The sequence below is a fragment of the Cryptomeria japonica genome, chromosome 4 (assembly GCF_030272615.1).
Source record: "Cryptomeria japonica chromosome 4, Sugi_1.0, whole genome shotgun sequence".
NCBI classification, from domain to species: Eukaryota; Viridiplantae; Streptophyta; class Pinopsida; order Cupressales; family Cupressaceae; genus Cryptomeria; species Cryptomeria japonica.
Genome location: NC_081408.1, coordinates 64,105,210 through 64,177,298, shown reverse-complemented (window position 1 = coordinate 64,177,298; position 72,089 = coordinate 64,105,210). Strand labels below are relative to the sequence as shown.

General features: G+C 36.9%; 1 protein-coding gene across 1 annotated transcript; it reads left to right on the top strand.

Moving 5' to 3' along the window:
• Positions 1 to 49,066: 49,066 nt before the first annotated feature.
• Positions 49,067 to 53,184, top strand: LOC131077894 (geraniol 8-hydroxylase). The gene is made up of 2 exons (XM_058015492.1): positions 49,067 to 50,341; positions 52,421 to 53,184. Exons 1-2 carry the CDS (start codon positions 49,409 to 49,411, stop codon positions 53,036 to 53,038), a joined length of 1,551 nt encoding a protein of 516 aa, XP_057871475.1. The 5' UTR covers positions 49,067 to 49,408; the 3' UTR covers positions 53,039 to 53,184.
• Positions 53,185 to 72,089: the final 18,905 nt, after the last annotated feature.

Here is a 72,089-nt window from a genome sequence, read left to right as displayed (position 1 = left end):
GGAGTGAGAAGAGATGCCAAATGTATGATATGAGGGTTTTTAGGAGTCCCCACATTGTATTCTTTGGTCTCCTCAATGAGGATCGTTGATCGTTCCTGTTGTGCATTAGCAGGGAGAATGTCAAACCCTTCATCCTCAGGTGCCTCAGAGAGGTTTTCACCGTTGGATACGCTCTTTCTTTTTACTGTTGTGGGATCAAACAGTGCCACAGTGTGGTTTTCACTGGAAGATCCATGTTTCATTGTTATATTTTTGCAGCTGAAAGGTTTGGCATCTGCCCCGAAGTATGCTGCGCTATTAAGTTCAATGGCGAATCCAGCTTTGTGATCCCCGCTTGGTAGATTATCCCTTAGTTCCAAAAAGTCAATGATAGCCTCATCATTTTGGAAGAGGTCAAGACATGGGGGATTCGATTGGTTCCATTCGATGAGTTCAGGGTGGATAATGGGCATTACTTCATTGATTAGGTTAAGTTTGGTAGATGTATCAGTGAGGGTTAAGACAGTGTGGTGGAGGTCATTGATGGTACTCTCCCTATCAGAATCAGGCATAGGATGAGACGTAGGGTCTGTGGAAGATGTTTCCAGTTCAGGAACCCAAGTGGTCTTTATCTGTGCTTCTCCGTAAACAGAGATGTCTTTGCGTGGTGGAGGTGGTGATGTGTCTTCCTCATTTGAAGTATTAAGCTGCACAGAATCAAATTCCCATTCATGTGAGTCGGTCTCTAAATCACTTTCCAGCATCCGATTGCTATACCATACTGGGATGTCGCTGGAGTTGAATACTGCAGGTGTGATTGGTTTATGTATCTGTGTGGTGATTGGTGCTACAGGAACTGTGATGGGGTTTAAAGGTTTTGTCACTGGAAGTATCGATAGTGTTGATTTAGTGGCTTCTGTTGGAATGGCTGGTGCCATAGATGCTGCTGCGGGTTCTGATACGGTTGTTGCTATGAATGGTTTTATTGATGTGATGACTGCTGTGGATGGGATTATTGGTTCGATTAGTGGGATGTGTGGCACTGGTGATGGTTGTGGTGGAGTCGTGAGCCTGGATGGGGCAGTGGGGATAATGCTTGATGGTGCTTTGATTATGAAAGGTGTCTTCTTTGTAGTAGGTGGGCAAAATGGTTTGCTGGGTTTTCCTTTGAATCTAAGTTTAGGAAGGATCTCTTTTTCAAAGCCTAGGTCTGTATTACTTTTGGGTTTGAACTCTGGCAGTAGCGGTTCATGTTGTCCTTGTTTGCAGGATCCCAAAGCACTCTGACCATCATATCCCATTCTTTGCATAATGAGGAGGCCTTTACCATACTGTTCTGTAGGAAGTGTAACTCGCGGTTTATCAGTGGTGATGGGATCTTTATAGATCCATTCCGCTAGGTCCTCATCTTGTGTCTCTTCCTCTTGACTCTTTCCAATGACGAAAGGCGTCAAGGCACATGCTGGCGTGATTAGTGGTTGCTGGAGTAACTGTTGTGGTTTACCATGTGTTCTAGGAGAAGTGGGCATTTGTCCCACACAAAAGAGCTAACTCAAGTTGTATTCTCCAGGACCTTCCTTTGTGACTTTCATCTTAATCTTTTCTTGCTTGGGTATAGGGGTGTTCGAACTAGTAAGAGAGGCGGGACTTATATATGATGTGGAGGAAATGGCTTCCCTATTATTAGGAACAGTAATCTCTGGTTGATGGTTGATATTATGGCAAAAAGCAAAGGGATTGGCATCACCTAGGATTGTGATCTCTGTACCGTTATGTGGGAACTTGATACATTGATGGTAGGTAGATGGAACGGCTTGCATGGCATGTATCCAAGGTCTCCCTAATAATAGATTATATGGTAGAGGAAGGTCCAGAACCTGACAAATTATGTGCTTTACCACAGGGCCCACTCGGATTGGTAGTACCACAGCTCCTTTGAATGAACGCTCTGCATCATCATAGGCCTTGATGGTGATCTTCTTACGAGGATCCACTGATTCTATTGCATATCCCAATGTTGTGACCAACTGTAGTGTGCAAATGTTTAGGCTTGCTCTATTATCTATCAAGACTCGCTTGATCCTGTGTTGGTTGATAAAGCCTTCAATGTGTAGCGAAGCATTATGAGGTTGTTGGAAGGAAGAGTTGTCACTTTCGGAAAAAGTGAGACAAGGTGATGACTTTAGAGTTCCAACCATAGCTTGAAACTGGTCCGTATTCAGGTTTGCAGGGACTGACGCCTCTTGGAGTGCTTGATCCAAGATAGTTTTATGAGATGGTGATAGGCGTAATAGCTCTAAAATGGATATGAGCACAGGGGTTTTATCTAATTGTTCCACAAGGTTATACTGCTTTGGGGCGGAGGTGGTGCCTTGTGGAGCTGCCTTGATGGTGACTTTGCCGCGACGTGTAACAACATTGCAATTTGAGGTGGGATTTTTGAAGGTTATAGTTGCAATTTGTTCACTGGCATCATACAGGCGATTTACAGTGTAGTTATATGCAGCCTGCGTATAATCAGTGGTATCAGTACCTCGCCTGGAAGTGGAAGGACCCCTTTGATCTTGTGATGGAAGCGGATTCTTGAACATCAGATGATCATTATTTGTTGTTTTTGGGTCATGTCCTTCAATCTCAATTTCTCCTCGATCAATGAGATCCTGAATGAGATCTTTCAATCGGTGACAATTACTTGTCTTGTGTCCTCTTCCTTGATGGAACTCACAGTGTTCAGTATCTCTCCACCATGCTGGTTTGACCTGAGGTTCATAGTTGGATAGCTTAGGTAGAGTGATCAAATTCTGAGAAATGAGTTGTCGCATCACTGTTTCAATGGGTTCCCCTAAGGGAGTATATGTGCGTTTTTGTTTTTGTTGACGAGGTCTTGGTTCATCTTGAGATGTGATGCGACTTTGATTGGAAGGAACATTTGTGTTATTCCGTGGTGGAGGATTTTGTCCTGCAAATCAAACCACAGGTTGTGCATTTTGGATAGTTCGAGCATCCACAACCCCATCATTGACGATATTCTTATTCTTGTTCCAGAAGTTTGGTTTATCACTATTGAAGCGCAGGCGAGGACCATCTTTTGGTTCATTAAAGATTTTGATGAGTCCTTTCTTGATGAGTGCCCTTTCACATTTTAAACCCTTGGTGATCATATCGTTAAAAGAGTCTGTGTCTTTGACGTCCAGGTGAAATTCCATTTCTTCGTTTAAGTTGGAAATGAAAATTTCCACTAGTTCTCGTTTAGGTAACTGAAGAGAACGTCTGCTAGACATTTGGCGCCATCGTTGCAGGAATACTGAGAATAATTCACCTAGTTTTTGTTTGGTGTTGCATAGATCAGCCATGGTGATGTCACGTTCAATGTTATAAGAGTAATGAGATAGGAACTTCTGGATGAGTTCCTCAAATGTTCTAATGCCACCTGGTAGTCGGGAAAACCATGATGTGGTTGTTCCTCCCAAGCTTTGGGGAAAGAGGCGCATTAGGTATGTGTCCTCATAAGCCACTTCAAGACAAGCGGAATGAAATTCTCGGACATGATCATGAGGATCTCCCTTTCCTCTATCTTTTTTGAATTTGGGTGTTTTGAACCCACGTGGAAAGGGTGGCATATAAAGATTCCTATCAAAAGGATAGGGACAAATGTCGTTAAGTGAGAATTGATTGGTCTTAACACCACTATGAAGTTGTTGGGCAAGATTCTCGACTTGTTGCCGCAACATCTCCATTTCATTTGGAGGAGGAGGTGGTGGGTTACCTCAAGGAATATTATATCTGATGTGATTTCTACCTCTTTCCTCCTCATGGCGACTTTGTCTTTCTGATGCTTGTCTTAATTGGGCAAGATCAAAGTCCGAGGGGAGTTTGGCTCCTTCTTGAGCGAGTTTTAAGAAGTGAGCATCCGCATTGCTCCTTAGTATTTCATCAAATAATCTGTTGAAGTGAGGGTTATGCTGAGCCCTTTCAATTGTTGAAGGAGTGGGAGTACTTGGGTTTTCGTCATTCACATTTCCTCCAAGTGCTTCTTGAAATTCATTGAGGTTGTCCTCTTCTTCCTCAATTTCTATTTCTCGTTGCCTTGATCATGATCGGGTTTGAGCCATTTTGTTTACAAGTTTTGTTTGAAGTTGATTGAAGATGATGACGAGTTGTCAATGAAATGAAAGATTGATGGTTAGTGGATTGTATGGTATGTAAATCTCTAGCACTCTAAAGGTAGATGTAACTGAAATTCCTTTTTTTGAATTGCTTGCTTGTTTGATAAGTTTGGATGTGATAAGGTGTAGAGAAATCTGAGATGTGTTATAGATTTTGACTACCTAGCAATGAGAGGATTCACTCATGAACTAGTTTTAACCTGCGTAGATGTGTCTCTTAGGATGAGCTTATCCTAGATGTAGAAACAATCTAAAAGTGATGTGATGTGTTTGATTTCAAGCAATTTTAAAAAGGAATCTTGGGACAAGAACCTCTTAATGTTCGGAGAGTTTTGGGATGGATTGATGATGAAGTGATGATGTATGAATGAGATGATGGATGTTTTGTTTTCAACTTCAATAAAAACTTTGTGTTACAAATGGAACAAACGCTACCTCTTCTCTTTCAGGCATTGGTGGCACTTCTCGAGGTGTGTTGTAGGTAATACAGATGTTTGGGAAGAAATTGGGATTAATCTTTCCTCCTTGATTTTTGTGATAACTCAGAGCTCTATATTGCATAAAAGCTCTGTGGTTCAATGATTCGGAATCAAGTTCATTTGTTTTGCCTTGAAGGTATAGACGCATGCGATGTAGAAAGACTCTATGTGAGACAAATTCTTGTCTATTGAGATAGAAGAATTTCCTCCTTTTGATCAAAGCCTTTGAGCTTAATGGTCTTCTTTTCAAGGTAGTATTTTGATGACGCTTCTTCTTTCGCAAGATGTGAAGAATGGTCATAAATTTTGACTCTTTGTTTGTTTGCACTGTGTTTTGGTATTTTTGTTTGTTTTTTGAGAAATGTTGGATGAATACTGTGTTTTTGGGATTGATTTTCTGATTTTTCTTTGACAAGAAAACAAAGCAAGCACACAAACACAAGAATGTTGCCTCAAAGGCACAAATGAGTATGGGTCTAGATCAACCCAATTCTTGGACTTGTTTTTGACCGTTCCTTTAGATTTATTTTAAGGTGTAATTCCAAAGCCTGAAGTCGGCTCAATTTGCACTAGGTCTGTAAAACGAACACACTTCAAACACTTTTTATCCCTAAGGTCAAATGGCCAGTTGTGATAAATTTATCCCACATCTTGATATTTCTTCGACTTTGGTACTACATACCTTATGAATCCCGCCGTGGCAGGTAAGGATGCGATATACTAAGTCTTGCATGAGCATAACAAATAGATGATCCCTATGATGGGGGAGTCACCACTTTTATCAAGCCACAAGTGACTTTTCAAAAAGCTATGTTTCTACTCAAGGAAATATGTATGGTGAGTATCTTGGGAGCAAAACCTTCTATGCTCTTGCACTAAATTATATCTCAAATATTCTCAATCAATAGAACAGGTGGGCTACTACTTAAAGGTGTTTAGTCATGTTCGATGGCTTTGGACATAAGTTCATTCTGCAGTGACTCACTTAAGAGCCTTGTAACTGGTGGTGGGGCCCATTTGTCCTTTCGGCCAGTTACACTGTAGGAATAGCTATACCCAAGGCTACAGCTTTCGCTCTCACCTGATTTCTATAGCGGCTCGAAGGATTTACCGCTCGAGGTCATTCCCAAGAGTATCGATCCCTTGGCAGGCCTCTCTTAAAAAGATAAAATTTTGAGTGTTACTAACACTTTTCTCTTGCACCTAGGACCACGAAAGCCAAGGGAGAGGATAGTGTGTGTTAGAAGTAGGTCCACTCGACTGACTGTTTGCACAAGCGTGCCAAATACGTAAAACACTTGTTCTTTTTAATCCAGCATTTGCAAAGATGATTTAACTATTTGGAGATGTTGCTCCAACAGTCATGGTGTTCTTTTTAACTTCATGGGCAATGTGTTTTGTAATCTAGAATTTGGAAATTTTGGTCAACTTAATGAAAAACACGTTTTGCTTGAAGGAAAATTTGTTTGCAAAAAATCAAAAACAAGTGAATTGTTCTTTTTACTTGCCCAAAATTTGAAGTGTGGATTGTAAATTCTTTAGTTTGATGCAAGAAAATGGAATTGTTGATTTTAAGCACCAAATAAAGTGTGTTTCCTAACTTGCAAGAAAACAAATGTTTGAAGTTGTTGTTCTTTTTACCTTGCAATAAAGAAAGATGAATTTTCTTTTAAGCACCAAAAACAAGTTTGAGGTTCATTTTATGCACTCCAAAATAAAATGTGAGGTTTATTTTAACTTGTGCAAGAAGGAAAAATGGATTCTTTTTAACCAACTTTTGTAAGAAAGTAAAAAAAGATTTTAAGGCATCTAAACTAACTCCTTCCCCTGCACAAAGAAAATTAGAACCTGCACACAGTCAATGGTCAAATGTTAGTGTGGGCTTACACAAGCCCAAATTTTGATTTTGGTTACAAAGCGAATTGGACAACATTCTGTCGCAATAGCGCTATTCTGCTTTTTAAACAAAAGTGCTAATTTATACAATAGTGCTAGTCTGGGATGCAGAAGCGCTAATTTACACAGTAGCACTGAAATAATAGGAAAATTCGAGAGGTCAAAAGTGCTATAATAGTTGCAATAGCGCTAGAACTGTGACAAAAGTGCCAGAATAGAATCAGTAGCGCTAAAACATTTTCAATAGCGCTATTTTAGGGACAATTTTGCTAAAATAAATTGTTTCGATAGCGCTAAAACGTGTTCATTAGCCTCGAAGTGCGACCTATGTGACAGTTTCAACAAGCAAAAACGTTAATTTTCAAAAAAAAAGATCAGAAGGTTGCGTGTTCGATTCACGTCGGGTTCACCAAATGATGCCCTCCTAAATGGCACAAGGTTAGTCTATGATCAAGTAACACAAAAACACACAAACATTAGTGTTAGTCAATCTAAAACTAAACATATGAAGGCATACCAAAAGAGACACAAAGAGACATGCTAATACATCCAATAAGTAGAACAAAGATCATGAGACATCTCCAACTGCCTCTTAGCATGGCCTTAGCTTCTTCTCCCTTGTTCCTCTCCTCTCCAAGTTCCAAAATAGTGTAGCTCTCAGCAGCTTTTTGCACTATGGATGCTTATGGAGGATTGAGATTTGTAGTATAGTTCTAAAAAGCTAATACTTAAGCTACAATGATGTATTTTAACCAAATGATAAGATGTTAGATTGCTTATACTAAAAATGCTCTCTAAAATGTCTATAGTCTAAATGCATACAAGTTTCAAGATCTGGATTATGAAGGAATGGGCTCTATTTATAGGAAAAATGGAGCAATGGATGGCTAGGATTGAAAGGTTTAATCAAGGGTCAAGCTTGAAAGTTGGGGATCCATGTGCACAATTTGCACCAATGAAATGGTGACAAGTGTCAACATAGGGTTGGGTTGAAAGAAGAGGTTGGAGGCATTAAAGGCTTGAGAAGACCTCATGGTTATCTAAAGGCTAAGGGTCAAGTCTAAATTAAGATTACCCATTGAATTAGGAATTAATTCAAGGATAAACCTTTGTGCAAATGATTAAGAGATAATCATGGCCAAAGCATTAAAGGCTTGATGAGACCCTTGGGTTGGGTAGAGGTTGAGTCAAAACAAATGTTTTAACCATGTGGGAGGGTTTGAGGTAACCATTAATGGTTATTGGAGACTTTGGGGATTTAGTGGTTGAAGGTTGGAAGCTTTCAAAGGTTATCCAAGACTTTGAGACATTTAGTGGTTGAAGGTTGAAAGCATTTAATGGTTATCAAAGACTTTTAGGCTTTGAGAAGTGACTCCATTTTGCTTAGGAATGTGACAAAGTTTAGGGAATGGATTAGGCAAATTAGGAAGGGGTTAGAAGAATCTAGAAGGGGATTAGATTTTTGCAAGTGGATTGGTGGGTGAGGGAAAATAGGATTTTATTTAAAATAAAAATTCATTTATTTCAATAAATGTGTGCAAGTTGCATTTGTAGGAAAATGCAAGTGGGGTGGGGATAATGATTTAAATAAATGTTAATTTATTTAAAAGAGGAAAAGGGGGATTTTAATTAAATAAATAGATTTTATTTATTTAATTAATTGGAATTTGATTTTAATGAATGAATTAAAATAAATTGAATAATTTATTTAATTAATAGAAGAATGTTTGGAGATGAATTAATTAAATATTAATTTAATTAACTGATGGCTAGTGGATTTTTAATCAAATAAATACGAATATTTATTTAATTAAGCTGGACAGATTTGTGTGACTACATATAGTATGACTTTGAATATAAAAACTAATGGCAACTTGATAAGTAGTAACATGCATACCATCTTTTTCCAAGTTAATCAAAAACAAAATCTAAGTAGAGGAAGCATGTGTCAAAAAGGGAACATTGAAGTTCTTAAAAGAAGGAGCTAATTCATCCAACTCTCACTTTAGCAATCAGAACAACAATAATATCTTAGACAAATCCAGGTTCTAGACCAGAAACAAAAATGCTAGTAACAAGGGAGGCACTGATGCTAATGATATAAAATCCAAACAACTAGTATTGGCTTTATCAGGTAATCCTCAGGCTACCAAGAATCAAAAGGGTGTTAACCAAAGCACTAACACTTATACACCAAATACCAATCTGAGACCTTCAAATACAAACAACACCAACAATACCCAAGGCAACAACACAAATTGAGGACCTAATCCAAATTCGAGGGGAACACCAACAATTTTCCAAATAAACGCATTTACACACCATTGGGGCAATCCTTAGAATCAACATTTTGAGAACTCCTGGTAAACAAGATCATCACGTTACTGGCCATAATCAACTTCAAACCTCAAATTAAACCACCTTGGTGGAATGACTTGCATTTCAATGATTTTCATCGAAACAAAGGACATCACATAAATGACTACATGAGGCTTAGAAACATTGTTCAAGTCATGATCGAGCGAGGTGATTTAACAGTTGATGGTCTCAAAATGAATGGTGATCATGATGCTTTTAAAAATCCTCTTCCAAATTACAAGGAAGGAGCTTCATCATCAAATGATACATGAGGAGCTCACATCAATCATCTGTACAACAACACTATGAATCATATATCAATAGAGGATAATCAGATAAATGTCATAAAAATCAAAGACAAACAAGACCATACATCATTCAATGTAACAACTCGAGCTCAAAAATATGTCTTGAAGGGACATACATCAACATCAACCATTCTCCCCAAGACTCAGTATAAATTAGTTGATCAACTGCAGAAAACTCTTGCTCAGATATCCATACTCGAGTTACTAAAACTTTCGTCAAAACATAAGGATAGTCTGGAACAAGCACTAGTTGAAACAAATGTACCTCAAGATCTAGATATTGATAAATTTCAAGCCATGGTAGCTCACATGATGGGGCCTCATAATCTCACCTTTTCTAAACATGATAATATCTCCTTAAGCCATCTACATAATACTCCCCTTCACATTGAAGTCTTAGTCTACAAACATAGAGTTAAAAGAGTATTAATAGATGGAGGAGTTGGTCTCAATATTTGTACCTTAAAGCTTATTTGTGCATTAGGCTTCTCTGAACAATCTATTGATCCACCCAAAAAGATCACCATCAAGGCATATGATGATGACAAAAGATCATCCAAGGGAACAATAATATTACCTATTTAGCTAGGACTAATACAAAGGGACACTATATGCCAAGTCTTAGACATAGACTTGACATACAATATTTTATTGGGTCGTCCTTGGATACATGAAATGCAAGCAGTACCGTCAACCTACCATTAGTGTGTCAAATTCCCATATAATGGACATGACATTTCTATATCAGTAGATAATAACCCCTTTCAATGTTGCAATTCCATGGGGGCAGCCCAAGACAACTTGGTTCCACACATCAAGGAAGCCCAAACTTCCTCAGCACTAGATCATCATCGAGAAAAGCTTAAATCTTTATCCATGGATTTCAAACAAGAGATGAAAATCAAAGAGCAAGGCATGGGAGAATACTCTAATGAACCCATGTGTCTAACCAAATTAGCAACATTGCCAAAAACTCATGGGCAGACTTCTGCATCAACACATCAAGCAACGCAACCCATCACCAAATTTGATGGAAAGTTCATTCAATTAGGTACACTAACACATGAAATAGAAGAGAAAGACATCCTTAGCTAGCTATACAAGGATGAGGAAGAAGTTAGAGCTGCTACTATGGAGGTAGCTATACCAACACAACAGTATGGAAAAGGATTCCTAATCATGCAATGAATGGGATACAATGGCAAAGGACCTATAGGCAAGTGTCAAGAAGGCATTACAGAACCATTGGACCCTCCTTCATAGTTTTCTAGAGACAAAATAGGATTGGGATATGGACACAACCTACCTCCAAGGCAAAAGAAGACTAAATATCAAAAACCTCAGTGGAAATAAAAAAAGAAATACAATGAGGACTCATGGCAAGAGGTCCTACACCAAACAGCAGAAACAATAAGGAAAGAGGGAGAACACCAAGAAAAAGAGAAACAACAAGAGGAGTTGGCCATTCAAAGAAAAGAAGCATCTTATGAGGAAGTACACCACATTCAGGAACCTATTCCAAACAAGGCAGAATCACCCCCTGAAGAAATCACTACTCCCCAAGGAGAGATGGTATATGAACAGATGCAAAGATTACAAGCAGGTTCTGATACAGAATCAGAGAAAACTATTAGACTAGTATCAATTATCAGGGATCTCTTTTCAACTTACAACATACCTATCAGCAGCATTGAAAGACTTTGGGACAATAATTCTGATATTGATTATAATGACTATGAATGGGGCAGCTATTCAAATGTTACTGAAGATATTCTTGAGTACTATTCATACATCCCTTTCTCAAGAAGGACAAGGCACAAATTCTAGACTGCTTGAATTTGGTCCACAACATATCTACGAAGCCAAAAAAATGAGAAACGACACTACGAGCAAGTCTACACATAATATGATACCGTCGAAGACCTCGATAGTATCATTAACTTATCCAATATCCCAGACAACCTTAACGATTCCTCTATCATGACACTTACCGCAGCCAACCTCAACCCACCCAATGACTCTTTACTGCTTGTATTTCCTGATCTCATAGATTGGGATGAACTTGAAAACCATGACATACCTATTTTCCCAGATGATGAATCCATTATCTATTACCTATGTACAGTCAATCTAGAAATAGATTGTACTAGCAAATAAAATAGTGTCATCTGTAATCAGGAGAGTGCCAAGTCTCTCAGTCGCAAAAATGAAAGGAATAAAGGATCTAATACTGAAAACCAGTCAATGGTAACACTAGATCATAAAAAAATCAAAATAAAGGATGCATCTGAGGGTGAAAACCTTTTTAAGGCACCTACGGATGGGATTCTTGACACTCTTCCTAAACACTATCAGGAGCAATCACCCATATTGATTGAGCCCACTCAATCAATCAACATTGGTCAGAAGAAGCAACTAAAAAAATACACCTAGCAAAATCTCTGACAGAAGAAGAAAAACTAGAGTTTATTAGATTCTTCAATGACAAGCAAATCAATTTTGCCTGGTCCTATGCAGATATGCCCGAAATAGATCCAAACTTAACCATGCATCATTTATCTATTGCTCTAGGAGTTAAGCTAGTCAATCAAAAACTAAGAAAGATGAATCCGTATGTAGCACTAATGGTCAAAGTTAAACTAAATAAACTATTAGATATCATATTTATTCAACCTATAGACTACGTTGAATGGATTTCAAACATTGTGCCAGTTTCAAAACCAGATGGAAGCATTAGGATATGCATAGATTTTAGGGATTTTAATAAAGCCTTTCCAAAGGATGACTTTCCTTTGCCCAGCATCAACATAATTGTAGACCTCACATTAGGCCATGCAATGCTATCATTAATGGATGGTTTCTTTGGATATAATCAAATCGGGATAACTCCAAAGGATCAAGATAAAACAACGTTCACCTTGTCCTTGGGGAATGTATTGTTGGAATGTCATGCCTTTTGGCTTAAATAATGTTGGGGCAACTTATCAAAGAGCAATGATGACAGTCTTTCATGATATGATGCATATCTTCATGGAGGACTATGTGGATGATTTATTGGCTAAGTCATTTACCTAGGCAGAACATCTAGGCATATTAGAGAAAATATTTCAAAGATTGGAGGAATTCCAAGTTAGGCTCAACCCTAAGAAGTGTGTCCTCAAGGTAACATCAGACAAATTATTATGCTACATTGTGTTAGCAAAGGGCATTGAAGTAGATCCAGTGAAGGTACAGGCCATCATGGAGATGCCACCTCCAAAGAACATTAGCCAACTCAGAGCTCTACAAGGACGGCATAGTCTATCAGGTGATTCATAGCCCAATTAGAAGATAAAAGTCAACCATTCAATCATTTTCTACATAAAAACATCCCATTTAGATGGAAAGCCAAAATGTGCAGAATCGTTCTATCAGATCAAGCAATATCTAATGAACCCACAAGTTTTAGTACCACCCATAGTAGGGAAGCCACTTATTCTCTACATATCAACAACAAACATATCATTGGGGGCACTGTTAGCACAGGAAGATCAAGAAGGCAAAGAATGAGCTATCTATTACATCAATAGAACATTAAATGGATATGAGCTGAATTACACATTAATTGAGAAGGCTTGTTTAGCTGTGGTATTCGCCTCTCAAAAGTTCTGACATTACATGCTAGCTCACACAATCAAGCTAGTAGCAAAAATTGATCCTCTCAAGTATTTACTCATCAAATCAGCTCTCACAGGAAGACTAGCTAAATGGGTCATGATTCTCAATTAATTTGATATCCAATACATAGAGCATCGAGCTATCAAGGGACAAGTAATTGCATATCAATTAGCCAAAGCACCACTACCAGATAAGAAACCAATGGAGGTTGAATTTCTAGATAGGGATGTCCTTACTGTTACCACCAAGCAATGGACCCTATACTTTGATGGTTCCTACACTCAACATGGCTTAGGTGTCGGCATCTTGTTCATCACTCCTGAAGAGCACACCATTCTAAGATCATATAGACTCATGTTTCCCTACACCAATAACATCGCTAAGTATGAATCTCTGGTCATAGGAATCAAAATGGCCATAGAATGGAGAATCACGGAACTAAAAGTCTATGGAGATTCCCAACTAGTCATAAATCAGATCAACAATGAATATCAGACAAAGGATGACAAGCTGCTGCCATACAAAAGAATGGTAGATGACTTCAAACATTACTTTGTACACATCACCTTCGAACAAATACCAAGGTTAGACAACAGAGCAGTCAATGCAATGGCTACTATCGCTTCACTACTACAAATTCTAGAGCAACAAAATCGTTATGAGTTTATGGTAGAGCAATTGTTTTCCCTAGCCTATGATAATTTTGCATCCCATGTTATTTATGCCTTAACCGGTTCTGACTCTTCTTTATACAGAACAATATATGAGTATCTTAAAACCAATACCCGACCCATTAACCTATCTAGGAACCAAAAAAGCAACTTCATCTAGGAAGCCGCCCGTTATTCCCTAACTGTTGATACCCTTTACCGTCAAGGTCTAGATGGTACTCTTCTTTATTGCCTTGATTGTCATGAATTTGACTCTGCTTTACACGAGCTTCACGAAGGTATCTGTGGTACACATTCAATTGGTGCTACTCTCGCTTAAAAACTTCTAAGAATGGGATGTTACTAGTTGACAATGGAGAAAGACTCTTATCAATTTGCAAAGAAATGTCCTAAGTGCCAAATCCATTGCAATCTTATCCATGCACCAACACAAGAATTGCAGCCATTTACAAAATCTTGGCCTTTCTTGCAGTGGGGACTTGACTTAGTAGGCAAAATACATCCTTCATCTTCAAATGAACACAAGTTCATTATCACTGCAATAGAGTATTTTACAAAATGGATTGAAGCAGTCCCAATGATCACATTAACTAGAAAACAAATTGCCTCTTTTATTCTCAGTTATCTGATCTGTAGATATGACATCCCCAGTTCCATCATCACAAACAATAGGCATCCCTTGAAAAACCAGGATGTGCGAGAACTATGTGAACGATACAAAATCCAACATCATTTCTCTACACCTTACTACCCACAGGGGAGCGGTCAAGCAGAGGCATCCAATAAAACAATACTCAAAATCCTAAAGAAGACAATAAATGATGAAGGAAAGGATTGGCATGTGCAACTCAATCTGGCACTTTGGGCATACAAAACTAGCATCAAGACACCTGCAAGAGCTACACCATATTCATTTGTGTATGGATCAAAAGCAATTTTAGCTCTTGAGGTATAAATTCCATCACTCAGAGTATCTTTGAAAGGCCTCATTCTAGATGAGGAGTATCGGGTCAAGAGATTGCAATAACTAGAGCTTTTGGATGAAAACGCCAACATGCCTATAATCACCTCAAATCATACCAGCAGCGCATGTGTAGAATCTATAACCATAAAGTCATCCCTAGGATTTTAAAAGTCGATGATCTCGTACTCAAAGAAAATCCTTGAAATCAACAAGATCAAGAAAAGAAGGGCAAATTTGAGCCTAATCGGTTGGGTCCCTATGTCATAATATTAGCCTATGGATTAGGTACCTATTAGCTAATAACTTTAGAAGGTGATGTGCTCGACGAACCAACCAACAACATCCATCTAAAGAAATTCTATACTTGAGTGGTCTAATGCATGGAAAACATGAAAAAAAAATATCAAAAAAGAAAAAATCACAAACAACAAAAAGGTGCAATAAAAACAACTGGTGAAAACCTGGCAACATGCGCTACTTGTTAGGGAGCAACTCCTCTATCTATCATTACTCATATCTTTTGTATCTAGATTCAAAACCATTGGCCATCAGCCAACACTTTATAAGCAACATTATCCTAGACATACTTAGCACAATCACTGCCCTCGCTTATCTGAATATCAATTCCTTATATCCCACCATGGCTTGGTAAATTACTATACATATCCACATCGATTGATAACTCTAACTAGGGGCAACATTCATCTGACTTAAGGCAAACAAGAATCACAACATGTTAAACAAATCATGTTAAAACCACAACTCCAATAGCGAAGAAAGAAAAACATTGATCCACTTAACAACTTCAACACACATAATGGATGATTTCCTGAAGGATAATTTGTTAAAATCTTGCATGAAGTTTTTGACTATTTTTGCACTTGAACTTTGTGAATTATTAGATCTCCTAAATTTTGTCAACAATGCATCGAGCTAGAGAAAGTGGTTGGAGAGTCTAATATTTTTTAGTTTTTTGTCTGTGAGGCGATCACTTGTACTGTGCAAATACTTTTCTTTAGACGTGATTCGAAGCATATCACTGAAGACATTGTTCCACTTTGCGCATACAAAGGGTTTAATCTTGTTTGTTTATATGCAAGAAATACTTAGGTCATCTTGGTTCAATTATACCTCACTGCTTGTGTCATCTTGCAATATCAAAATCCATGTAATTTTTTCTCAGGTCATTTTGGTTCACTTATACCATTATGGTTGTATAAATTTTCAACATATCAACAACTCAATGATGATAAACACAAAGAAAGCAAAAATATGTGACTATATAGGAATGACAAATGACAAAATGAGGATGATCAATTAGTTGCATATCATTTTATAATTAGTTGCATATAATTTTACAATTAGTTGCATATCATGTTACAAATAGTTTTATATCATTATCATACATCTCATTTTCAAGATACATCTCACATCATATCATTATCATACATCTCATTTTCAAGATACATCTCACATCATATCATTATCATACATCTCATTTTCAAGATACATCTCACATCATATCATTATCATACATCTCATTTTAAAGACACATCTCACATCATATCATTATCATACATCTCATTTTCAAGATACATCTCACATCATATCATTATCATACATCTCATTTTCAAGATATATCTCACATCATATCATTATCATACATCTCATTTTCAAGATACATCTCACAAATCAATATCATTGCATCTTCATCATCAATCATATCAATCAATATCAAATCAAAAGCATTTATCTAAGCATCACATCATCATCATAAAACCATCATATCAATGCATCAATGATCATCCATAAGCACATCACATGTGGATAGGAAAATCGGTGTCATATATATATCTAAAAAATGGTCAAAATATACAAAATATGTCATGTCTATCGAAATACAACACAATGATCAAAATATAATAGAGACAAGTCTCTTAGGTATGACTATCTCCTGAGGCTGATGGTCTCGCAACAGATGTCCCAGCTCCTGGATCTCCAGGTGGATCACATCAAGAAGGCCCTGTAACACCTTTGCTCTTTGTCCCTGACTGACTCTGAGCTGATCGACTAGCAATAAAACTAGGAGCCCTCTTCTCTCTGGGGACTAGATCCTCATACAACCGTCTATAGTACTCAACTGCCATGGTGGTGTACTGTATCTCCCTCAGTGTACCCTGCATCTCGACACTAATTGTTGCTCTCTAGAGTCTCTGCAAGATCCTCTACTCGACCTCGATGCTCTCTCTTTGTATCCCGCTTTGCGGTAATCTATGTAATTTGTCACTACTGAGCCAGTACCTATGCCTGAAACTACTACACTATCATCTATAGGGACCTAATCTATGCATCCTCTCAATGGGTGGGTACCTGGACCTAAATGCATACCTGTGTCGAGGTACCACCCATCCCTGTCCCTATCCTAGGCATCGGTGGAGGTAATACATCTGATATCCTCCTCTAAGTTGACCACCTGAACTTATCCATCCCACCCATAGCTGTTATCACCTTGCCTGCCCGACCAACTCCACCAGCTCCCACCGCGAAACCTCTCCTACCTCCCTCACCAACTGCTCGCCTTACTAATCCACCTCCTCTCCTCCCCCCATCTCCTCCTCTAATCCTCCCTCTATCTCCTCCATCCCCTCCTCTATCTCCTCATCTCCCTCTACCACCTCCACTCCCATCTCCCCCATCATCTCCTCCACCATCCCCATATCCCTCCTCTATCTGCTCTCCCTCATCTCTCCATCTCCCTAGCATCTCGGGCTTCTCATCCTCATCATCATCAAAAGAGGGAATCATCTTCGCTCGATCTAATATTCGTGCTACAGCATGAGCCATAAAGAGTTCTCCAAACTCCTCCGTCATCCCAACATCTACCACTCTGAACCCGTAGTCCCATACCTATTCGGCCAAATGCATGTACTCCTCCACAACCACTGCACTATCAATAGTCAAACCCCACTCTAGTACATCATGCCTCCGATGAGCATATAAGCATGCTCCCTATGGTACACCATGTTGTCAACCATACTATTGTTGAACTCGACTGTGCAATAACCTCTCAATGATAAAAGTCGTCTGCCCTATCAAGTATCACAACATGTACACATAGGGCATCTCTAGCCCATCCTTCGCCCATACCTCACAATCCATATATAGTCTCTAGATGACCATATCAATATCATCCAACACCCTCCTCCAATGCTCTAGTTTTCCCAACTTACACTGGATAACTATATCTGTGTAACCATATGCATAAGCCTGACCAACTCCCCTATCTCTATCTATAAGTGGCCTTGCTATGGAAATGTGCTCCCATGCCCACACCTGTAATAATGTGACCCCGATTGATAAACTGTTGTATCCTAAGTACACCACCTAGTGCAGATCTCTGTATAGATGGGCCAACATACAAGACCCCCACGCAAACCTGCGACTCTGTGTCACCATATCCTCTAGCACCAATCCCCATCCCACTACCAGTCCCTTCGACCTATGATCAGGACACAAGAAGCCACCTACAAAGCCTGCTAGTATAGAAGGTAGTGGAGCATAATCAAAATCTATAAACTCCTGCCAAGGGATCTCATATCCACAAATATGATCATCGTGGAATATCCGACAAAGAGCCGCTGTCCCATCCTCCTCTATCTTCTCATATGACAATAATTCCCCTATCACTAGAATCCGTAGAATCTGATAACAATCATCTGGAGTGACTGTAATCTCCCCAATAGAAAAGTGAAAGGTGTTCGTGTCACTGTGCCACCTCTCTACCAAAGCTGTCAGTAAACTCCAGTTAATGATATATTGAGGCATGTCCAACAAAGAGGATAATCCACACCTATCAATGATATCCCTATCTATCTGTGTCAACCAAGGAACCAGAGACGATGGTCTCAGAAATTGCTCTCGCGATTAAAGTAGAAATTGCTCTCGCGATTAAAGTATGCCAATCCGTTTCTATAACAACAAAATATGTCCAAATATCAGTTCCCACGTCTATCTGATATATCCAAACATCACAAAATCAACTTGAAACAACAAAATATCAAATCAAGTTCCATATCAAAAATCAAATCCCATATCAGAATTCCATATCAGAAAAAAATCAACTTGAAACAACGAAATATCAAATCAAGTTGCATATCGAAAATCAAATCCCATATCGAAATCCGAACAGAATCAACTTGAAACAACGAAATGTCAAATCAAGTTCCATATCAAAAATCAAATCCCATATCGAAATCCAAACAAAATCAACTTGAAACAATGCAACTATCAAATCAAGTTTCATATCGAACATCAAGACCCATAACACAAGCACCATATCAAGAAATCACATCAAAGACCCATAATGCAAGCAACTCAAAAATCCATATCGCAAGTATCATATCAGGAACCATATTAAAAATCATGAATCGAAACTCATATCAGACATCAAATTCAATGGCAAGGCAAAAATCACAAATCCAAATCCAAAGAAAATTAGGATCATCATTCAATCAATCAACTTTGTACTTCAAATAGCAAAAGTAATTTCCCAATGTCTCAAGACTTGGACATCATCACAAAAGGCACAAAATTGGCTAAAAACCCATCCAAAAGCACTTGGCAGACACCTACCCACCCCCCAAATCATCTTCCTTCATCTACTTTTTCCCCGCAACGCCACCTTTCCACTCCTTTCTAGCTAATTTTCTGCTCACGTGCTAAGAAAACCGTCCCATGTGCTAAGCTGCCACCCATGCGCTAGCTAAACTCGGCTATGCACTAAAACCTTTACCCTATGCGCTAGGTTAACCCTACGTGCTACCCAAATTACCCTATGTGCTAACCTGCAAACCCTATGCGCTAGGTTTACCCTATGCGCTACCCTGTTCCTCACATGTGCTACCCTATTAGCCCTATGCGCTATTCTATCCTATGCGCTACTCTAAACCTGTGACATGCTACCCAATGAGTGCCAGATGCTACCCTACTTGACAAAACCTATGTGCTAACTATTCTATCGTATGCGCTACGGGACAGACCTGCCAGACTAAACTGTGAAAATTCGACACAAAAAATTAAAAATGTGACCAAAATTGACAAAACAAAAAGAAAAAGAGGCAAAATTTGGATGACTTGCAGGTCGACCATATGTGACAGACCTTTGGTATTGACGAACACACTCGAATCGGTGTGAAGCATAGGGAACTGACATCTTGTCACTCTCCAAATGTCACTCTCACAAAAAGTCAAAAGGTGCAAATGATACAAATAAAATCACTTTTTATCTTTTTATAGGGTAAAAGTAAATTAGGGTTAGTAGGTTGGGCATGTATTTTGCTCGTTCTCTCACTTTTAACCCTATCAAACATCATTTTCGGGAGATGAATCAAGTAACCAACACATTCAACACAGTCAAAATTTAAAAATGCGATAAAATAAAAAATGATTATCAACTCACCAAAATTTTCAATTTTTTTGATTCATCTCCCGAGGGGGCATTATCAATATCATTCATCAAATCTGGGGCATGACATCGACATCTTGACATATGACATCACATCAATCAAATTTTGACAACACATCAAATTTTTATTTGAATTAACATGTGCACACACGTCACTTCAAAGAGGGGCAAAATGTAGATGTATAAAAATGACCACTTTCCTAAGTGAATATTTAATATTCATTTTAACCTCATTCCTCTATTAATTAAATTTTGTTTAATTAAATCATTCACATTCATCTATTTGATTAAATAAGTTATTCAATTTATTTAATTAAATTCACCTAGGCCTTTCATATCATTTAATTGAATAAATCACTTTATTTAATTAAATCCCCTTTCTACTCTTTTTAATTAAATTTACATTTAACAAAATTGTTCACTTCAAATGAATAAATCTAATTTATTTATTTAAATCCCCCACTTGCATCTATTTTTGTTGAAATAAAGCAATTTATTTTAATTAAAATTACCCTCCATCCACTTGCACTCTCCTACATTTCCCACTTGCCTCTCTAACCCCCCTTCTAGATTCTTCTAATCACCTCTAAATTAGCCTAACCTATCTACTAAATATTGTCATATCCCTAAGCAAAGAGAAGTCACTTCTCAAACCCTCAAAGTCTTTGAAAACCATTAAAGGATTTATGTCTTCAACAAGTTAACCTTGAAGGTCTTCCAAACCATTAATGGTTAACTCAACCCTCTTACATGATTAGAGACTTTCTTTCTAACTCAACCCACATCTAACCCAAGGGTCTCATCAAGCATTCATTGCTTTCACCATGGTTATCCCTTTAACCCTTGCACAAGAGTTTATCCTTTGGGTAAAAGCTTTATCCAATGTATAACCTTAACCTAACCTTAACCCTTACCTCCTAAGGTAACCATGAGTTCGTCTCAAGCATTTAATGCTTCTTACATCCCCTCTCAAGCATTTAATGCTTCTTACATCCCCTCTCAAGCAGTCTCTTGTTGACAATTGTCACCATTTCATTGGTGAGAATTGAGTGCATGGATTGATAACTTTCAATCCTGTCCCTTGATAAGATCATCCAATCCTGACCATCCATTGCCCTATTTTCCCTATAAATAGAGCCCTTCTTCTATCATTCTCAGATCCAAGTCTTTAGCATCACACTTATAGGCATTTTACTAAGCATATCTAGTCATTTTATCAAGCATTTAGTCTCTCTTTGAATAGAAATAATCTAATAAATATATTAGAAGTATTTCTATTATAATAAATAATCATATTAATCTAGTGTATCATGTTATGATAGTTCTTTTACTAATCCTTTCATCTTATCATAATATACACGCTATTTTAATTCATGTTTGTTAATATCATGCACATTTAGGATTGCATTCATGTTAGATTGATCAAACATCTCTCATTGTTGTGATTGTCATCCCTAAGTCACTTTGCTCAGTGATCTGAGAGCAAAGGCATTGGCTTGAGGGGTCTTGTGAGATAGAGAACAATGGAACATCCCTTGGGAAGTTGAGTTATTCAATATAACTCCATAACTGCACCAAGAGTCCCGTTGCTATGTGGACAAGTCTTGAATTCATTTTAATCAAATGTCTCCATCTTTATAAAAATGATATGAAGGATTCTCCTTGTACTTTTGTTTTATTGAATAGGTCCATCATGGTCACCTCATGTCTGCAGTTGTAAGCATAGTGTGAGACAAACTTATCAGCCAATTCTTGAAAAGATTTGATAGTTGGAGGAAATCGGGAGAACCATTCCATGGCACTTCCTCCAAGACTACGGGAAAAGAGTCTCATGAGGTATGTTTCATATACTGCAAATTATAAGGCAGCAAGGAAAAATTCTCTCAAGTGATCTCTAGGGTCTCCTTTTCCTCTATACTTATCCAATTTTGGTATTTCCCAATGACTAGGAAAAGGTGGCATCAGAATACTCGAATCAAAAGGATAGGGACATATGTCCTCAATAGAAAACTTGTGTGACGATGCCTTCTTATTCTTAAGAGTGTCTATTTCTTGTCTCAGTGCTCTCAATTCACTCAAAATGGGATCATTGGTAGGCATAGGTTTCGATGTTTTCATAGATCTCTTATATCCTGGTTGTAAGTAGAAAGGTCTATGAACTTTTATCCTCTCCTCATTGCTTGTCCTTTCAGGTCTAGACTCACTAACTCTTGGTTTGTCCTTAATTGTGAGCAATGATACGTCAAAATTAGGTAGCAATTCAATTCCCTCGTCAGCAAGGGCTTTGAAGTATGCTTGTCGATCACATTTAACCACCTCTTTAAGGAGTTTAGTAAATCTAGGGTCGTGAAACGCTTTGTCAATAGTGGATTGATTTATTTCTTCATCACTTGTTTCACTAGTTGCAATGCTAATGTGTTCTTCTTCATCAAAATTAATAAAGTTATCTCCATCTTGAAATAGATGATTTTGAAAAATTTTGATTCCCGGGTTAGGAGACATAAGCGATTGTTCTGATCTTTGACGTAGGAAAATGTATGATACTCTAGATGGAATGAAAACCCTAAAATGCAAAGGGGAACTATATGATATGAGTGAAATTGGGATGCAACTAAGGATCAATGTAAAGATGCAATCTATGTGGTATGACTACTAAATGATTGATGCAAAAATGCAATTTGTATGATAGGAAAGTGATGTGCAGCTAAACCTTAAAGGGGATATGATAATGAATGATGTTTGATGCAAGGACTAAGGATACTCTAGGTCTGAAAATATTTCCAATGTGGGGTTTGACTTGTGCTATGATGGATAGACACAAGGATAAGCTATCAAAGAGAGGGCATGCTATGATAGGAGATGATGAACTCCAAGCAAAATACCAACTCAAAGACACTGATAGATTCCCTAACTCAAGATGCACCTCAAGTGGTAAGGTGGATTGATGATCAAAAGTTGATGTCAGACCTAAGATGAGAAATCCTAAGTCCAAACAATGTTTTTATTTTATTTTGGTATCCAAATAATAATGAAATGCTAGGACCAATTATTAAATGACTGAAGGCATCTATGCAAGGTCTAAGGTTATGTCCTAAAGGAATGATGGAAGGCTATGCAAAGATCATGGATATTATGCAAGGGTATAACCTAATGGTGGTATGCAAAGGTTTGATCTAAGGGTTGTATGCAAGGACTAGGTATAATTAAATGAGATGTGCAAGGATGAAAGGTAAAACTAGGTGAATACTATGCAAGGACCTAAAAGGTATGGGAAGCTAGAATGATGTGGGTATGTGAGGACCTAAAATATCAGAACTTCAAAAGTGATGTCTCAAGAGATATGAAAGGATTGTTTTGAGAACACAAGTTCAACATTTCAAGGACAATGTTGTTTCACAATGTTTTTGTTTTACAATGTGGATGGATACTTGAAAGCTTAGACCAAAGGGTTTTGTAAACTATTTCAATTTCAAGTGTGGTGTTGATTGTGAAATTTTATTGTTTGTTTGTGCACACACTCGGAAAACATGGCAAACAAAATGTTTGTTTGATTTTGCAATAAAAACATATTCAAGCACAATCTTAAGGCTGGCTAGTACAATAGTTGTTGAATCTCACTTGGGGGGGTACCCTGAGCTATGCAATTCAGAGTGGATACTTAGATGCTTGACCCCACTGGCTCCACCCTCGGCACTCACTTATCCAAGGAAGCCAAGCATCAGTCCCTAAAAAAACTCCCAGTGGTGAAATTTGTATCTCTACTAAGAGCCGTAAGAATGTGAGTTGCTTCAAAGGTCTGACCTCCTGCATCAACAACTAGAAGGTTTTTGGCTTCTAACACAAAAGGGGTCTAGTAAGGGCATCTGTTCGAGTGGCCATTCCTGCGGTGGTGTAAATTCCATTAAGGGAGGCTCGTAGTCTATAAAGGTTGCGCTCTATAGGGTTTTATGGGGAGATATGTCATCAGTATGAACTAATCAACAATCATTGCTTGCAACTTTTGTCGCAAACACATTTATTTATAGTGGTTCAGAAGAGCTTGGCTTTAGCCCATTACCACTTGGGTCATTCCCTCTCACTGAGCCTTAAGGGCTTCTCGGGAGGTAGGCCCTCTACAAGGTAAAACAAAAAGAGCCTATTGCTCAAGACACAGAAGACATTGGTAAAATTTTAAAGCACCAATTGAAGTGTGATTGAATCTAAAAATAAGACAATCAGTTTCAAATCACAAGTTATTTGACATGCATCCTGCATCAAATAACATTAGTAGTTTCAAAAGTTTATCTTCGAGACACGATATTGGATGCCCTACACAAGACAAAAATTCAAAATATCAGTAACCTAAGATGCGAAACAAACTCAACAAACAAACCAAACCCTATAGTTAACAAACAAATATAGACTAAAACCCTATAGTTAAAAAAGTAAACTAATAACAAACAAATATAGACTAAAACAAACTCGCTAAACGAAATAATAGAAAAATGAAAGTGAAAACAAACCTATCTAATTCGCTAACCAACTATTCTAAGTCCAAATTAGTCTAACTTTGGTTAATTAAAGAAAAATTTAAATTAAGATCTAACTACCAAAAATTAAAAAAATTAATCTAATTAAAAAAAATTAGAAACTATTCTAATAAATAAAAAGGCTAATCTAAAATCTAAATTACATTCTAATCTTAAATCTAATTCAAAAATATATATATATTTAAAAACTAGATTCTACATATAAAAATAAATAAAAAAATAAAAAAAATTTAAAAACCCTTTTAAGAAGCTAATTTAAAAAAACCATTTTAAAAAGCTAATTTAAAAAAAACATTTTAAAAAGCTAATTTAAATAAACGTTTTTAAAAGATAATTTAAATAAACATTAAAAAAAAGAAACTAAGCTTTAAAAAAAAAAGACCTACGTCAGCTTTTTAAGAGGTCTGCATGGGTCTTTTAATAATAGATTTGCATGCAAGCCAATTTTTCCAGACAAGACATAACCAGAATATGAAGATGGGCATAACCAGACATGATTATGGTAACCGTTCCAAGTAAGGCAAGTTTCTGGCAAATAAAATTTTTATTCAATAGGAATGCAATGATAGCAGGGTTTGCTTTGGCAGATAGGCAAGCAAAATATACAACGGATACAAGGCAGTGTGAACTAATTTTAGAAATGCCTTTGGTATATGTTATTACCTGAAATGAAATAGTTGCAGGATGTATTTAAGATGTGCAGATTTTCCGGTAAAAGCAATGGTATGCATGTTAAAAAGAAAATCGTGAGAGAAGGAAAATCCCAACGTGGCTACCTCGAACCCGAATGTGAATCTACAAAATCAATATGTGAGCTGCTGAAATTAATGTGTAGGGCAGAGAGTTCAAAAAGGGAACTTTACATTGCAATTACCTTGTAGACATTTATGTAAATTCTGGAGCCTAAACAAGGTGTGAACTATTGTAGCAGGCACACCATTACCAGACAAAAGAAGTGAAGAGTTGCATGGGAAAGAGACAACAATGGCAAGCTACCAAAACAACAAACGCAGGTATGCGGGAGCACAGGCAAGGAAAAAAGCATTCACTTGTACAGGATATGTTCAAAATGGATTTGTTAACATAAAACTTATGAACTTCTTTGAAGAAACAAACACGTTAATCACTCAGTAGAATGCTTCAACCTACAAAAAAGATGTCAATACCCCAAGCAAACCTGCAAATGAAATATCAGAAACCTCAAACCAACCTGCAATAAAACAAGTTAGAAATCTAAAACTTCTATCAGGCAAAAGAAAAATAAGAAAAATAAGGGAAATGTTTGTCCCACTGGGCATGCCAATTGTAGATGGAGGACTTCTAGCATTCAACAATGAAGTTTTTCCTGTCAAAAACACACATGCAAATTAAAATCTAAACTAAAAACACACATGCATGTCACACAATCTACTCCATTGCACTCCTTAAACCAAGATCTTATGTAGATAATATTGCTCTCGGAAGCACACACAATAAGCTATGGTTTTTTGGAGATTCAAGATGATTATTGCAAAGGAAGCTAAAAAAAACTAAATGTAAAGATGATGAAGAATGCAAACTGACATAAGTTTGGCGCATAAAGATGAGATGCCCAAATAAGAGAGGGGGCCTTGTTTAAATAGATTTTCTCTGGGCGAGTTCATGTTGTGGGATAAATATGGGATAATGCAAGCTAAGTGGTATAGAGAAGATGAGTGGTAAATGGGAAATGGTAAGTGGTAGGAGGGGATATTAAACGGTTTTATTAAATAAATAGAGAAATGCATATAAGGTGAATGCATGAAGGCATATAAATGAATGTGATATAATGTTTAATTTAATAAATTTAATAGATAAATGATGATATATTTATAATAGTATAATGAAAGTTGGAAATTATGAATAATGAATTATGGAGAAATAATAGTGTAATAATAAGGATTCGCTCGATGTTCGGAGAAATTTGAAATTAAATGAGGACAAATTAATGGAAATTTTTATGTGTCTATAGGTATAGTTGTGATAAACTAAAAATTCTGAAAAATCTATTGACCAAAATCAGAAAATAACCACAACACTGCAGAGAGCATGAAAACTTAACCCAACTAAGAAGAAAATGCACTGGAAAAGGCTTCAAAATGACCAAGTTATGAGCTTTCAAAGTTGGACTGCAAATTCAAAAACTCAAATGGAGAGGGGGTCTAAATTTTTTTAAAAGTGTTGATGCAGTGCTAATGTCAGTAATTTGCTATATTAAATTTAACAGTTGTATGGACATCACCAGACCATTGCACCCCTTTTGCTGATCATATGGACGTGCTGAGTGGGCATCTGTACAGGTGATGTGGTAGGCTGACTAGGCATCCGTCCAGGTGATGTGGCAGATTGACATGGAAACTGATAAGGATCACCATACATATGACATGGTGATGAGGTGTTTTCTAACTGTGCAGACCGTACCGCTTATATGGCACTACTGCAGTGCAGGCGTGGCGTGTGGAGTTGGATCTGCGTAGCGGCTGATGTGGTGCCACATGGAAGCCTTTGAGGTGTCTGTGTGAGAGATGATGTGGTGCCACGTGGGAGCTCATGTGGCAGTGATGAAGCCCACGATGTTGGGTAGTAGAAGGACTGGCAGACGGTGGAGCTGCTGGAAAAGAGGGTTGCGGAGGCCGGGCGAAGCTGGGGTGGCCGGAGAGGAGGTAGTAGGGCAGACAACGAGCAAATCCTAGGCAAGAAGGTTTGGTAGAGCAATCAGTAAGCTACAACGACGGCCTAGAGTATGTGCAGCCGGAAAAGTATGATTCGACCGATGGTACGGTGGCACCTAGCTGGTAGGGTTGCTAGGTATGATGCCTACAAGTCTATAGATAGGGCAGTATCAGGGGTGGGGTCAACGTACCCCCCCCCCCCCACCCTCGAAATTAAAATATTTTGTTTTTTGATTTTTGATTTAAAAAAAACTTTTGCAATAAAAGAATTTTTTGCGAAATATTTAAAAAATACTGAAATTAAAATATTTTCACAAAAAATACAATTTTTTAATTTTTTTTAAAAGATCCTACAACCCGAATTGGGAAATAATTACTTCGATACCCCAAAATGCAGTTTCACCAAATATAGGCCAATTTATACTCAATTTTTATGGAAATGACTTCCCAGATGCAATGGTGAGGTTGAGAACACTGTACGAGGCCTCCAAAATGCACAACTCCTCAGATCCAAAAGTGAAGCCTTCCAAAATGTCTCCCAACAAATTAATCAATGAAGCCCCAATGGCTCTGATACCATGTAAGAATTTTCCAAGATCAAGGGCACAATGAAAAGCCCAAATAAGAGAGATAATAGTTTGACAAGAACAAACTGTATTCTCATCAATATGCAAATTTGATCAACTAGATTAACCAATACAAAGAAGATGAGCCTGCTTATATAGGCAAGGCCATATGGATATGTGAGCACACAAACATGACATGTGGTTCAATGAGAAACAAGGGTAGGTAGGAGAAATAATAAAATATTTCACAAGAGGTAGATCACCCATCAAATATGGAATGTAACAACAAGATAAGACCACAAAAGGTGGAATTTCTCCTACAAGCATCATCCCTATGTGCACACTTCCCTAAGTGTCTCATATCCAAACTAAGATGAGATGCATTATCCTAAGTCAACTTAAGTAAAGTGTAATTATGTCCTATAAGAATAAATAATTACACCAACAATTATCATCATCCATTAAATCATCTAAAGTAATTTCATAATAGTATCTTTAACAGGAAAATAAGTTGAACCATCATTTTTCTTGAGCATTTTTAATTTAGGTGACTTGAGTTGAAATTCCTCCCTAGGGTTAGGTGAAGACTAGAAAAATGAGACCAAGTCAACATTTGGTGTCTTCAGGGGGGAAAGGGTTTGGGTAGAAAGCTCACAAGCCTTGGCATGATGTCTTTGTCAGCATTCTCTCACACAATAGTTCCTTTTAGTTTTAGTCGAGACTTGTGAAGGTTCAGAACCAATTGACATAGATTATTTTTCTTCCCTTATCAGGGGAAGAACAGAAGAAACTCCAATAGGTTGAGAGATACATGATGCCAAGAATTTTTTTAATAGGACATAGGAGGTGGGATTGCGACATATATATGAGGAATAAAAGGAGTAGGAAGAAGACCAGGTCCAAAATGAGGAAGAAAAATATCCATGGGTGTAGGGTCTATAGGTTTACTCAAGGCCAATATCATTTCATTTTTCCATTTTTTGTAAGATAAGAAAAGGATGTCGTTTCGAGGCTCTAAGGGCTCAAGTTGTTTAGGCCAAAAGTTTAATGAAAAACTTTAATTTCCTATGATTTTTTGTGGATTGGTAAAGGCTATGATTAATTGTGATAATAGTGCCATTATGAGGGAATTTTAAATATTTGTTAATTGTAGAAAGGATAGCTTTAATGGAAGAGAAACAAGGATGTCCCAACTTCACATGAAATTGGTCTAATATAGGAATAATAGCAAAGATGACATCTAAGCACTTATTACCAACCTCAATAGGAAGCAAAGATTACTTTAGTGGTAAATATTCACCAATGGCGAATTTTTCACGTCGGCCATGTCGGAAATGGTGAATATTTTGTACCGACTGGGGGTGGCCATGTCGCCAGAACATTATCAATTTCCGTCAAAGTCACGGCCCGATCACCATATGTTTTATGCAATTAAATGTTTCTATGCGATGATTTCGCCAATACAATATACGATGGACACACGATAAATTTAATTTTTTTGCCTACATTCTCCAAGGTTGCGTTAATAGACAATCATAATTTGCCTATAGGCATGCAAAGATTTGTTAGCTAGGAGGACCCAATTTGCCCGACATTTTTCCAATGCGTGTCTCCATTCACCCCAACTTTTGCCAAATATATTGTATTTGCCAATTATTTGGACGACCTATAATCGCCTCAAAAATTACATAAGTCGTATTTGGATGACCTATAATCACCTCAAAAATTACATAAGTCATGTTATAGTTACGCGAGATTCACCAAATATTTGTATACCATATAAAATTCCCACGGAATTCACCATATAAGGATTGGTATAAATACATGCAAAGCTCAGATCTATCTCAACACAATTTGGTGGGTTCTAGGCTCTAAATTTTGATCAATAGCGAAGTTTCAGACCAAGGAAAATCATTGTTGTTGACTGCATTGGCAACTGCTAGTGACCTAAAGGTGAGCGATTATATTTTTGAAGTGTTATAATATTATTCTAAATTTATCTATATTTGTTTGTATTGTTTTCAGTTTTATTCAGTGGAGACCCATCAGTGCCAAGTAGTCAAGACTCAGGAGGGACATTCAGACCTCAGACATCTAGATTGTAGGTCGTAGGACCAATGAAACATATATTATACATTATAGTCTATTGTTGCTTCTTCAACAAATTGATATTTTTTTGGCAGCCTTTATTTCGTTGGAGATGTTGAATAGGAAGAGGGGTAGGAAACCTGAATGTGGGGAAGGCCATGAGAGGCCAACAAAAAGTAGAACATTGTCTTCATACTTTGGCATTGGAAAAGATTGTAGTGAAAATCAGGAAGGTACATCATCACAAGTACAAGTACAAAATTCGCTACCTACACTGCATGTTGAAGACGGCGGGGAACCTCATATCTTAGATCAGGATGATCTTGAAGAAGATTATATGGTAGATGCCCAAGTTAGCCGAAATGATATAATCAACTTGGGTGATAATTCCATTGATGATAATGCACGGGAGGGGAAAAGAAAAGCCATATCAAAAAAGGGTGAACAACAATCAAAAAAGGATCGGGAGTGGGATATGTCAGTGAGGAATTTTCAAATTAATTGGGCATCAAAGTATCCATTCCTTGAACTAGTGGAGAATCCAATTGAAGGCGAGCCTCCAATAGAATGCACGTGTAAGATTTGCACTTGGAAACATAACAAGAAAATTAGGTTGCAGCTAAAATTTGACACCATAGAAAAGCATATGGGTAAAGTTTATGAAAAACAAATGATAGACGGGGTTGAAAAATCAGTGATAAGATGGAAAACAAAGGAGGAATGTAAGCATGTGAGGAATGCTGAAGAGTATTATTTTCATGAGAAAATACAGACAAAGCCTATTGAAGTTAAAGGTTCTATTGAAGCTAGTTTTGGAAAAGCAATGCAAATAGAACAACTGGGAAAAGCTATTCAGTTAAGCGTTGCTTTTTATATTTTGAGTAGAGGGCATGCTATGACAGATTTCCCATCAATTAGTGGTTTATTACACTGTTTGAAAGTTCCTAACTATCCCAATAGATACTGGTTAGTAAACAGTGGATGGGAATGGGCAAGTTGTCTTGCTAAGGTTGAAAAAGAAGATGTCAAGGAAAAAATAAGAGAGTCAAACTTTATTGCATTTTCTTTAGACGAAGTTATGACAGTAGAAAATACTTCATGGGTATGCATGCATGTTTATATTGTATAGAATCATACCCGCCAACCTCATCTACTATCTGTTGCTAAAATGAAGGAGAGTGTGACAACGTAAAATTTATTTCAACTAGTAAAGAGAAATTTAATTGAATATGGAGGTATGGATGACATGACGGTAACCAAAAACCTAGTAATCAGAAATAGAGAAATGCATAAATGTTAAAGCAAGGGAGAATTTGAGAATACAAATTTACAGGCTGAAGTTTTGCACTGTGCATCATAGATTCATAGGCTGGATTAGCAAATTAGCAATAGCAAGTGTTGTTTTTTTCCTATTCACAAAACAAATCTATTTCAAACAATGCCAAATTCCAAACAAAAAATAACATAAAAACTTGAAATTAAGAGTAAAAGAAGAAAATTGTGCAATACATACTATGATTCTTAATATTTCTATGCCAGTTTTTGTAGGGTCCTCCACTCTTCGTCTGATGGAAGGTCAATATTCTATAAACTATGGAAAGTCAACTGCATCTTTTTCAACATTCCATATTTAGAAGATTGACCTGACATCACTGTTTCATCCAATACCGAATTTAGAGTTGTAAATGGTTGGATGAATTCCAGAAAGCTTTGGGGAGTTGTGTCCTTAGGAAGCAAGTTTAAATTAGTCTTCTTTTTTATCTCCATCCTTTTTTTTGTAAGCTTCTTTTCCAATGGATTTATTTGATGGGTCAACGGTCTTAGGCAAACCAAGTTTAATCAAATTATTTTTCTTTTCTTCCAACTTCAATATCTTTTTTCCATATTTTCCCATAACTTCTGATGTTTCCCTTAGTTTCTGGCATTTTTGAATGATAGATGATGTCCTAATTGTGGCATCAATGCGGCTCTTAATTCCCGTAGATGCCAAGTAGCTATCAGTGGTACTGTAGACTACTTGCAGAATCATTGTTGCAATATCCTCTTTTGAGTAAACATTCATGCTCTTCTCAAAGTGCCCTTTGATTTTCATATAAATTACTCTCAGACTTTCATTCAATTCAAACCATTCACACAACTTGTCACTCCTCTGCATTATTTGCCACCAAATGTTTTATTGTATATACTTTGTTGTATTTTTTATATTATCTTTCAATCTATCCTACAAAGTTTTTATTTTATCATTTGCATTGTGCAGGTCTTCTTTCATTTGTGCATATTTTTTTCTTTCTTCCTCTACTTCCTCTTGCAAATGTTTTTCTTTTTCCTTCCCACGATCCAATAGGTCCTATATTTTTCTTATTTCGGTAGTAGTAGACTCATAAATTTTGTATAATTTTTGAAAACTGGCTCTTTCCTCATGAATTTTTTTACTGCTTTTAGCCAGTTTTTCTCTCAGGTCCTTCAATTTTGCATCCATCTTCTCCTGCTCTACAATTTCTACTACAAACTCCAAATTTTTTATCATTTTCTGTAAATCATTTCACTTGTTATCTACTGCTTTCCTCCTTGATTTTTCATTTGCCAAGTCTGCCTATAACTTTTCTATTTGTTTCTGTTGTTTATTTTTTTCTCTCTCCAACTTTAGCAGTGAAGTGTAGACCATTTCGCCAGTCCTTTTTGACACACTAATTTTTTCCACATTATGTACTTTGGAATAATCCATTTGGAGGGTGATAACTTGAAATTCAGAGGGATCTATCTGACTGTGTGGTGGATTTTTATCTTTAGTTGGGGCCGGGGGCATAACAACCATGAACTCCATCATATCTTTTTGTGGGTCATATGTTGGAAATACCTTGTTCCTTGCAAGTTGTTCATCTAAAACTTCAGTCAAGGAAACCCTATGAAATGATTTCTTTTTTTCTTTATTTTCTTTTGTTGTGTGTTCATTTTTTTCATAGTAATCACGAAATTGAAAATCTAGGCTTGCTGAGGCAACTGAATGCTTGAAAGGTGACATAGGAATAACAGAGGCTCCAGTTCCACTTATTCCTATGGTTTTAACTAATGCTTGACTAGGATTACCAACAACAATTCATGATCCTATCCCACTCCCACTAACACTTTCATGTGTAGTTTTCATTATCTTTTTAGGTGTGTGATTTGAAGCTGCAAATGATTATTTTATAGTGTTAGTGGCACTTGATATGGGATTCTGAATAGTATGAATATCTACCACTAGTGGCCTCTTGTGAGAGATATTTTGTTGTAGCCCTTGTCCAACATCAAGACAAGTAGTATCAGTAGTACCCATGCCAACCCCACCAATCACAGTGACACTTGACTAAACAATAATGGGAATACTATCCCCAGATTCCCCACCTGTGGCAGTGGCACTTGATTTACCACCAATGGGAATACCATGATGTGGTGGTGGTTGTGGATTTGAACCTGAAACAAATGTATTTGGACCCTGAGGGTAATGAGTAGTACCTATCCGTGATGAATCAGAAGAATCAAGTCCAATGACTGGTTTAACAGGAGCTTTTGATTTTGACTCTGATGGAAGTTGTACCTGAAGTGGATACCAAATGCCCTCTCCTCTAGGACCTAGACCACCACCTTCAAAACCCATTTTTTCCACAATGCTTGCCCCTTTGGTATATTTTTCTTTCATGGACTCATTGACTCCACCTAATATTTTAGGGACTGTAGTAGTTGTTGGAGTGGGCTCAACCTCATACTCATCATCATCTTCACTCCTATCATATGGTGCTATGGGATGCTCCATATTCTACAATTTGCTAAACTCTCCATCCTCATCGATGGTCTCAAATTCTGCACTGGTCTTTGGTTCACCGAGATTCTTCCTCATAGTCCAAAAACCATTTATTTTGGTTTGAGTCCAAAAACTCTCTTTACATTCTTGCAGAATTGATTTGGAAATAGATTTGTTAGATGGATTAGCATATTTTTAGTTGAAATTGTAGGACTAGTGCAGGAGCACCTAGGACTTAGGCTATCTAGTTTTCTCAATTTTGGCTTGTACTGACCCTATCCAAGTCATTATTTAATAAGGACTCCAGGAGGGTCCAAGAGTTAGTGTTTTGAGTCAATGTAGGCCTAGGTTGAGTTCATTCTTAGGTAATTTGCATTTTTGTGTAAATAGTGGGTTTGAGTAGGTAGTTGACCTTCTTGATGGTCAAAAGTGTCAAAAATTGGTATAGGCATTAGGGAGGGTTAAATTAGTCTTATAAATTTTTTAAAATTCATGTGTGATGACTTAGAATAGGTCTCATAGGTTGGGAAGACCAAAAAGTGAAAAAGTGCAAAATTGCAAAAAATCATCATGACAACTTTTGTCCTAAATTGGTTAGCAATGGAGTTAGGGATTGAACAATTCCCTAGGATGAATCCACACATGGTAAAAGCTATAAGTACCCTCTCTTTCATGGCTACCAAGGTTGGAGAATGTGTTTTGTAAGTTCAACAATCTAAAACTACTCATTTTCAGACTAGTTGGTAACATTCTGGCTTGATTTTACTCATTTTCTGATTGAAAATGGATTGAATCCATTGATCTAGAAATTGATTGAGTTTTTCTAGTGTGTTATAGTATTTTTGGTTCCATTTCAATCTTTGTAGATAGTTTACTTTGGTATTTTCTTGCGTTGGTTTGTAAACAGCTAGTTTTGGCTTCTATATAGCAGTTTTATGTAAAATCGTTGCCCCATGAATTCCACACGTGCTACCATCATAGCCTATTGGGACATGAAGGGAAATTAATTGTATAGTGTATATAGGAAGGGAAAACTACTAGAGATGAGTTTCAATATGACTGTCACCTTGTTCTAAGTGAGTCCAGGAGCAACCCGACTAGAGGAAATAAGGTAAAATTGAAGTGTTGAGTGCAAGGGTGAATGCCAAACCACCATCTAAGCTTTTAGAGGGGTCCATGAAGTTGGGAAAGAGTTTAAAATGCAAGGAGAACCCTTGACAAGGTGATTTAATGCACAAACCCCAACTTGACCAGTCACTACTAGCTAGAAGGCCTAGAAACTCTTCAAAACCCTCATTTTGGGGTTAGCATATTGTATGGTGGAGTAAGGAGCCAAAACCACAAAAATCGCTTGGGGTTAGGTGAAAAATTGAATAAAATTCAAACTTTCTAGGGGGTCTTTTGGACCGTTTTCACTCAAGCCCTAGAAAATTGGATTTTGGAGGCCTAATAGGGCTAATTTCCTTGTAGCTCTTTTCTAGGCAAAATATTGAAATCGGTAAGAAAACTAATGATTACAAACCTCAAATGGATCCTAAAGGCATTCAAAACATGTTATAAGACACCTCCACATCTTTGCATCAATTCAAAATAGTAGGAGGTCAATTTGACAAGTTGAAGCCAAGCAACCATAATTGAGCACATGGGAAGCATTGTAACTTGGTAGGGTTCCTAGCTAAAGCACTTGAAGAAAACACCTTGGAATGGTTAAGAAGAAAGCCTTATAACAGACTAAGAAGGACTTGGAGGTCTAGAGAGCAACTAGGCCTGCTGAGTTGGTGGAATTGAGCAACACCAACTAGGTGAAGTGTTGAGCAAACTAGGTGAACCCCATCAAATTGGTATCAGAGCTTATAAGATTTGGGCTAGGTGAGTAGATGCGCTTAGTGGAATCTATAGGAGATAATAGCATGGTGACCAATGTAGAGTTGTCAAGGAAAGTGGATGATCGAGAGGAAGAGAATAGACTCCTGAAGGAGAAGTTGCTAGAATTGGAGAGTAAGCTTGGTGAGGTAGAAACCAAGGCAGATGAAGTGTTGGTAAAGGTAGAAGGAGTAGAAGGGAAGGGTAAAGAAGTGTCAGAGATAGACAAAATACTTGAACCTGATCCTAACCTAGAGTGAGAACCCTTCCTAAAGGCATTGAAGGCCTTGAGTGGTAAATCACTAGAAGGATTGCCATTGTTCACTGGTAAGATGGAGGCAAAAGTGGTCCTAGAATGGATAGAAGTCATGGAGAACCATTTTGAATGTGAAGGAATAACTAAAGCCTAGACAATCAAGGTAGCCAAGTGAAGGATGAGAGGAGCTTCTCTCACATGGTGGAAATTTGTGCAAGATGAGAGGAAGAAAATGGGCAAAGCACCCATCTCTTCTTGGAAAGGGATGTTATTCAAAATCAAAGAAGTCTATCTCCTTGATGACTATGAAGTGCAAATTCATAGGAAGAGGCAAAACTTAAGACAAAAAGACCTTTATGTCAGTAGCTATATGAAGGAGTTTCACAAACTTAGTCTTAGATCTCATGCGATGGAAGAAGAGAATCTGAAGGTTGCTAGGTACCTAAATGGTCTACAATAGAACATCTAAGAAGAAATAAGTCTAATGAGCCCAAAAATAATCCATCAAACCTATCAACTTGTCCTTAATGTGGAGGAAAAACTAAAAAGAAGACATGACTCAAGTAGCAATAGGGGCAAGGGTAGAGGAAGAGACAATAGAGGCCATAGGGGAGGCTTTGGAGGAAGAAGCTCTAAACAAAGAACACAAGGAGAGTCTAAACTCACTGAGCAACAAGAGAGTGACACTAATAGAGGAGGATTCAATAGAGGAAGGGGATCCAACTGTGGTTTCAGAGGGATATCTAGTGTCCAAGGTAGAGGTTCCTCATATTTTCCAACAAGTGTTACCATTGCAACCAACTTGGTCATCCAGCATATAGGTGTCTAGAGAAGGGAACATCATCACATGGTAGTGAAAGAAGAGTGAGCTATCTTCAAGAAGAGTCTTCAAGCAGCAAGAATTCAGAGGTTGCCTTAGAGTCAGAGGTAAGTGACAACTTGATGATAAGGAGAACTTTGATCAAAGAACCAGTCAGAGAAGAGCCAAGCCAAAGAAGGTCCTTATTTAGGATCAAATACAAGATTATGGACAAAGTTTGCAAAGTGATCATTGATTCAGGATCTATAGACAACATTGTGTCAGAAGAGGCAGTGAGTAAGCTCAAATTGCAAAGGATACCTCACAACAATCCTCATAGAGTCACTTGGTTGAACAAAGGCCTACATTTCCTAGTCAATGGGAAAGCATGGGTGGATTTTACCATTGAGAGGTATAAGCACAAGGTGTTGTGTGATTTCCTACCTATGGATGCATGCCATCTTCTATTGGGAAGACCATGGAAATTTGATAGATAAACTATCCATGATGGAGCCAAGAATGCATACACATTCAAGAAAGATGGAGTCACATTCAAGATTCAGTCTATCCTTGAGGAAGGTGAAAAGAGGGCAGCAGGTCCTAATGTTCTTTTGGTAAGTGAAAAGCAATTCTTGAAGACACTTGAAGAAGGTGAAGGTATAGGGTTTGCACTATTAGTGAAGCCCAAAGAGGAAGACAAGAAAGAGCAGCCAGATTTGCTAATAGAGGTGTAAGATTTGTTGAAGAAATTTAAAGGCATAGTAAGTGATGGACAACCAGCCACCTTACCTCCTAAAAGAACCATAAGCCATCAAATAGACTTCATTCCCGAAGCATCCTTGCCTAATAAGGTAGCTTATAAAATGACTCCTCAACAAAATGTTGAGATTGCCAAGCAAATCCAAGAGCTCTTAGACCAAGGCCTAATTATGAAAATCTTTAGCCCTTGTGTTGTCCCTACCATGTTAGCCCCAAAGAAAGGTGGTACTTGGAGATTGTGTAGTGATTCTAGAGCTATAAATAGGATCACCATCAAATATAGGTTCCCAATTCTTAGAATAGAAGACCTATTGGATTGTTTGGGAGAATCCAAGTACTTTACCAAGATTGACCTTAAAAGTGGATACCACCAAATTAGGATTATGGAGGGTGATGAATGGAAAACTGCCTTCAAGACAACAGAGGGTCTTTATGAGTGGCTTGTAATGACATTTGGCTTATCCAATGCTCCAAGCACCTTCATAAGACTCATGAATGAGGTGATGAAGGACTTCATAGGTAAATTTGTGGTGGTATATTTAGATGATATTCTCATTTTCAGTAAGTATAGGGCAGATCATATTAATCATTTGGAAGATGTATTACAAAGATTGTATGATGAAAAGATAACCATGAACTTGGATAAGTGTGAGTTTATTAAGCAGGAGTTGGTTTACCTTGGGTTTGTGTTGTCTCAAGGAAACCTCAAGATGGATCCCAGCAAGGTTGAAGCCATTGTCAATTGGCCTACTCCTAAGTCAGCAATAGAGGTGAGAAGCTTCCATGGACTAGCTCAGTACTACAGGAAGTTCATTAGGCAATTCAGTGCTATATGTGCACCAATGTTAGACACCATTAGAGGTGGAATGAAGGCAAAGTTTCAGTAGGGTGAAGAAGCAAACAAAGGTTTTGAAACCTTGAAGGAGAAGATAGCTACTCAACCGGTGCTAGTGTTGCCTAGTTTTGAGAAACTTTTCATAGTGGAATGTGATGCAAGCAATGTTGCAGTAGGTATTGTCCTAAGCCAAGAAGAAAGACCAGTATCCTTCCATAGTGAGAAGCTAAGTGATGCCAAGAGGAAATACTCCTCTTATGATCTTGAGTTATATGCTTTAGTGCAGGCTTTGAGGAAGTGGAGACACTATCTCCTTCCTAAGGAATTTGTAGTCTATACAGACAACGAAGCATTGAGTTTTCTAAAATCACAAGACAAACTCATTCATAAACATATGAAATGGGTGTACATGTAGGTCTACACATTCACCATTAAGAACAAGAAAGGGCAACTAAACCAGGTAGCTGATACATTAAGTAGGAGACTTTTGATAGTCCAAGAAATCCAATTGAGAAGCATACATGTGGACAGTTTTAGAGATTTGTACCCAGAGGATGAAGACTTATCAAATGCCTACAAGGTGTGTAAGGAGTATCAAAATCACTTCCATAGTGAGTATTCTAATTTTAGCTTGCAAAAAGGACTATTGTTTAGAGGTGGGCAGCTTTGTGTGGCTAGAGGCTCAATGAGAGAAAATCTCATTCAAGAGAAGCATAATGGAAGCCTTAGTGGACATTTTGGAGTCAATAAGACTCAAGAGTTGGTTCAAAGGTATTACTATCGGCCAAGGATGAATCAAGATGTGAAGAAGTATGTGGAGACTTGCATAGTTTGCCAAAAGGCCAAAGGTACTTCTACAAATGTCGGTTTATACCAACCTCTTCACATACCAAATAGACCTTGGGAATGCATTAGTATGGAATTTGTAGTAGGTTTATCAAGGACAAAGCAGGGATATGATAGCATTTATGTCATTGTGGATAGATTTAGCAAAATGGCTCACTTTGTGCCTTGCAAGACTACTCATGATGCATGCCAAATAGCTCAATTGTTCTTGAAAGAGGTAGTGAGGTTACATGGTTTACCCATGAGCATTGTTTCAGATAGAGACTAAAAGTTTGGAAGACACTTTGGCAAAATCTTGGCACCAACCTTTCTTTTAGATCAGCTTACCATCCTCAAATAGATGGGGCAAACCGAAGTGGTGAATAGAATCTTGGGAAACTTATTAAGGTACCTTACTAAGGAATATGGTCAGACATGGGATCAACTACTTTCACAAGCTAAAGATGCATATAATGCCACCATGAATAGGACTACCAGCAAGAGCCCTTTTGAAGTGGTCTATGGTGTGCACCCAAGAGGCATTTTGGAGTTGAGAGACTTAGGAAGTGCAACAACAAGTAGTGGATATGCAAAAGACTTTTCTCAATCAATGAAGGAGGTCCATGAATCCGTCAAGCAAGCATTGATGGAGAACACAAGCAAAATCAAACAAAAAGTTGATGAAAGAAGGAAGAACCTCCAGTTTCAAGTGGGCGATCTTTCCATGGTGCACCTAAACAAAGAAAGGCTACAACAAGGAGTGCTTAACAAGTTGAAAATGAGGAGGATAGGTCCATGTGCCATTCTATCCAAGTATGGAGAAAATCAATACAAGGTGGATCTACCTAGTGACATAGGATTGTCACCAGTTTTCAACATAGCAGACTTAGTTGCATACAAGGGACCAATTCAAGGTTCAGATTGCAGTCACTCAGAGGTATCGGATGACGTGAACAACCTTTAGTTGCCAGCCAAACCAAATCGAAAGGCCGAGAAGGTGTTGAGTTCAAGGATCGCCAAGAAGACAAGGCATCAAACCTATTGGGAGCACCTAATCAAATGGTAGGGTATGGATGATGCTAAAGCTAGATGGGTGCTTGAGATAGAGTTTAAGAAGCTTGGAATTGATCAAAATCTGATTCCCAAGGAGGTGACATGATTTTCTTTTGTTTGGGAGAATTGTGCAGGAGCACCTAGGACTTAAGCTATCTAGTTTTCTCAATTTTGGCTTGTACTAACCCTAGACAAGTTACCTGAAAATGTTAACCCTCAAATTGGACAACGAGATTAAAAAAAGAAAAAAAGGCGGGATGTAGGTGTTCTAGATTTTACCTGGAATATCTATTTCACTAGATTGGTGCAGACAGTCTCTGTTGCAACTTGCATTCCTCAGTCTAGTAGTTGTTTCTGAATCTCCCTCGATTTCCTGGTTTGTCCATGAAATGAAATACGATTTTGATTTACGAGTCTCTTATTTTGAGAACTCTGAAAAGTACAAAAGTAATACCTAAAGGGCAAAATATCTAGAATCATGTTATAATTTTATTAATTATTATTAATAACTATTCGATGTCGAAGGACAAAACATTCATTTATTCAGTATAAATTCTAAGGAAATTAAATGTAAAACGTTCAATTCCTTGCAAAGTTCTCACAAATGTGTTCACTTCCCACATTCAGGTCGAAATCCACCCTAAGTTGTTGATCATTTCTCATCCAACGGACGATGGTACGTGTTGTCAGATGTCGCGGGTCCCATGACTTCTACCATTTCGGTATGTCACCATACTCATGTGACTTTGCGGGTCTGTTTTTTAAGTCTGTTTATTCATTTTAAACTTCTGCTCGAAAAAGAGCTTTATAGACTTAATTATATTTAATTAAATTTAAAATGTTCAGTTCTGGGTGAAGTTCTCACAAATGTGTTCACTTCCCACATTCAGGCCGAAATCCACCCTAAGTCGTTGATCTTTGCTCATCCAACAGACAATGGTACTTGTTGTTAGATGTCATGCGTCCCATGACTTCTGCCATTTTTTGGCCACATCACCATACTCATCACTTTTTGGGTCTATGTTTTTAAGTCTATTTAATCATTTTAAACTTCTGCTTGAAAAAGAGCTTTATAGACTTAATTATATTTAATTAAATTAAAAACGTTCAATTCTGGGCAAAGTTCTCACAAATGTGTTCACTTCCCACATTTGGGCTGAAATCCACCCTAAGTCGTTGATCTTTCCTCATCCAACGGATGATGGTACTTGTTTTCAGATGTCATGGGTCCCATGACTTCTTCCATTTTTTGGGCACACCACCATACTCATGTCACTTTTCGGGTCTGTTTTTTAAGTCTGTTTAATCTTTTTAAACTTCTGCCTGAAAAACAACTTTATAGACTTAATTATATTTAATTAAATTTTAGATGTTCAATTCTGGGCAAAGTTCTCACAAATGTGTTGACTTCCCACATTCAGGCCGAAATCACCCTAAGTCGTTGATCTTTTCTCATCCAACAAACGATGGTACCTGTTGTCAGATGTCGTGGGTCCCATGACTTCTACCATTTTTTGGGCATGTCACCATACTCGTGTCACTTTCCGGATCTGTTTTTTAAGTTTGTTTAATCATTTTAAACTTCTGCTCGGAAAAGAGCTTTATAGACTTAATTATATTCAATTAAATTTAAAATGTTCAATTCTAGGCGAAGTTATCACAAATGTGTTCACTTCCCACATTTGGGTCGAAATCCACTCTAAGTCGTTGATCTTTGCTCATCCAACGGACGATGGTACCTGTTGTCAGATGTTGTTGGTCCCATAATAAGAGACATTTAAAGATGTGCAATAGTTTGAGATAACTATTAAATATAATGTTAATATTATTTGTAAAAATATGAAATTCAAAAATAGTATAAAACATGAAGCTTTGTTTCTAGAATAAAACAAATAACTAAATAAAAATATAAATTTTGATATACAATTTGAAAGGTAAAATTTTAATATAAAAAAGAAAACATTCAATATTAAATCTAAAATATTAATTTAAAGTTTAACAAAATTCTTTAAAAATATGTTTACGATATATAATTTTAAAATATAGTTTAAAAATATATATAAAAGTTCAACATAAATTTAGTGTAATATAGATTTTAATTTAATAAATAAATAAAGACTAAAAATATATATAAAAGTTCAACATAAATTTAGTTTAATATAAATTTTAATTTAATATAATTTTATTGATAATTAATGTGGTGAATCTTATTGATAAACCTGCACCTCCTAAGAACCTATGTAATATGCATTACCTTTGATCCTAGTGAGACTATTGGAAATTGAAATTTGAAACACCCGATGGCCTAGTATAAGTCTATATATCACCTGCAAAGATCAAAGACATACTCTCATAGAGTCACGAGGGGTTCTCATTGATGATTGATCCAACATGTATGGTGAATGTATTAAGTTAAGAATATCTTTATACTTTACAATTGCATGAAGTAACATATTGATATGACAAATTTTATTTAGTGGTTAAGATCTTAGATGGTTTCTCTTGTCCTACTATAGGTTCTATTACTCTTCTAGTTCCCGTTAAGGTTGGTACTAAGTGCTTGGATGTCATTTTTGCTATCATTCCTAAATCCTACTTCAGATCAATTTTGTGTGAAGCTGGGACATCCTTGCCCTTTGTTCTCTTCCATGAAAGCGATCCCATCTACCGGGTACCCTTCATAAATGTCTCAAATTTCTTCCTTATGATAAAATCTGACAAAAACTAAACTATAAATCATAGCATGTATCCAGTACCAACCCATGCATGCACTAGTTCAAAACTTCAAGTTCAACAAGTAAGTTGGAGTTTTAGTTCAAATCTTAACTATATATTTATAAAATTATAATCAACCATAATCAATGTACAAATAATTAATGGAATGAACTGAATTGTTTTTATATATATATTAAATATAGAGGAAGAAGCATTACATTAAAAAGATCACAATATTAAATTTATTTCCATTGTTTAACAAATTATTGAAATAACGTAGCTCATATACAAAAAGCATTTGAAAAACTTTAATTAATAAAAATGAAATAGAATTATAGAAAGCATTTTTATATCCATAAGACTCTAAGAGGCAAACTGAAACAAACTAGAATTTGAAAAATTATCATTAATATTTATGCTTTGGAAATTTACAATTTTTACGTCTGAGACTTGAGTCCCTCAAAAATTTAAAAGCCAAAATGAGTGAGTCACTGAGCTTGTTAGGTTTGGAGGACATAGGAAAAAAAAAACTACTAGGGGCCTAGGGGGGCGGGGCTAGGGCATAGGTATTGGATGGTTTACAACTTTGCCTTTAGAATCTGGCCCTCCTTCCATGTAGAATTCTTCAAACAGCATAAGCTGAGAGAATTCTTCAAGCCACATGTAGTTTGGAAAGTTCTCCAGGAGCAACCATTTCCGAAGGAAGTCCCTACCAATCCACGCCCATTCCTATGACGCGTCAAGTGCTCCGCATTCAGGTTTAGGAGAAACGGTTGCCTGGCCATTGGCACTATTTGGTCAGGGAGGAGAAGCTTGGATAACTCACTCACCCAAGGGATCCCCACCCCTACTTCTACAAGGACGACAACAGTAATGTCATCTCCAAGGAAGTCTTCCTTAAAAGCCTTCCTCAACAGCATCAACATATCCACCTTGTCTCATTCGAGGTCCAGAAGAGAAGCTAAGAATCGAGATGTAATGTCTGTTTTAACACGATATCTATTTTCATTTCGTAGAAACTCTCTACCCAACACCATCCGCACAACCTCATTGGTGAAGGACCCAACCTCCTTGCAGACTGATTGGAGGGTTGGGTCTCTAATGGAGCCCAGAAAGGCCCTCTGGTCCTCTACAGAAATGCTTGTCAAGTGGATGGGAGTGTCCATCTTGAGAAAATAGATTAACAAATTAAACAACCTGAACCTATAAACCTAAACCAGAGGAAGAATTTAAATATTGTGAGCTCTGATGATTTATCTACCATATGGAAAAGGCTAATTGAAGATGAAAGAAGCAGAGATCGTATATAAATAATTGAAGCTCTTGATTGTAATAATTACTTCTCTAAGGTCGTATTAATTGCTTTAAATTTTTTTAAATCTTGCATATCTCTGCAAATCTTTCCCATAAATGCACGAGTGTGCGAAATTGGAAACAACTATAAACTAGTACCAAGTTGGCAAGTACCACATTGGAAGTCATGGGGACAGAGTGGATTGCAGTAAGTGAATAGATATATATTAAATGACCAAAATTATCAATCGTGATTCATGACATTTGATATGTGTCTATTGAATCCAATTCCATTCCGGGCACTTTCTAGTGAGCTATGTTCTCTTCAAAAAATTGGGCCGAAATAAAACTTCAGCCATTGATCTACGATCATCGAACGGTTTAAAACTATTGATGGATTTTAGGTATGTGTCACCCTTCATGTGTCAAAGAGGCCACACTTACTAATACATCATGTAGAGTCTGGACTCAATGTGATGTACTGATGTGATGTGATGTGCCTTGTCTATTAATGGCAATGAATTCATGAAATTGTCAATAAATTATATATTTTTCCATAAATAACAAAATATTCACCAAAACAAATTAAATAATTTTCAAGCGGTGGACAAAAATTGCCAATACATTTAAATAATTTTTCCTTCGGAGTAAAATTTTTCGCCCATACAATTATATATTTGTTTCTTTTATCAAAAATTATTCGCCTCCTATAATATATTTTTTCCCCATAGAACAAGGTATTATTCACCAAAAATTTATGGATTTTTTGTACCCTGGAAAAAAATTGCCAATACAAAATAATTTTGTTCCTTATTTTGAAAAAAAAATTCGCCATCAATATGAAAATTTCCACCCCAAAATAATGTCTGATTCGCTAGGATTTTACAATTTTGCTTCGGGGGTGGTTTCTTAAAGTTATCCCTGATTGGAAGAATAATAGAACCAATAGTAGGGCAAGAAAAACCATTGTACACCTTAACCAGAACATTATATTTATCATATTTTACTTGATGCAATTTTTGGGTAAAATTATGTTCTTTATTAATCACATTCACCATACATATTAGATCAATGACCACCCCTCATGAGAGTTTGTCTTTGATATTCATAGTAATATATAATAGGCCATCAAGTGCAACACTAGTCTCACTAGGATAAAAGGTAATACATAAATGTTTTGTAGGTTAAGGTTTGTCAATGAGGTTCACAACATTGTTAGATTCTATACCAAGGTCATTGGGGAAGAAGGCAAGTCGCTCAAATTCAAGAACATTAGTAGAATGAGAAGGAAACAGATCGGTGAAGATTTGAAGATTTTGGTTGGGAGGAGTTGTAGATTTATTTCTTTTGTCATTCACACCAGCTATAGATATAGTATTGTTATCAATAAAGTCTTGAATCTTATGCCTCATTTGGTAACATTTCTCAGTGTCATGACCTGGTTGACGATGATATTAACAAAACAATTTTGGATCATGGGAAGTTGGAAATGGTTTAGAATGGTCAATTGGTTTGATGGGAGAAAGTTTCAACACATTAGAATTCATAAACCTCAACGTTATACTATGAAAAGACCCAAAAAGAGGAGTTAATTATTTTCTAAAGTATTTGGATAAAGGAGCCACACTTGGTGTCATGGCTGCCCCTTGACTATTGATGTTATCATTTATCTTGATGAAACCTTTGTTGGGTTTGAACTTCATAAATGATTGTTGAGTGCTCTCATTATTATCAACCAGAGTCATTGAAGAAGATGATTCAAATTGAATCATTTGAAGTTGATAATAATGAAGCACCACACACAATTGCATGAAAGAAGTAAACACAAAAAATAGAAGCTTATCTCTAATATCCTTTTATAAATTAGCAATAAAAATTCTTTGAACATCATGATTAGGCACATGATAAGAAATTTTTTGATACAAATGTTTATATCTACCAATAAAATCAATCACTTTTTCTTTAACTCCTTGCTTAGGATGAATCAAATCAATCAAAGTAATCTTAGGACTAATCTTATTTTGAAATTGTTGAATGAAAGAATTAGCCAATTGTTGAAAAGAAGTAATAGAATAAGGAAACAAAAAACAATACCATTGCAAGGCTTTATCTCTAAAGGTTCAAGTAAATAATTTTCCATGAGTCTTTGGTCATGAGAAAAATCACTACACAAGGTTTGAAATATCTTCACATGACTCAAGGGGTCACCTTTTCCATTGTATAACTCTTATTGAGGGATTTACACATGCTTAGGGGGAACTGCGTGGACAATCTCAACAGATAGTGGGCTCGCTGCATCAAATGTGGAAACACTGAATTTGAATTGAGTTAAATAAACCAATTGGTATTGTAAGGATGAAACATTTTGAGCTAGGTTATTGATAGTTGTTTCGGTGGATGGATTTCAATTGGACATACTATATTGTGATGGAGAAGTAATATTGTTGTAAGTGGAGGTTGAGAATAAGGAGGGGGGACATTATGGTATGTTGGTATGGGAAATGGTTGTGAAACAAATGGAAGACTCACATAAGGAGGTATGTAAGAATGTTGATTAATACGATTGTCCCCATGAATAACATGTGTAGGATTAACATTTTGTGTGGAAGTAATGATGATACAAGATGTAAATGTAGGCACACTAGGTAAGGATGTAGGCATGGGAATGGAATGGTTAACTTAGCTAGTGGGTTGAGAGTAACCAAGGACTTCAACACTACTTTTGATTGGTATAATATTGGTATCGACGATATGAGCAAGGCCACGCACCACATCCACAACTACCTTATCACTTTGAACTATTCTTTTCAATCCTTCAATTAAGGGGATTGCTTCACTACCTGGGTATTGTTGACCCATCCATTGTTGAAGATTTTCAAACTCATTATCAATCTTCTTCAATTGGTCAATAGTAACCCTAGTTAGTGAGTCATCTTCATCATGCGAAGTATGAGGGGAACGAGTCTCCATGATGTGGGGTATGTCATGTGTGAGATTAGATGAAACACCAACATTCACATGGAATAGGTTAGTCAATTGGGGTTCCATATCCTTAGTATTTAAACCTTGGGAAACCCTAAGTTTATAACTTCTTCTCATTGGAATAGTGGATGTAGGACTAAGGGTAACAAAACTCATGCACAATGAAGGAAATATAAAGTGCAAAGATTGGAAATGTAAACTATGATTAAACAATGCAATTTCTTTGTAAAATAATTGTTTAACCAATGAATTAAACACTGTGAATTATGATATTAAACACTAGATGTATCTAAATCTGAATATAACATGTTATAACAATCAAAGAAGCATAGAATTGAAAAACTATACTATCCACAAGTCAATTTTAGAAGAATAAATTAGGTTTTTTATGAATTTGACCTCTAAATTTATGTAATTCGAGTGCATACATGATCTATGAGTGCAAACATGAATGTTTAAGTGAATACAAATCAAATTTGATACCCAAAACTAGAAATAATGCAAATGTAAGAGCATTCGGTTTACCAAAATGTAAGGTAGGCTTTTGGAATTAGGGTTTCACCAATTAGGATAGTAAGACTCGTACCAATTACACAAGAACAAACTTACATTTAAAAGGGGGGTTAAACATAATAGATCTAGCCACAATTCAATTAGAGAAGAGGGCTAAGATGCTGGTTGAATTTACCTATTTGCTGATAATTGAAATGGAAATGGAATCTAATTTTAGTAGAATACTTTACTTTTGAGGGAAAGGCTAGACCTGAATTTGAATTCTTGTAATTGATGAAGCTTTCTTGATTCTTCATACCAAGAGTTTATAATTTCATGTAGAATGTCTTCATGGAAGTTTGATCACGGATGCCATCTTGAATGCTTGAACTTGACTCGGCCTATCCTTTAATGCTTGTTGAATGCTTGATTGCTTGCTCACTTGAATTGAATTTGAGAGAGAATAATTGAAAGAGAGATCCATACATCTTCAACTTCAAATGAGAGGGGTAGGTCGACTATTAATGAGACCAAATTTGAGTCTTGATTAGGAGGACCAAGGTGTCCTCAGCACTTTGGTCCTATTAATCAGGACTCAAATTTGAATAGGAGTAAAAAAGTGAGTTGAAAATGCAAATTTTATAAAAGTGTGCATAGAATCAAAGCAAACATTAGACACTGAACTTGACATAACACCAATGTGAGGTCTAGGTGTGGACAAAACTTGTATGCGAATACAATTTACGATGCTACACATATATATAAGAACAATATCACTATTGATTATATATATTGACATTGTTACTCTCTCTCTCTCATATATAATGTTAATCATATGACTATATATAGTGACATACATTGTGACATACATATAAAAGAAAAGTGAAGAGAGAGAGACATACATTATTGTTATATATATATATATATATATAAATAGTGACATATATATAAAGAAATTATTGTCAAATATATATATAAAATGTCAACAATATGACAGATATATTCTTTATTGACATGAACCCTTGGCACAAGATAGCCCTCATCACCATCGAACCCTCTCCCTAACATGTTCACGGGTATGAAAGCAGCTCATCTGAAATTCGTAATGGCAACTGAATTTACACAGCGGTAAAAGCTGATGGGCATAAATGTCGACGCTGAGTTTGAACGAGCGGCAAAGCTGACGGTATCTGCGCATACATGTCAACGGTATTTGCAAGAACATCTGACATGCCATGTCCTCAGGTCTTTGGTCAGCGCTTCCAGTGATTAGAAATGTCAAATATGGACTCTCCTCATATAACTGCGTTTCATCGACGTGGATTGTTATATGAATTTTAAAATCCAGGAATATAAATATTGAATAAGTCGGAAGTTCAGAACGATTCAAGCCGTCTTATACTGTGTTCAACACTGCCAATTACTATGACTCTCTGCACATATACCCAAATTCTTGAAATTTGGGTGTCACAACTACACCTCGAGAAATGCGGAGTAAGGGTAGGAAGATGCCACGATACATGGAAAGTCTCATTAGTGTGGGAATCCAAAATCAAACTATTTATTTATGTATTCAACAACATCATCCCACTTGTATTGCAGTGGATTTATATATCCTCTGACCACAAAGTAATTGGATGATTCTGGCCAAGATACCCATTTGAGCACATTGAAAGCTTTCTTGATCAGATACCCATTTGAGCACAATGACGAACTTCGTTGACCACACACCCGTTTGAGCACATTGAAAGATTCCTTGATCACATATCTACTTAAGCATATTGAGTTCTTTGTTGATGCAAAAATTCATTGCATTTCATTGAAAGCTTTCTTGTTCACAAATCCATTTGAGCACATTGAATGCTTTCTTGATGCAAAAATTCGTTTCATTCGTTGAGAGCTTTCTTCCTCACATATCCATTTGAGTACAAATTTCGCGAATGCTGTCTTGCTACTATTTTGTCATGGATTCAATCAATGTTGCATCATCAGCATACTCTGTAGCTGCAGGACTTCTCTTTCTGATATTCATCATTTTCCTGAAGAAGAAGAGTAAGAGGAGTTTGTCATTACCATTACCACCAGGTCCTCCTGGATGGCCCTTCATTGGAAACCTCCCTCAGCTTGGGGACAAGCCCCACCAATCTCTTTTCCTCCTTGCACAGAAATATGGGCCTCTCATGACTATCAAAATGGGCAGACAGACAAGTCTGGTTGTGTCATCTCCATCCATGGCAAGAGAAGTACTAAAGAACAATGACCAGAGCTTCTCAAGCAGGAAAACCAATATAGCTGCAAGGACATTTGCCTACCAAGGCACAACTCTAGTATGGAGTCCTTATGGACCTCAATGGCGCTTGCTTAGAAAGATCTGCACCACAGAGATTTTTAGTGCCAAAAGGTTGGATGCTCTGCAACATTTGAGAAGAGACGAGGTATTTACGGCTATTGATTACATCTTGAAGGATTCTAAACAGGGTAATATTGTAAATATTGGTGAAAGAGCTTTTATGATTTCTCTTGGCCTTGTGGGTAAGATGGTTTGCAGCCAAAAGGTATTTGAGACAGGCTCTGCACAAGCTGCAGAGTTTAAGAACATGGTTTGGGAAGTCCTCAAATTGACAGGGGTTCCGAATTTATCTGACCTTTTTCCTTTTCTGGCGAGGCTTGATCTTCAGGGACTGAATAGTAAAACTAAGATTTTAGCCCAGCGTTTTGATAAAATGTTTGACAGAATTATTGAGGAGCGACAAGTACAGAGGGCTGATACACAATACAACAGCAATGAAGAGAAGGACTTTTTGGATGTAATGTTGGATTTAAAAGAAGATGGTACACAACTTACACTGGAGAACATCAAAGGAATGTTTATGGTAAGTCACTTTCCAACGAAAAAATTGAAATGGATGTAATTGTGAACATTATCACTTATTTCATATTTGAGCAATTATGGATGTAATTGTGAACATTATCACTTATTTCATATTTGAGCAATTAGTTGTGGAAGATAGAAATGTATAATTATTTTATCAATTAGTTGTGAAAGATAGAAATGTATAATTCTTTCATCTTTGCAATTAGTTGCGAAAGATAGAAATGCATAATCTTTGTAAAATAAAATACAATACTGATACTAATCAGAAATGCATAAGAATCTTTTGTTACAACCAAAAAGAACAGAGAATCTTTTGTTTCAACCAAAAAAAGGAACAGAGAATCGGAAGAACTAGTTCACACACGGGTTAGAGATTGAAGGGCATTAAAGTCAAACAAGTATACATTAATACAATATATCTATAACTGAAATAGTACGTAAACAGATTAGCTTGCATCATCTTGAATTAAGTCTTAGCAATTTAATAAAATCCACTGGTTGATTGATCTCATCTCCAAAGAAAATTCTCTCCTTGAAATCTATGGTTGATGGTCCAGTTGACCAACCAGTCTGTCAACTTATTGGCCGATTGCTGAACATGATGGAAAGTGACCAATAGGCTAATTTAAGTGTTCTCCTGTGAAGAAGACGCCATTTTAGTTTGTTGTTGCCTTTGGTAGCCATTAATCTAAATTTGAGGTGGAGAGAATTAAGTACAGCCTATGCCTGCAAAGCTAGAGTGGTACCATTTCCACCAGTTAATAGTTGTACCATTTCCACCGTTTAATAGTTGTACCATTTTCTTCCTCCCAAGTCCAGCGGTTCTCTATATTATCCCCAAATCCTGCAAAGCCATATTGTAAATGACAGAGCCAGTGTTTCACTCTCAAATATACCCTTATTAAACTTTGCAGGATTTGGGGATTTTCTTCCGCCATATTAAACTTTGCAGGATATTAACTCCGCCATATTGTAAATGACATACCCAGTATTTCACTCTCAAGATTCTGATCCTTCTATTCCTGATCCTCTTAATATATCAGCAGTCAATATTCTTAACGGTTCATCCCAGTATTTCGCTCTAAAGATTCTGCGCCATAGACAATCATGACCAGCATAAATTCTCGAGATTAAATTATTCTGGAGATTCTTCTCCATACTCGTAGACATTTTGGATTTTGATCTAAGTATTTGCTGCCTGTAGGCAGATTCCTGAACAAAAAACAGGCTTTTAATTCTGTTAATTTCCTGCAGATTTGGGCTGACAGCCAACAGGTTGTCATCAACAAAATTACAAATGGCTCTCTTCACTTGAGACTTCGAATTTTTTTAATGAATCCTCTTGAACTTCACTTGATTAACACTGATGAGGGAGGAGGCATATATAAGAAATCCAACCATAGTCTCCAGGCTTCAACATGTACAAGTCTTCGCTTATTTGACTTGTTTATGTCTTCTGCAAATTACTACTGATGCAGAGTACTCTGCTCCTGCAAATTAACACTGAAGCAGAGTACTCTGTTCCGCATTAAAAAACTCTGGAGCTCTATTGAGCTAAAAATAAACGAGCACGTCCGTAATATAAATTTCACAACACAAAAACATCATTGCTAAGTTGAATTCATACTTATAATTTCTCGCGTAGACAAACCTCCCCGTATCAGCAATAATAAAGAAAAGCCCTGTTCTAAAATTACAAATTTTCTTATCAATTGTCCAATGGTTTCCTTCCTCTCCAAGAGGTCAGACACAACTAAAATTATATGTTTTCTGGAAGCCACTCCCTAAAAATAGCTGAAAAATTAGAACTGCCAGAAAAGTGGAAATCATTTTTCACTTTTAAATCGTTTGTATTTCTGGGAGTTTAGGAAACTAAGCATCACCCTCTTCTTTCAACTGCCACTTTTCCTTTTTGTTGCAAAGTATATACCATACACAGATAACAATGATTCTTCTGTCATATTTAGATTTGAGTCATTTCAAACTCCATGTTCTTCCATCTACCTGCTTCAACTATTGGGTAATATGAGCTTATACGAGCTGCCAAATAACACAGTGTACATTTTTGTTGTGGCAGGACATGTTTATTGCAGGGACCGACACAACTTCAGGAACAATTGAATGGGCAATGGCAGAGCTTCTGAGAAAGCCAACAGTGCTGAAAAGAGTCCAAGCAGAGCTGGATGATGTTGTGGGTTTGGAGAGAAGAATGGAGGAAGAAGACGTAGCAAATCTTCCATATCTTCGAGCAGTAGTGAAGGAAGTGTTCCGACTACACCCTGCAGCCCCATTGAACATTCCTAGAAAAGCAGACAAGTCTTGTGTCATTAATGGGTACCTTGTTCCAGAGGATACCCAAGTGTTCGTGAATATTTGGGGCATTGGGAGAGATCCTAGTGTGTGGAAAGATCCTTTAAATTTCAATCCAGATAGGTTTTTGGAATCCAACATTGACTACAAAGGCCAGGACTTTGAACTGATACCATTTGGAGCAGGAAGAAGGATATGCATTGGGATTCCACTGGCGCAGAAAATGGTTCATTTGGTGGTGGGATCATTGCTGCAAGCCTTCAATTGGTCCATTGCTATGGACAATGAGCCAAGTATTGATATGTCTGAGACATTTGGCATAACTCTGCAAAAGGCTGTGCCATTGAGAGCTACTCCTACCCCAAGAAATGGCATGAAGTTTTAGTGCTAATTGCTTTTCTGAAATATTAAGGCTTATCTTTATAAAGTCATTTTAGTGGCTTATATATTTAGTTAGATATAAGGTTTTATAAAAATCATAATGTAATACATTTGGGAATGAGTTCAATAAGATTATTATCATTTTATGTTTAATACTGCGTAAATGTAAATACTATTTATTTTTTCTAACATCTATGCTCACATTTAATTACCTTCTTATAACATTTTAAACTATTTTTTAGTATTTTTTAATTAAAAAATTTCACATTAGATTGTTGAATTATATATTTAAAGAACTGTTTTAAATTATTTCTAAAAGACGTGTGTGAGAGGCAATAATTTCAAAGGTGAAGAAGAAGGACCTTTGAAGGAAAATGGTACTCGACACAAGTATTTGTATTCCTTCGTGATAGCACTCGCTTTATAAGGAAATGATCAACATTTATTAGTACAAGCATGAATAGTTACTATATGTTAGGAGATGGAATAGAGGTCATTCTTGCATTTCTTATTATATTATAAGTAGTTATTTAATGTGTCCTAACATTTTAAAGTTTAAATGTCATTTTAATAAATTTTGGAATAATTAATATATCTTATTGATATGTGTTTGTAAAATCTTAATTTTTTTTATTAAATTGTTTCCCACAAGAACAACACCATCATCAATAGTTTGGTATGTAGAAAACACAATTCCTATACAGACACATATGATTAGAAGCACCGAAGTCTAATAATCATATTATATGATATTCTAAGATATTACAAATAGAGAGTACTACACTGACCATGCTTGAACTTTTCTCAATTGGATTTGCATCCTTTTAGGAGTCATCATTGTCTTCTTTGCTCTTCGAAGAATCTTTCTCGAGATGCTGTGGTTTGTTGCAATACCTACATTTACTCTTACCCTTTCATCATTTTGACTTAGATTTGAATGTACCTATCGAATTCTTCCCTTTTTCTGTGGATTGGGTCCTAGCTACCATTGCTTCGTGTGTGGAGATTTATATATTAGATCTCCTTCACACCTCTTCAAAGAAAAAAGATTCCACAATAGAACCAAATTCAAGGGAATCAATTATGCTAAAGCTAATGAAAGTGATTAAGTAATTCCAACATTTGGCAATGAACACAATAATATAATTGCCTTGTCTACATCTTTGATTTTAACACCCATTATAGCTAATTGGCATATAAGAGTATTGAAAATATTTAAATGATGATCAATTTTTGTACCTTAATTCAAAAACTAAACAACTGCCTCTTTAAGTAGATTTGGCTTGTTAAGGATTTTTTTCATGCAAAGACTCTCCATTATACTCCATAAACCTCCTATTGTTTCCTCTCTGTGTCACATCCCCATTAGTTGCATCTATGGTGGATAGTGAAAAACTAAAATATAATAAAGAAATAGTAGAAATTAAGAAAAGTAGCATATGATTGTCAAATTAAAGAGGAATGGGGTCATTGTATGAGCAATAAATGAATGCAAATTGATGCTATGAAAAAGGGATTAGTGGACAATCACAAGGAAATCATGTTAGTAAACTTTCAACCATAAGCATAACATGAAGACGAATCCATTTCAAAAGCATATCAAGAAAGATTAGTAACAAATCAAATAGGAAAATAAAGAACTAGACAACTCTAATACTCCCCCCTATGCTTGATGATGTTGGCTCTTCCTTGTTCCTCTCCTCTCCAAGATCCAAAAAGCCTTGCTTGATTGTAGCTCTCAGCTTCTAGCATAAAACCATGGATGGCGAATGGAGTATTGAGTGTGGTTGAGAATGTAGCTCTATGACTTATACAAAGGCACAAACTAGAGTTGCTATGAGAAACTTAGTAATGCTATGCAAGTATAGTAATAATACTCTAACATGCTTCCCCTTTGCTTGAGGAATGAGGTCCTTTTATAGGGAAAAAATGTTGATTAAATGGCCAAGATTGAGTGAGATTGTGAAGGGCTAGGATTGATGGGTTTGTGATCCATGTGATTGTTTTCAACCTAATGTAGTGATGACACGTGTCACTATGAGAGGCCTTAAGAGGAGAGGGAAGAAGCATTAAATGCATGAGATGACATGAGGGTTACCCTAGGAGGGTTTGGTTTGGCTTGAGTTAGTGGATAAAGCTTTTATCCAAGGGTAATGCTTTTATCCAATGGATAAACTCTTGTGCAAGAGTTAAACGGATAACCATGGTAAAAATAATGAATTCTTGAAGAGACTCGTGAGTTAAAGGGATGGTTGAGTTAGAGAGAAATTCTCTTATCAAGGGTTGAGTTTGATGGTTATTGAAGACTTTGGAGGGTAAATTGTTGGAGACACAAAGCCTTTAATGGTTTGTGAAGACTTTGGATGTTTTGAGAAGTGACCTTTTTCTTAAGGAATGTGCAAATGATTAGGAGGGGGATTAGGCTAATTAGAAGGGGTTATAAGAGTCTAGAAGGAAGTTAGTGAGCAAGTGGGTGAGGATAAAAGGGGATTTTAATTAAAATAAAATTCATTTATTTCAACTAAAATTATGCAACTTGCATTTGTAGGAGAATGCAAGTGGGAGGGTTTTAGGGATTTTAAACAAATATTTATTTATTTAAATGTGAGAGAGAGGATTTTAGGGACTTAAATAAATGTTGATTTAAATGTGGAGAGGGGTTAATTAAACAAATATGCTTTATTTATTTAATTAATTGTTAGAACATGGTTTAACGAATTAAATTAAATAAATTGAATAATTTATTTAATTAATAGGAGAAGAGGGTTAAGATGAATTAATTAAATATTGTTGATTGATGGTTAAATAATCAAATAAATACTAAGTATTCATTTAATTAAGTGGGCAGATTTGGATGTCTACACAAATATTTTAGGATTCCCACAAATGAATTCATTGAAAAGGCTTTAGAAACCTTCAAGCAAATACGATTCAGTGACATAGAAGCCAACTCAACCTTGATAGAATCCTCACCTGTGTTGGAAGAGGAGTTTCAAATGGATTATAGACATTTGTCAGAACATAAACAACATGGGAATTTATGTATTGGTTGAGTGCTCAAGATTGTTAATATAGATTTGGGACACTAGGAATGAGAGCAATAGATTTTGAGAATTTTTTAGTAGATTGTGTAATAGATTTTGGGAATAGATAAAGGAATGATACTCTCTTTGGAATAAAGTCCAATGTTTAAGAAAAGAGAAAGTTTCTCTACAACTTGTTTTTCATGGCAATTTTGGTTTCAATGTCTCTTAGGTGAGCTTGTATCACTACTATAAAGGTTTTGTTTATGTTGTTCCTTATTTAACATGACTAAAAAATATGAATATAATGAGAACCATTTACTTGAGCAAACTCATATTTGGCATTGTTCTTTGGCTATGAGTGTTGAACCATGGCAAGGAAAACATGAGTTTCAGCATTTTTGGATCTCTTAGTGACTCAAATTATTATAATTTATTTCATTAATGACAAAATTAAAATAGTTGGTTTGGGACAATGTTAGCACTAATTTTGTAGCAAGATCCCTTTGAGGAATAAATATGTCAATGTATAATGGGTAAAACATTGTGATTTTATCTCTATTAGCTTACCTTCCAACCTTAGTATGGGTTAGTTGACATTAGGTTAACTAATTTCCATATTGTTTTCTTCTTTGTCAATATCATCAATAGTTTGACTTGTAATTCTTTATCTTTATGATACAATGAGATATGTTATAATTTGCTGAGTAAACCTATGAGGAAGTAACAACCCATTATAGAATTAGATACACTGATTATAAATGATAACACTTATTGTCATTAGGGATTTAACATTATTTATTTATTGCTACCCTATGCTTTGTTATGAGAAAATATAGTTTATATAGATTAAGATGTGTATAAGTTCACTTGGGGTGATAGTTGACTACCTTATTGTTACCCCATGTTTTGTTGTGACTAAGCATACCTTATTTTGACTATGTTGGAAGCATAATTCCCATGTGTAAATTGATTTTATTAAAATTAGCAATAAATGGTATGTGATGGGGCAAAAATGGAAGTTGACCCTTTTAAGTAAAGATTGACAATATACAAGTGTTTTGAATAGAAGTCAAAATCGATCTTATCTCCTTAATATGGAACCTAATTTAATTCTAATGATATTGAGGTACTAAGTGACCTTAGACCTTGGTAGTCATTTGTAAGCACAACATTGTTCTAGATCTAGATAAAATTATATACTAGCAATAGCATGATGAACTTACTTTTAACAAAATAGCAAAGTTAGATGAATGCAAATAAAATATAATAGGAATATATTCAAGCTTCTTTACCAAGACTATTTTAAGACTATCAAGAATATTCTAGGGAAACTCAACAATGTACATTTCATTCATATGAGGAACATTCAAAGTTTAAACAAAACATAGATTATTTTGATATTGTTGTTCTTCATGGAATCATGTTAAGAGCTCTCCTAATTAGCAAATTTGTTGAGAAACCAGATTATTACATCTTTTGAGATTTTTTGTATATGCTTCCTAGAATGCTAGGTTCTTTTGAGGCCTTATTAGCATTATCTTATTTGTTTCGTAGTTACATGATACAAGATTTAGCATATAATCATAGAGTGGTATAGGATAAGGGCTTCCTTACTAGAAGTAAAACTATATTATTCTCTTAAATAGCTACAAAATTACTATACACCTCTTAATTATAAGAAACTCCACTCTCTAGATCTCTCCCTTCCTTTCCTCCCCTCTCCCTTTCTATCCCCCCCTCCTTCCACCCATCTCTCTCTCTCTTTCTTAAGCTACTCTCTTCATTATCTAGGTAATCACCTTTCCCTCCCATTTGCTCTCCCCTCTCTAGGTTTCTCCATCCCTCCCTTTCAACTTGTCTACCTCTCCATCCATGTCCCATTACCCACCTCTCTCTATACTCTTCTATCTATCTTTCCCCTCTCCATCTCTCTTCATCTAGGTCTCTCATCTCTCATCTCTCTCTCCCCCTCTAGGTCTCTCACCTCTCTATATGTCCCCTATCTAGTTCTCTCTCTTCCTATCCACCTCTCTCTCCTTCCCCCTTACCCATATCTCCTTATTAACTCTCTAATTCACTTCTCTCTTTGACTTCACCTATCTATCATCCCTTCCCTAGGTCTCTTGCTCCTTCCACATCTTCTCCCTCCCCTCACTAGGTCTCTCCCTTTCTTCCCCTCTCCCTCTCCCTCTCCCCCTCCTTCCTTACCCACACCTCTCTCTCTCTTGGGACACTCTTATTCTCTCTCCATTGTCTAGGTCATCACCTTTATCTCCCACCATCTCTCTTCCCTCCCTAGGTTTCTCCATCTCCTCCTCTCCCCCTCTCCCCTCTCTAGGTTTCTCCATCTCCTCCTCTCCCACTCTCCCCCTCTCTACCTCTCCATCTATGTGTCCCCTCTCTAGTTCTCTATGTCCCTCTCCACCTCTCTCTCACTGCCCCTTGCCCCTATCCCTTAATAAAATCTCTCATTCTCTTACATCTCCCCTAACCTTATAATTACCTCCTTCCCTAAGTCTCTCACTCCTTCCATGTCTACCTCTCCCTTCCATTCCTTCTTACCCTACCCCCCACCTCCGCGTGCCCTATGTGTGTGTGTTCTTTTGTCTCTCCTCTTCTCCCTCCCTCCCATCTCTAGATCTCTTCATTCCTTTCTTCCCCTCTCCCTCTCTATCTCACCCTCCCTCCGTTGACCACTTTTAAAACCCCCAATAGCATGGGCACACACTCACACAAACGTCTTTATGTTTGTGTGCATAAATATATAAAAGCATTTATGCAGACTAATGTTGCCTCATACACTTAATTTATATATTTCTTTCCTTTTTGTCATTTCCTATTTACTACTATATTACACTCTTCTTTTTTATTTGTTATTTTTTGAAGCTATGTAATGTTAGTGGGCCTTTGGTCTGCTATTGCAGTTGTATGGTTCTTAATGAACCCACCAGGAATCAAGTTGTACTTAGTGCACGACTCTGACATCGTGAGCTGAGAGATGAGGTCGGGATCGTGCCTCAAGCGAATGTTTCTTTCTGACATGGGTTTTGTGAACATTATGCAAGGCATGTTGGTTGTGTTTTTACGAGTCATTATGCTAAACCTCTTTGACCAAGAAGGAACAATCTCGATCTCATCCCTCATGATATTGAAATATAACAAGACTTGATCCCTACTAAACTCATTAAAAACTATTCCACTCCAAATAAAGAAATCCATTAACATGTTTGACTAAATTCATGTTGGGTATGAAAGCAGCAACAACAGAAATTCACAATGGCAACTGAATTTGGACGAGCGGTAAAGTTGAGGATATCTGCACAGAAATGTCTACGATGAGTTTGGACTAGCAGCAAAGCTGACGGAGTCTGCGCATAAATGTCAATAATATCTGAAATGCCATGTCGTCCGCTCTTTGGTCAGAGCTTCCACCAATCACAAATTTCAAATATGACTTGGCTCATATAGCTGCGTCTCATCGTCTTGCATTCTTATCTAGAGCTTAAAATCAAGGAATATAACTATTGAATAAGTCGGAAGTTGAGGACGATTCAAGCCGTCTTATACTGTGTTCAACGCTACTAACATATACCCAAATTCTTGAAATTTGGGTGTCACAACTACACCACAAGAAATGCGGAGGGAGTAAGGGTAGAAAGATGCCACGATACATGGAAGGTCGCATTAGTCTGGGAATCCAAAATAAAGCTATTTATTTATGCATTCAAAAATGTCATCCCACCTGTATTTCAGTCGAGATATTATATAAGAAAGCTATCATCATTACGTCAGTTGAGTAGCTATCACTGTGAGGTTGTGTAATGCATTCTTGAAAAAGTGGTGACTATTGATTGCAGCATAAAGTCAGGCTTCCATAAGAAGCAACAATAGAAAGAACAAAAATAAAAAGACATCAAAGCAAGGCACGTGATGCGAGCCTGCAAGTGGATGTTTCATAGACCGGAGCATGGAAGGAATATCTTGAGCGCAAAAAAGGTCCCTGTTGCAGTGACGGTCACTATGCAGAGTCAGAGGAGCACAACAAAAAACAGAGTGAAAAATATTAGGTTAAGAATAAGGTTCTATTAAGGGGTTCTGGGGTCTATTTTTATTGAGAAGGAGGTTCTACGAATAAAAAAATTTCATGTTACAGAATTATTTAATTTTTTTTAAGACTATGATTTCAGCACTTGTCAATTAGCTATTTTTTAGATTCTAGTAAAATAAAAATAGAAGAAACAGGTGTTTGTTTATTGATTTTTTATTTGCATCATTCTTCATGAGACCCCAACATCTCTAAATCTTGGAGCTTAAACCTTTAAACGGAAGTGCACTACTAAATCATGAGACCATCAACTTTAAAATATTCTTAAAAAATGTCAACAACACCCATTCAATATTTTTAAGAAGCCTCCTCTATAAGACTTCACCCTAAAAAAGTTGGACTTAACCAGAACACACTAAACTTTGACTAAAAAACGGGAGCTTTGGAACAAGTATGGACATTCATCGAAGTATAATGGAAAGACGATTATTGTCAGATATCACAGTTCGAAATGCTCTGGTAAACATGCTTCCAATATATGGAAGCATAGACAAGCGACGTGAACTGTTTGATAAGATACCTCAAAGAAATGTAGTCTTATAGAAAGCTAATGTTGCATGATATGCATATAATGTGTTTACATTTGTTGAAAAGGATTTACAAACTTTTAACCAAATGAGATTAATAGATGTAAATCCAGACTCTGCAACCTCTGCATGTGCGTTAAAGGGAGCTTTGGAATAGGGTATGGACATCCATCACACAATGGTGAGCCATAGCACTCGTTGCCCCACCCCATTCATTCTGATTTTGGCCCTATAGACTCTGTTTGTCAGGTCAATGCCACCCTTCCCCTTGTCTAGACACCATTTCCTCTTTTCTGAGCCATCGTTTAGGGTGTTTAGACCCTTAAATAAAATGGAATAAACGTAGAGAGATTTTTGTTTAATGTTCTTAGTTAAAAGGGTTTCTAGTGTTGGCATTTTTTATGTTTATGTTGTGATTGTCATTGATGGACACACACTTGCATTGAGATCCCCTTTATATGTATGAGTTATAGCACAACCGGTATTTGTTCCAACCAGTATGTTGTATTATAGTCTTTAGACTATTGATGTTTTGCAGAATGTGTTTCCCGGTCTGAAGCAGTATGTTGACCTCAAGCAGTACGAGGGATTAAAGCGGCATAACACATTTCTACCAGTCTTCATTTTTGTCAAACTAGCAACCAGCATTTTGTATGAACCGGTAATACTTTGTGATGAGTTACCACCCACTGATTGTTTGACGGTGCCGGCACTGTAGCGATGCTTTTTGTGATGTATTACCTAGTATGTGCAGGTTCATTGAACCTAGGAAATTGTAATGTAATCCTATTGGATCAACATGAAATCAGTTTCCTTTATAAGGACATCATGTCTAGGGTTTTAGGTTGTTGTTGTTATTGTTGTTGCGATAGTTGATATTGCGGCTAGGGTTTAAGGTGGTTGAGTTGTTGGCAATATTACAAGGATATTAAGAAGGTTGTTGATGATTATGGACATAATTGATTAAAGATGTTTTACTATCTTGATATTATTATTTTGTCATTGATGTCAAGAAATTGATTTTCTAATTCATTATGATGTTGCCATATCTTAGGAAATATGATATGAAGATTATAAAAAAAAGTCGATAAAGACACAGGAAAGAATATGATGAATAAGGGGATAAGTTATTCAATGGGCAACTCTACCGAGTCAGACAATGATGAGATCTTGATGTTTTAGATTGTTTTAACATCATACATATGTTGTAAAATGTAAAGGTTAATACTATACTATGTTATCAAGCAAAGAACCTAGTCGGTAAACCCTAAGGAACCTAGTCGGTAAACCCTAAGGTTATCGCAGTCGGTTAATGAAGATAGAATGTCTACCGAGTGAAGTTTAGTATTCACCGAGTTGTAACCGAGCTATAACAGAATGCATTAAATGTTTACATGTGATATTTAATGAAAAATGCTGATGAGCTGGAGCAGATCAATGATTGGCAAGCCGTAAAAGAAGTTTGTTAAACAAATCTAAGGCAATGGAAAGTCAGCAAGAAGATCTACAGCTCAGATTGAACCGCATTACCTTAACACAAGTTCCAAGGTGATTGTGCAAGTTCCAAGGTGGGGTAAAACATTTTCAGATCGAAAGATACAATGAACCCGGACAAGATTGAAGATCTGATGGCTATGATTGATCATGCGAAATGTGATCAAGGAGATTAAGCGATTAGAAGATTGTTTATAAATAAGGAACTATTGATAAACAATGTATGCGGGAAAGTGTATGCACAGGGATGCTACATAGTGATTACCGAGCACAGAAGCTTGAAGACCTGTTAGAATAACAGAGTATTGATGCCCAATAGATAGACAAGATTAGTTCTATGTCTAGATTGTATTGAACAAATAGGAATCTGCTTTAGCATTTCAGATGTGAAGTTGTAGATAGATTGTATTACTATTGTTTTGTGAAAGTGACAGGAAATCTCTTAATCGAGTAGACTTTATAGTCTTATATGTAAATCCTCTAACAAGGTGACATTCTAATTGAGTGTTTGAAATCCTTTGACAAGGTCACTTCTAACAAAGTGAAGATCCTAATAGATCTGAGGGAAATCCCTTAACCAGGTCACATCTAGCAATGTGTTTGTAATCTTTAACAGGATTTTCTTTTAACCGAGCATACTCTAGAAGAGTATATTTCTTAGTAGGTCTGAAATCCCATAGTGGTTTTTCCCTATTTGGGTTTCCACGTTAAATCTGGTGTTATGAGGTTTATATTGTTCATATGCTTTTGAGTTTTCATGTTTGACAGTTTTTTATTATATGACTGATATATGTTACCAAGGTTGAATCTGATGTTTTTATGGATGATTAAGTATGTATGATTCACCCCCCCCCTCTCATCTTGTTGGCTATTGGATCTGTACTTATATTAAGTATCAAAACTATCATGAGTAATTGGAGAGATTATGAATGTGCAGAAGACTGAAGTAATGCTATAGTGCATTAAGAATGAGCTATCAAGGATCTAACCGAGCAGTCTATGCTACTAGCTAGATCAAACACTTTTTGATTACTCACATCTTTGACAAGTCTGTAGCCCTTAACCGAGTAGGCCCAAAAGCCTTTTTCTAAATCCTCTAACAAGGTGGTTCACATCTGTGGATCTAAAATCCTCTAGCAAGGTAGTCTTTAATCAGACTTATCTCCTAACAGAGATTGAGATTCCTAACAGGATCTGTTCTGGTAAAGAACATTGTAAGACCTTAACTAGTCTGGTTCCTATTCTGTAGATAGTTACTTGTGAGTTCCATCTCACCGTGGTTTTTCCCATTTGGGTTTCCACATCAAAATATCTCATGTTATGGTGTTTGCACTTCTATGGGTGAATGCATTATTAGCTATTTGGTTTGCATGTTTGTTAACCGGTTTGTCTGTTAAACTGTTTTACCGGTTTATTGCTAGTGTTGCAAAGTGTTTAAGTGCAAAGTTTTTTGGCATTCTAATTGACCCCCCCTCTTAGTATTCATCAATTGGTATCAAAGCCTACCTTTCTATAAGTTTAACCACTTGGAAAGAGATATGGGGGAATACACATTGAGGGAACTTACCCACCGGCTCACTCAATCTAAGCAAGCCTATGATGATCTTATGGTCAAATACAAGGCATCTCAAGCAAAACAAAGAGAACATGCAGAAAAGCTAATGGAGCTATCTAAAAATAGTTCTTCAGATGAAGCAGACATGGAAGACCTAATTGCTAAAGTAAATAAGTTGAATGAATCAAACTCCAACCTGAGAAAGGAGTTGGAAGGACTGACTATCTGGATGTGTCAAGAGCTTGAGAACCAGAGAAAAGCTGAAGACCTAGTGAAAGAAAGAGATCATGAGATCTCCAAGCTGAAACAAGAGATGAGTGCCTTAAATGCTCAACTCCATGTAAGCAAGGTGGAAATGGAAGACATGCAAGGAGAACTGAACACTGCCATCTCTGAGAATGAAAACCTATTGGTAACAAATGCTGCTATTTCCAATGAACTCTTTGAGTCAAAGGAAATACTTGCTAAGTTCAAAAAGAGTACTGTCAAGCTAGAGAAAAAGCTTGAATCTGCCAAACCCGTCAAGAATACCAATGGACTTGGTTATTCCGGTCGTGAGGAAGGTGAGACCTCTGGTACAAATTCTGGAGCGTCAAAGAAGCAACCTGCATCAAAGGATACAGGTAAGCAAAAGTTTAAACCTGTTTGTTTCAACTGTCTTAAAGAAGGACATATTGCAAATGTGTGTAGGAGTAAGGCTTACAACAATTTTCCTTATTTCCTAAATGATAAGCCTAGATCCTATAGATTTAATGGTAACTGTTATGCATGCAACAAGTATGGGCATAGAGCATCTGAATGTAGGTCTGTTATGAATAACACTGGAAGATATCCTCAGAGGACCCAAGGAGCTAGACCTGAACCTTTTGTGAACCGGAATCACAACTGGTTTAATGCCTTTAATTATCAACCAAGAAGCAGTGGTTATCAAGCGGCAACCGGATGGAGAGAAAATTGTATGATCTGTCATGGTCATGGTCACACTGTGCAACATGTAGAAGGAAGAATGGAAACATGAACAATGGACCTTGGAGAGCACTTGGATTGGTCTGTTATCTCTACAACAAACCGGGTCACATTGCCAGATTTTGTAGATCAAGAAAAAGCATATCTGATGATATGTCGGTCACTCCAGAAGGAGACATTGATGTTGACACTATTCCAGCGGATATGAACAAAACCTAGAAGAAGAAACCAGTGGTGTTACAAGAGGAACTGGTGTCTGCACCTGGTGTGGAAATCACGGAACCGGCAAACTAAGCTTCAGAAAAGCTTAGGGGGAGCAAACGGCAAAATGTTTCGAACCCCCGGTTTACACCGGTAAAAGACCTTAACCGGTATGTTATACCTGTCATTTGGTAGAAGACCAGAAATGGTAAAAAGGGCAAATTAGGGTTTACGCCCTAATGAAGGAGCATTAATGATGGTAGGTGAGGAATATGTTTAAAAGCATTTTTCAAATCATTTCTCACTATTAGTTTTCAAGCGAAGAAAAAGTCTTTCAAAGGGCAAAGCGACGAAAAGGTGATTTGAGCAGAGATTTTGAGAAATTGAGAAACCGCAAAGGAGATTCAAATTCAAACTGGAAACGGTCAAGTGGAGAACACAAAGTGGTGATTCAGCAACTGACAGAGTGTGAAGTGAAGGAGAATCGGCAAGCCCTAATTTCACACGTTTCAAAATGTATTTCTTGAGTTCTTAAGATTTCTATCATGGCTTCCGCATCTCATACCAGTTCTAGTGCATCTATCGAGTCTGCAAGTTTTATTCAATGGAAGTCCAAGTATAATGCCCTATCACAAGTTCCGGCTGGTGTGATAGTAGAAGAGGGAATTTCTGACTACATAGATTGCAAAATAGAAGACCTAGGGTCTCTAGCTATCCACACCCAGTTAGGTTTATTTTGTGGTAAAGATAAGAGGATCAAACCAAAGTTTAATATTTTGGAGAAGAAAAAGCTCCACAATGCTGTTTACTTCCTGGAAGATTTCACAGAGGATCATATAAGGATCATTTTGAGAAGATTCCATGGTGATAAGATGTAACTGGAGACAACACATGACATCACACTGTAGGCAATTCATGTAGTCATCGGATTCTACAACACAGGGGAAGTGCCAGCCCTAAGAATGGTAAGCAAAACTGAAATGTCCAAGCTCACCAGTTCAGTGAGCGACTCACGTGGCATGACAGTAAATTCTATCAAGGATGATCTAGTTAAGTATGCATGTATGGTGATTGGATACCGGACATTCTCAGCCAGCAGAATTAACTCTGTATCTACTGCAGTGGTAAATGCCTCTTACTGGATGATAAAGGAGGATGTATCATTTGATCTGTGCACTGGTATGCAGAGACAACTCCTGTTGAATCTGAAGGCGATCAAACAAGATAATGCACTTAGGTTCAAGTTTGGATAACTACTGGTTGGGTTGTTCTTCTATTTCCAAGGCTACTTTCTAGGAGTAGGAGATGTCCAATGGTTTGGTGACCAACCGGTGACCAAGCAAATCAAGGAAAGCATTGAAGCAATTGGAACCGGCTACCCTAGTGTTCTAAACAAGTATTTTGATGAGTTCAGAAGGAAAATGAGCCAAAGAGTGAGGATATCAGGTGACATCATCAAGAAATATGAAGATGATATCTACTTCACCATCCAAGTAGATAAATGCATAATGGAGGTTGTTGAGCCTAGACAGGAAGAAGTGGAGCCAATGGGCTATGAGGTGATGTACGATATGCTGCAGAGGTATGCCTCTACCCGTATTGCCTCACCGCTTGATCCTAAGGTGAAGACAACCGACACCTACCTAGAGAGGATAACACCAGTTGAGGAACCACCAGCAATCAAAGAAAAGGAATGGGCAGTAAAGAAGGCAAAGGCAGTTCCTGCAGCATCCGCACCGGTTACTACTGCAACTCCAAAAGTGACCAAGCGTTCACTAGCTAAGAAGAAACCAGAAGCTGCAACGGCTAAAGTGTTCTAGAGAAAGAGGAAGACAAGGAACACCTCTCCAGACTCAGAAGAAACTGTGTCTGAGGAAAAGCCAAAGAAGACACGTCAAGCAAAGAGGAAGACAAAGAATGAACCGACATCATCTACACCAGTAAATATAGATATCTTTTCCTACAAACCTTTGACACATTGTCAAAGAAAAATAAAGAATATTAGGAGAAAAGTGCTAAATGACCTACTTGAGTGTTTTGATGACTTCAATGAGGATGAAAAGGAAATGGTTAAAAAGGAAATAATACAGTATTTATGTTTTAATGACCGGTCCCTCAGAGATTAAATCTCAAACACTGGATTCTTTATATATGTCATTAGACAATAGATGGCGCATTGACATAGAGAAAGAACAGGAAATTAGAGAGAAAGTTTTTGCACAGTACTTTCCTGACCTGTCAAATTCTGAATTGTTTGATGTTATTGACCAAAATAAAGGACTCTTCTTCATTAGAAAAAGAAGACTCTGGCTATTAGAAGGTAGAGTTGATGATGTCGAAAAAGACACTCATCTGTATATGAGAACTGTTGTCCAGACTCACAAAGCACGTCTAGCCAACCGACAAGTTGAAGAAGAACTGGTTATATCCAAACCGGATGAAGTATTTGATGATGAAGGAAATCCGGTTGTTGAACCGATCGACACCATTGATGTCGATGCTCTGGACGTTGAGGATGATACTCAGGAAACACCATCTGAGGCAACAGGGCAGAAAAAACAGGCTAAACAGGTTGATAAGCAAGCCAAGGACAGACAGGAAGCGGCAAAGGAAGAGGTAGAGAAGTGAAAGAAAGATGAAAAGGAGAAGAAGAAGAAAGACGAAGAGGAGAAGCAGAAGAAAGATGAAGAGGAGAAGAAGAAGAAAGATGAAAAGGAGAAGAAGAAAAAGGATGAAGAAGAGAAAAAGAAGCAAGAAGATGAAAAGAAGAAGAAGGAAGAGGAAGATAAGGAACAGGAGAAGAAGAAGGAAGCAGAGAGGAAGAAGAAGGAAAAAGAAGATAAGGAACAAGAGAAGAAGAAGGAAGCAGAAAAGAAAAAGGCTGAGGAGGACAAGGAAGTAGAGAAGAAGAGAGAAGCAGAGAAGAAGAAAGCGGAAGAGGACAAGGCAAGAGAAGCAAAGAAGAGCACCCAGATGGAGACTCCTAAGGCAACCGGGAGTCAAGCCAAACCGGTTGACCTCACCAGTCCTATAGATCTCTAGTCTACAAGTGAAACGGAGCTAATGCAGAGCATCAAGGTAGCTCAAGAGCGCCTTGAAATCATTCGACGGATGAAGGAGGAGGATGTAATCCAAGCAGCTATGGTTACGCTTACCGGTTTGATACCCGGTACAAATCTTCCAAACACTGATTCATCACTAGCTAGACTTAAGCTCCTATGCATAGTAGTGGATGATCAGGTGCAGAGCCTTGAAGAGGCAGCAGAGGCTAATGTCAAGAAGGAGCATAAAAAAGCTCTTAATATAGCTCTGGTGAAGAAGTTGAATGAGCTCCGAACTGAACTGAAGAAAGAACAAAAGGATATAAAGGATGCTCTAGATGAGGGGAATCTGCTACTCAGCAAAATCTGCCAACCCCATCTATTTTATGATGATGTGCTAGATCAAAAGCAAAAACTTGAAAAGGACTTGCAGTCCTACTTGAGCACATTCAAGCCGCCTTATGATTCCTTCACAACTTATGGGCAAACCGTTCACTGGTTTCACATCCAGTCAACAAAAATGGAGCAAGAAATCAGCACTCAGTCTAGAGATTTGCAGGAGCTACAACTGGTTCTACTCCCACGATTGCAAATTCTTCAGAAGTGCTATTTGAACCTGGATGCCTTAACTGTTACACAGGAGATAAGCACAATTGATGCCATGGAAGAACAGGTCTCCCAGATGGAGACAGAGCAAGAAGTAGCCACCTCCCTACTTGAGTCCTGGTCTTTGTCGATGAAACAATTCTTGCAGGAATTTAAATCTATTTTTGACAAATATCATTCCTTGTTGTCATAAACTTTTATTATTTTTAATATCAAATGAAAACAGGGTTGTTCAGCTATAATTTGTCATTGTTGGCAAAGGGGGAGAAGAATTCTATTGGGAGAAGTATCTGGTAATTAAATTTTGATTATATGCTCTGTATATCTCAATGTTTATGCTTTATATGCAAAATTGTTATACATTGTATTGTTAAAGGGATAGTGTATATGCTTAGGGGGAGCAATTTTGCAAATGGCATGATTTTGTTGTAAAACACTTAGATGTCAAAATTTTATTTTCCTAAGTGTTGCCATCAATGCCAAAGGGGGAGGTTGTTGGCATTTTTGATGTTTATGTTGTGATTGTCATTGATGGGCACACACTTGCATTGAGATCCCCTTTATATGTATGAGTTAGAGCACAACCGGTATTTGTTCCAACTGGTATGTTGTATTATAGTCTTTAGACTATTGATGTTTTGCAGAATGTGTTTCCCAGTCTAAAGCGGCATGTTGACCTCAAGCGGTACGAGGGATTAAAGTGGCATAACACATTTCTACCAGTCTTCATTTTTGTCAAACTGGCAACTGGCATTTTGTATGAACCGATAATACTTTGTGATGAGTTACCACCCACTGATTGTTTGATGGTGCCAACACTATAGCGATGCATTTTGTGACGTATTACCTAGTATGTCTAGGTTCATTGAACCTAGGAAATTGTAATGTAATCCTATTGGACCGACATGAAATCAATTTCCTTTATAAGGACATCATGTCTAGGGTTTTAGGTTGTTGTTGTTATTGTTGTTGTGATAGTGTAGAAGACTGAAGTAATGCTATAGTGCGTTAAGAACTAGCTATCAAGGATCTAACTGAGCAGTCTATGCTACTAGCTAGATCAAACACTTGTTGATTACTCACATCTTTGACAAGTTTGTAGCCCTTAACCGAGTAGGCCCAAAAGCCTTTTTCTAAATCCTCTAACAAGGTGGTTCACATCTGTGGATCTAAAATCCTCTAGCAAGGTAGTCTTTAATCAGACTTATCTCCTAATAGAGATTGAGATTCCTAACAGGATCTGTTCTGGTAAAGAACATTGTAAGACCTTAACCAGTCTGACCTTAACCGGTCTAGTTCCTATTCTGTAGATAGTTACTTGTGAGTTCCATCTCACCATTGTTTTTCCCTTTTGGTTTTCCACATCAAAATATCTTGTGTTATGGTGTTTGTGCTTCTGTGGGTGAATGCATTATTAGCTATTAGGTTTGCATGTTTGTTAACTAGTTTGTCTGTTAAACTATTTTACTGGTTTACTGTTAGTGTTGCAAAGTGTTTAAGTGCAAAGTTTTTTGGCATACTAATTCACCCACCCCCATCTTACTATTCGTCATCTAGATCCTTAAATAAAATGGAATAAAAAAATATAAGAGTGCTTTTCAATTCCAAACATTGTATAGTTAAATTATTGATTGTAGTGATCACTACAAAATGTAAATGGTTGTGCATTTCTTTGTCAACATTTTTTTATTAAAACAAGTAATATTACTGTAAGATTTGGGGGAAATTAGAGACACTTTCTAAAACAAAAGTTATATTTGATGGTTATAAGTAAATAAGATTGTCAATATTTAGTTTGTTTATAGCATTAATTTGCAATGGAATACAATTAGTACAAAATATATGGAGATCCATTGATGCTTGCATTTATTTTTATTCGCCTAATCTTAATTAAAATTTAAAATAACAATATTTTTTGATGATGCAGGATTGCTTCACACCCCTGGATGCTCGTGCATGAATTTCGGGATGAGGCTATAGCAATAACAATTTATTTTAGAAATAAAAGTCCCACAAAGGTAGTACAAGATAAGATTCCACAAAAGGCATGCACACAATACATGTAGATGATTGAGCACTTGAAAGTCTTCGAGTGTGTGGAAGATGCATTTGTACCAAAAGAGAAGAGATAAAAGTTAGATTACAAATGTGAGAAGTACATCTTAATGGGCAATAACAAAGAGTCCAAAGCATATAGGTTGTGTAAGCCTATTACCAAACAAATAGTGATAAGTAGGGATGTTGAGTTTATTGAAAATAAGTCATGAGATGATGCAATGGATACCTCTTTGGATATCTTAGTCAGAGTGCCCATTGATTATGAAGAAGAGTATAAAGAGTAACAAGGTGATCCCGCAATAGGTATGGAGCTCAATTTAGTCAACTATAGAGAGCTCCATATTTAGTCAAGCAAACAAATAGTCATCTCCAAAAAGCTCTAGATGCAGATGGATAGCCACATAGATAGTTGCAAAGCTAAGTTACCCAATCCTTCAAAAAAATCCAAATCGATGCACATATTGTGAATACAGTAAACAAAGAACTTAGAGACATTCTACTAAGCAAACTAGTAGTAATAGTGAGAGTTAAAACCCCACCCTTTCCTCCCTAATACCAAGAAATATCAATAGTCTAATGGATATTTACCAAAATGAAAGGCATTGCCTTCTCATAGTGATCCAATTTAATTTGAGGATGCTATGGAAGAGAGAAATGGTGTGAGACTATGGATGAGAACATAATAGATAGAAATAGAACACGAGAGCTAACTAATTTGCTTTTGAGTAAGAAAGTTATTGGTTTGAAGTGGGTCTATAAGAAAAAAAGCAATGTTGAAGGAATAACATAAAGTGATGAAGGAGCATCCCTGGTTCATGGCAATCTTGCATCAACCAAAAATATTTTCTTTTTAGTTTGTTTCCTATTTTGTAGTTTCAGTATTTCTTTTTGTTATTCTTTGCATTTGCTCACCAGATCTTGTGGAGATAGATTTTGTTCGTGGACATGTTCATCTACCTTATCCTAAGTTCGCGAGACGTTTGGATCCTTTTCTAACAAGTCATCACTTCCAGAATCTGAGACAATTTTTTGGCTTAGAATACCAAAACCACTTGGACCTATTTTCTATTAGTGAATCTTGTGGATCATTTTCATAGCTTGCGGAGCTTCAATTCATTGTTTCCAACATTCCTTGGCATGTGGATGACCTTCCCTTAGGTCCCCTCTTCATTTATGGATTTTTCGGAAGGATCTCTTTGGTCGATGCCGACCTTGTTGTTTTACATGCTTCATCATGTTCATTGGTATTTGTTTCATCTTGGGTCGACGTGGATCATTCTTGATCATATAAATCAATGTAATTAAGCATTTAGAAATCAGCTATGTGAATATAGAAGAACAATCATATGGTTAGGAGGTCCAAAGTTGGATCACATTCTTGCTTGAGTCCGAGATTGTAATAAATTTTTATTATATAATTCAGCCTTTTTTGCATTGCCTCCATCACGTTGTGTTGCTTCTATTGTGTTAACTCTT

Excerpts from the sequence above, each read along its gene's own strand:
- LOC131077894 (XM_058015492.1), top strand. The coding sequence starts at position 49,409 with ATGCTGTCTTGCTACTATTTTGTCATGGATTCAATCAATGTTGCATCA. Across the intron at positions 50,342-52,420 it reads ACATCAAAGGAATGTTTATG|GACATGTTTATTGCAGGGAC; the intron begins GTAAGTCACTTT and ends TTGTTGTGGCAG.